General features: G+C 46.4%; 1 long non-coding RNA gene and 1 pseudogene across 1 annotated transcript; both read right to left on the bottom strand.

Moving 5' to 3' along the window:
• LOC123992288 overlaps nt 1–145 on the bottom strand; it is a 10956-nt pseudogene extending 10811 nt beyond the window's left edge.
• A 19657-nt stretch (nt 146–19802) lies between these two features.
• Nucleotides 19803–22163, bottom strand: LOC123993939. Its single transcript, XR_006831536.1, has 2 exons — nt 20645–22163; nt 19803–20105 (listed from the first exon to the last, which is right to left on the bottom strand). It is a non-coding gene; the product is annotated as an uncharacterized LOC123993939 (long non-coding RNA).
• Between the last annotated feature and the right edge of the window lie 49926 nt (nt 22164–72089).

The raw sequence follows: 72089 nt of genomic DNA, 5'->3' as shown, positions 1-72089 counted from the left end.
TGTGTGTGTGTGTGTGTGTGTGTGTGTGTGTGCAGTGTGTATGTGTGTGTGTGTGTGTGTGCAGTGTGTATGTTCGCTCTACTTATGCTTCAGTAACACGTTAGGTTTTGTAGCGTGTGTGTGTGCTCCCTCCTTACCTTGACATTCAGCGCTGAGCCTGCAGAAGGGCAACCACCAGCAGGGGTACAGGAGAACATACCCTGGCTAGACATCTCCTCTCACTGTGACAGACACGCACACACACACAGGCACATCTCACACACACAAGAAAGCAAGTACGCACACACATGCACAGAGTACATAGTGATTTCCAAGTAACCATGATATTGTATCATCATATTAACATTGGACCATTTGATCATTGTTGATGATGATATTGGCGATGATGATGGTGATTATGATGGTGGTAATGATGATGATAATGGTGATTATGGTGATGATGGTGGTTGTTCCTGCTGGGCCTGGCAGCTGGTGGTGGGAAACATGTGCGGGCACGTCCCCACACCCCACATGGTGAGAGGCTCTGGAAGTGCAGGAGCGGTGTATCATGCCCCAGATATATGTCAGACAAGGGGGCAATGACCAGCCTCGTGCTTCAGAGCTTTGTGTGTGTGTTGCATGCATGTTTGCGTTTGTGTGTTTCACATGCTTATTTCTGCTTGAACCTGTCTGTCTGTCCGTCCACCCGTCTGACTACAGTACTTGGACTACTAACCTTCAGGGAGGTAAGATCTTAAACCTACATTATAATATAATAAACATATGTAACAGTGAGTGACATGACATAAAAGCCACACCTGTTATAACCCTTTTTAATTTCCCTGGTAGAACCTTTTTTTGGCTTCAGGTAGAACCCTTTTTGGTACACCCTCTGTGGAAAGGGTTCTACATGGAACCAAAAATGGTTTATCAGTTTTTTTAGTGTACCCCAGCCACAGTCCCATGTACCAGCCCCAAGTAACCCCAGAACCAGCCCCATGTAACCCCAACACCAGCCCCATGTAACCCCAACACCAGCCCCATGTAACCCCAACACCAGCCCCATGTAACCCCAATACCAGCCCCATGTAACCCCAACACCAGCCCCCTGTAACCCCAACACCAGCCCCATGCAACCCCAGAATCAGCCCCATGTAACCCCAACACCAGCCCCATGTAACCCCAACACCAGCCCCATGTAACCCCAACACCAGCCCCATGCAACCACAGAACCAGCCCCACGTAACCCCAACACCAGCCCCTGTAACCCCAACACCAGCCCCATGCAACCCCAGAATCAGCCCCACGTAATCCCAACACCAGCCCCATGTAACCCCAAACCAGCCCCATGTAACCCCAACACCAGCCCCATGTAACCCCAACACCAGCCCCATGTAACCCCAACACCAGCCCCACGTAACCCCAACACCAGCCCCATGCAACCCCAGAACCAGCCCCATGTAACCCCAACACCAGCCCCATGTCACCCCAACACCAGCCCATGCAACCAACCCCAGAACCAGCCCCATGTAACCCCAACACCAGCCCCATGTAACCCCAACACCAGCCCCTTGTAACACTAGCACAGCCCCATGGAACCCCAACACAAACCCCATGTAACCCCATGTAACCCCAACACCATCCCCATGTAACCCCAACACCAGCCCCAAACCCCAACACCAGCCCCATGTAACCCCAACACCAGCCCCATGTAACCCCAACACCAGAAACCATGTAACCCCAACACCAGAAACCATGTAACCCCAACACCAGCCCCATGTAACCCCAACACCAGAACCAATGTAACCCCAACACCAGAACACCAGCCCCATGTAACCCCATCACCAGCCCCATGTAACCCCATCACCAGCCCCATGTAACCCCAACACCAGCCCCATGTAACCCCAACACCAGCCCCATGTAACACTAGCACCAGCCCCATGTAACCCCAACACCAGCCCAATTTAACCCCAACACCAGCCCCATGTAACCCCATCACCAGCCCAATGTAACCCCAACACAAACCCCATGTAACCCCATGTAACCCCAACACCAGCCCCATGTAACCCCAGCCCCATGTAACCCTAACACCAGCCCCATGTAACCCCAGCACCAACCCCATGTAACCCCAACACCAGAACCCATGTAACCTGAACACCAGCCCCATGTAACCCCATCACCAGCCCCATGTAACCCTAACACCAGCCCCATGTAACCCCAACACCAGAACCCATGTAACCCGAACACCAGCCCCATGTAACCCCATCACCAGCCCCCATGTAACCCGAACACCAGCCCCATGTAACCCTAAACCAGACCCATGTAACCCCAGCACCAGCCCCATGTAACCCCAACACCAGCCCCATGTAACCCCAACACCAGCCCCATGTAACCCCATCACCAGCCCCATGTAACCCTAACACCAGCCCCATGTAACCCCAACACCAGAACCCATGTAACCCGAACACCAGCCCCATGTAACCCCATCACCAGCCCCCATGTAACCCGAACACCAGCCCCATGTAACCCTAATGTAACCCTAAACCAGACCCATGTAACCCCAACACCAGCCCCATGTAACCGCAACACCAGCCCCATGTAACACTAGCACCAGCCCCATGTAACCCCAACACCAGCCCAATTTAACCCCAACACCAGCCCCATGTAACCCCATCACCAGCCCAATGTAACCCCAACACAAACCCCATGTAACCCCATGTAACCCCAACACCAGCCCCATGTAACCCCATCACCAGCCCCATGTAACCCCAACACCAGCCCCATGTAACCCCAACACCAGCCCCATGTAACCCCAACACCAGCCCCATGTAACCCCAACACCAGCCCCATGTAAACCCAACACCAGCCCCATGTAACCCCAACACCATCCCCATGTAACCCCAGAACCAGCCCCATGTAACCCTAACACCAGCCCCATGTAACCTCAACAGTAGCCCCATGTAACCCCAACACCATCCCCATGTAATCCCAACACCAGCCCCATGTGAACCCAACACCAGCCCCATGTGAACCCAACACTAGCCCCATGTAACCCCAGAACCAGCCCCATGTAACCCCAATACCAGCCCCATGTAACCCTGACACCAGCCCCATGTAACCCTGACACCTGCCCCATGTAACCCCAACATCAATACCAGCCCCATGAAACCCCAACTACCCCAGCCACAGTCCCATGTACCAGCCCCAAGTAACCCCAGAACCAGCCCCATGTAACCCCAGAACCAGCCCCATGTAACCCCAACACCAGCCCCATGTAACCCCAACAGCAGCCCCATGTAACTCCAGCACCAGCCCCATGTAACCCTGACACCAGCCCCATGTAACCCCAACATCAACACCAGCCCCATGAAACCCCAACATCAACACCAGCCCCATGGAACCCCAACATCAACACCAGCCCCATGTAACCCCAACACCAGCCCCATGTTATCTCAGCCCCATGTAACCCCAACACCAACACCAGCCCCATGAACCCCATGAATCCCAACACCAGCCCCATGTAACCCCAACATCAACACCAGCCCCATGTAACCCCAACAACAGCCACATGTTATCTCAGCCCCATGTAACCCCAACACCAGCCCCATGAACCCCAACACCAACCCCATGTAACCCCAACACCAGCCCCATGAACCCCAACACCAGCCCCATGTAACCCCAACATCAACACCATCCCCATGTAATCTCAACACCAACACCAGCCCCATGGAACCCCAACATCAACACCATCCCCATGTAAACCCCAAACCAGCCCCATGTAACCCCAACACCAACACCAGCCCCATGAACCCCAACACCAGCCCCATGTAACCCCAACATCAACACCAGCCCCATGTAACCCCAACAACAGCCCCATGTTATCTCAGCCCCATGTAACCCCAACACCAGCCCCATGAATCCCAACACCAGCCCCATGTAACCCCAACATCAACACCAGCCCCATGTAACCCCAACAACAGCCCCATGTTATCTCAGCCCCATGTAACCCCAACACCAGCCCCATGAACCCTAACACCAGCCCCATGAACCCCAACACCATCCCCATGTAACCTCAACACCAACACCAGCCCCATGGAACCCCAGCCCCATGTTAACCCAGCCCCATGTAACCCGAACACCAGCCCCATGTAATCTCAACACCAACACCAGCCCCATGTAACCTCAACACCAACACCAGCCCCATGTAATATCAACACCAACACCAGCCCCATGGAACCCCAGCCCCATGTTAACCCAGCCCCATGTAACCCAAACACCAGCCCCATGTAATCTCAACACCATCACCAGCCCCATGTAACCTCAACACCAACACCAGCCCCATGTAATATCAACACCCAACACCAGCCCCATGTAACCCCAGCCCAGTTGACCATAATCTCCTCATCTCTGGGCTTGTCCTAGTCACAGCTCTCCCTGACAGAGCCTCATTCTCCTGCCCCGACCTTTAGCTACATACCTCTGCACATAGCAGCCAGTACAAAGAGCACATGCACACAGCAGTCACACACACTCACTGTGTACCGACTACACACACACACACACACACACACACACACACACACACACACACACACACACACACACACACACACACACACACACACACACACACACACACACACACACACACACACACACACACACACACACACACACACACACACACACACACACACACACACACACTGCTGACACAGTCACATGGGCCTGGGGCTATTATTTAAGCTGGATAACCCTGGGAGACCAGCTGAGTATTGTGGGGTGGAGGTGAGATCCCACTCACAGTGTTCAGAGCCTGACTTCAGACATCTTCTTGGACACACAGCGAGAGGATGAAACAGAGCTAGAGAAAAGCAGAACAACATCTCTGACATACACTCACACACACTTCCCATGCGTTCCAACGTGCTGAGGGAACATTTTCCCTCCTGTGCTGTATATTTCTCATGCATCGTCTATGGGACCCTGTGACCTAGTCAGGTTAAGGAGTAAATCAATCGTCAGTGGTTCTTCCGATTCAGTGAACCAAGCTCAGACTTGCGTTAGCTCCTCCAACCTAATGCCTACACTTTGGCTTTAGCTCAGTGGGCTTACACAGTCTTGTGGCAGCCAGTCAGTCACTTAAACAGGAGCTCCTTCCCAGTGGTAGTGAGTGGTATGAGAACGGGGGCATGAAGGGAACACCTACTGCGAACTCATTCAGCTCATGTATGGAGTCAATACAGCTAATCCCACTGTTTACTTAAAACAAGAGCTTTGACAGCCCACACACCATAAGCTCTACACAGACACACAAAACACACACACACACAGAAATACGTCATTTGGTTTAAAAGTAGCCTGGGAATGCACAATAACATGCAATACAATATACAATACATTACACACACAGTTAATAATACATTCCAATAAAGAAAGTTGACAAATAACACAATTCCAAATCTCTAAGCAGATTCATTTCAATACCTCTGCTCTTCATCATGATCAAATTAAGTGATGATATAATGACGGTGACCTTTACTGCAAGCCTTACTGGGATGTGAGAGGGAGGAGGGAGGGTATTGAGTGTGATTTAAATGAGAAATATCTGGGCCTCCCGAGTGGGCCTGCTTTAGTGACTCCTTGTGGTGGGCCGGGCTCTTGCAGGCTGACCTTAGTCGTCAGTTGAACTGTGTTTTCTCTGACACATTGGTGTGGCTGGCTTCCAAGTTAAGAGGGCGGGTGTTAAGGAGCGGGGTTAGCGGGGTCATGTATCGGAGGAGCTATGACTCCGCCTTCGCCCCCCGAGCTCGTTGGGGAGTTGCAGTGATGAGACAAGAATCAAAATCGGGGAGAAAAAGGGGTTTAAATACAAAAAAAGGAAATTATAAATATCTTCAATCCTAATCTGGGGTCATCCCAGGTCTGTGGATTAGAGGGGGAGAGGAGGGCATACTGTAGAATACGTGTCTGACCTCAATACATTTAACTTTAAACCAGTGGGCCTCGACAACGCCTGGGTTACGTTCAGTATGAGCAAACAGGACAAAATGTTTTGAAACCTGAAACAAAAATCTGCATTGTTATTGGGTAAATTTGAGTGGGTTCCCCTGTTCAAATGTTCTCCTACCATTTCATGCCTACCTATAACCTCAACTTGTTAAAGCAGGCCACACGCTAAACTCACTGAACTCTATCTTCCCTGAGGAGGGGGTGGCTTTTAAAACAGCGTAATTTCCGACCCTATAAGGAAACCCATTGAAATGCTCAGACGTTTGCACCAAGAAGCCGGCAGCGTGCTCTGGTCTCTGGTAGGAGATTGCTCTGTCTGCTCTAATGTCTTCCATGTAGCCTGCCAGGAGACAGCGAGGCTGCGTTCAGGAGTGGCATGCAGTGTTTCTCTCTCTAACCAGCTATTGACAATTTCCTCAAGTATGTGCGAGGCGCACACACACACACAATGTGTGAGGCACATACGCATATGCGCATTACACACACCCGCTACACGCTTCTTCCCATCCCATTGAGGCCCAGGGCCAGCCTGTTCTCACGTGGGCCCTGCATGTGGGACACACACATGCACTCACACAGACTTAAAACACAATGGTAGTGTCAGGGGAATGAGGAACATTATCGTCCATAGTCAATAGGGACTTGTTTGTCCACGTCCAGAGTTTCAGTAAATCAGTGTGTTTGTGTTTATATATGTATATACAATACAATACAATTGCATCGCATTGTATACATATACACAAACACACTGATTTACTGTGTGGACAATCACAAGGGTAAAAGTACTGGACGTGGACAAACAAGTTTCTAGTGACTGATAATGTTCCTTATTCCACTGACAATAGCATGTTTTCATATATGTAACATTGTATGTATTTCTCCATTACTCCTGCTCTTTCTGTCACTCTAGGCCTCTCATTTGACATTTGAATCATTTAGCAGACACTTATCCAGAGTGACTTACAGTACTGAGTGTATACATTTTCATTACTGATCCCCCATTGGAATTGAACCGGCAACTTTGGCATTGCAAGCGCCATGCGCTACCAACTGAGCCACACGGTTTGTTGCCGTGTCCTAATTACAGTACATGTTGTTCTGTACTTTGTCCTGGTCTGGCCGGCCGCAGCACAGAAACAGGAATCACACAATATCCCTACCACATGGGCTGGACTGCAGAAGAGCACAGATCATGTTTCACATAAAGTACACTGTGTATTTGTGTGTGTGTGTCCGTGTGTGTGTGTGTGTCTGCCTGTCTGTCTGTGTTTCTGTCTGTCTGTTTGTATATCTTGGCGAGCTATAGGTACAGAAGCAGTTAAAAGTGTGTCTGTGAAAGTGTTGTCTCTTGTCTCTCTCTCTTTTTAAAATTGACTTTTGTTTATTTTTTTTTATTTTTTGTCAAGTGTAAATCAAATGTGACTTGACTTGTGAGAGCCACACCCTGTGTTTGGTATTTAAGAGCCACGTGTGAATATAAGCAACAGTGGCTGAGACATAAACACATAAGCACTTGCTATCTCTCTCTCTCTCTTTATCTCTATCTATCTTTTACGCAGGATTAAGTTGTCAGGTTCCATTGAACTCTCAGCATCCTCCACCACACAAAACCTTCTTACGGTACTGTACAGTTATTTATAACTAAGTGTTGGGTAACCCTCTACTTTCAATGTACCTAACCACCCATAGATAGCACCTGAGTGGACTCACTGTCATGGTTACTTGGACACAGCAGAGGTGGCGTGTGTGTGTCTGGCTGTCATGTTCCTATTAACAAGATTGTCTGGTCGCTGCTGTGCGTTGGTCTACCCTGGTCAGACTTTTCTTTCCGAGGAATTACGCAACAAGCGTTCTGTGGACCTAAGAGGGAAATTGTCTAGGTGATGGCAAGGCCTCCTCTGATGTCACAGCCCAGGATTAACCATGGCAACCAGTCAGGGCTCCCGAGTGGGGCAGCGGTCTAAAGCACTGCATCTCAGTGCTAGAGGCATCACTACAGACCCTGGTTTAATCCCGGGCTGTATCACAACCAGCCGTGATCGGGAGTTCCATAGGGTGGCCAAGCATTGCCTGGGTTTGGCCGGGGTAGGCCGTAATTGTAAAATAAGAATGAGTTCTTAACCGACTTGCCTAGTCAAATTAATTTACACAATACCTCTGTCTGTTACTACTCTTTCTCACTTCCTTGCTCACCCTTTTTCTCTCCCTACAGAACATCTATAGAGAAGTCTGGAGTCTTTACTGCAGGGCTTGGGCCCAGGGCCTGGGTGCAATGTGTAACATACATCAGGGCCTGGACTGCCTGCTGGCTGGGGCCTCATTGAAATGGGCGGCTTGCGCCTCCCGGGTGGCGCAATGGTTAAGGGCGCTGTATTGCAGCGCCAGCTGTGCCATCAGAGACTCTGAGTTCGCGCCCAGTCCGGGTTAGGGAGGGCTTGGCCGGGAGGGATGTCCTTGTCTCATGGCGCACCAGCGACTTCTGTGGCGGGTCGGGCGCGTTCCACGGACGTTGATTGCTTCCGGGTTGGATGCGCGCTGGCGGCTTGGTTGGGTTGTGTATCGGAGGACGCATGACTTTCGACCTTCGTCTCTCCCGAGCCCGTACGGGAGTTGTAGCGATGAGACAAGATAGTAGCTACTGAAAACAATTGGATACCATGAAATTGGGGGAAAAAAGGGGGAAAATGTCAAATAAAATAAAAATAAAATGTAAAAAAAGAAATGGGCTGCTTGTCATTGGATGGGGCACAGCGGTGGGTGGGTGTGCATACTGTACAAGTTCTCTGTCTCTCTTTCTTTCTTGGTCTTTCTCTCTTTCCCTGGTCTCTGTATCACATTCACTCTTTCTTTCTCTCTTTCTCTATTGGTTTCTGCTATGTCACCATGGGCACACGCTACATGTTGTGCTGTATCCTCTCCCCTATATCACTCCCATCTCCCCTATATCAGTCCCTCTCCCCTATATCACTTCCATCTCCCCTATATCACTCCCCTCTCCCCTATATCACTCCCATCTCCTCTATATCAGTCCTCTCCCCCCTATATCACTCCCCTCTCCCCTATATCACTCCCATCTCCCCTATATCAGTCCATCCCCCCTATATCACTCCCATCTCCCCTATTTCAGTCCTCTCCCCCTATATCACTACCCTCTCCCCTATATCACTCCTCTCTCCCCTATATCACTCCCATCTCCCCTATATCAGTCCTCTCTCCCCTATATCACTACCCTCTCCCCTATATCACTCCTCTCTCCCCTATATCACTCCCCTCTCCCCTATATCACTCCTCTCTCCCCTATATCACTCCCCTCTCCCCTATATCAGTCCATCCCCCTATATCACTCCCATCTCCCCTATTTCAGTCCTCTCCCCCAATATCACTACCCTCTCCCCTATATCACTACCCTCTCCCCTATATCACTCCTCTCTCCCCTATATCACTCCCCTCTCCCCTATTTCACTCCTCTCTCTCCCCTATGTCACTCCTCTCTCCCCTATATCACTCCTCTCTCCCCTATATCACTACCCTCTCCCCTATATCACTCCCCTCTCCCCTATATCACTCCTCTCTCCCCTATATCACTCCCCTCTCCCCTATATCACTCCCCTCTCCCCTATATCACTACCCTCTCCCCTATATCACTACCCTCCCCCTATATCACTCCTCTCTCCCCTATTTCACTCCTCTCTCTCCCCTATGTCACTCCTCTCTCCCCTATACCACTCCCCTCTCCCCTATATCAGTCCTCTCTCCCCTATATCACTACCCTCTCCCCTATATCACTCCTCTCTCCCCTATGTCACTCTTCTCTCCCCTATTTCACTCCTCTCTCCCCTATATCACTCCTCTCTCCCCTATATCACTCCCCTCTCCCCTATATCACTCCCCTCTCCCCTATTTCACTCCTCTCTCCCCTATATCACTCCTCTCTCCCCTATATCACTCCCCTCTCCCCTATATCACTCCTCTCTCCCCTTCTCAATTCAATTTCAATTTAAGGGGAAAACATGTGTCTACATTGCCAAAGCAATGAAAAATGAACATTACACACAGAAGTTCCAAAAGAATAAAGACATTTCAAATGTCATATTATGTCTATATACAGTCTTGTATTGATGTACAAAAAGTACAAAAGGAAAATATATCAACTTAAATATGGGTTGATTTGTTTTCAAATTCTTTGTGGATCTGTGTAATCTGAGGGAAATATGTGTCGCTAATATGGTCTACATAGTTGGCAGGAGGTTAGGAAGTGCAGCTCAGTTTCCATCTCTTTTTGTGGGTAGTCTCTCACTCTCTCTCTCTCTCTCTCTCTCTCAATCTCTCTCTCGCTCTCTCTCTCTCTCACCCACCCACCCACCCACCCACCCACCCACGTGGGTTGGTTTTTCCAGGGGCACCTGATGAAGTCATCAGACTGAAGGAGTAGAGAAGGAGGGAGGGAAGGAGCAACAGTAGCCAGGGTGTCCAAACATGGAAACTGAGACATACATACAGTATGGGAAAGGGGGGTCACACTTTTCCACTTCCCTCTAAATTGAACGTTAACACATACATACAGGTCAATAGTCAGCACTGACTGACTGACACGGTACAGCTGGGGAGGATTGGCCTTCTGGCAAATGTCAAATGTGCTGAGCTATTTTTGAGTTGGGGGGGATGGTCGAAATTGACACACACAAAATGATTTTTTAAATATAAAAATGAAAAATATAACATGGCCAGCGGCCTATGGGCCTGTTAAGATGATTGTCTTTAAGCTTTTTGCACAATTTCTCTGTTATACAGTGGACAAAGGCCGACCGTCCCTACCGAGATGGACTGGCCCAGTGTCGCACAAACTGACATTCAAAGTCAAACGCACCATCAGCAAAGAGACCTGCTCTGACTCATCAGTTAGACAGCCAAGATCATGAATCATAAAAAATGAAAAAAGGAGCCTATTAACGTAGAAAGAACACATTCTACATTGTTACCTCACTCAAAACATTTTATTTTTAGGTTGGCTAAAGTGTTCCCCATCAGTTTTGAGCTCCACCAGTTCTGAGCCCCATTTCTATTCTAAAACGGATTAAATCGTTTTTCCCCTCATCAATCTACACACCCCATACACACCCCATAATGACAAAGCAAAAAAGGGTTTTCGAAAATGTTTGCATTTTTTTTTTAAATAAAATAAAATATTAAGTTTACATAAGTATTCAGACCCTTTACTCAGTACTTTATTGAAGCACCTAAAGCAGCAATTACAGCCTCAAGTCTTCTTGGGTATGATGCTACAAGCTTGGCACACTTGTATTTGGGGAGTTTGTCACATTCTTCTCTGCAGATCCTCTCAAGCTTTGTCAAATCGGATGGGGAGTGCCGCTGCACAGCGATTTTCAGGTCTCTCCAGAGACGATTGATCGGGTTCAAGTCTGGGTTCTGGCTGGGCCACTCAAGACCTTTCAGAGACTTGTCCCAAAGCCACTCCTGTGTTGTCTTAGCTGTGTGCTTAGGGTCATTGTCCTGTTAGAAGGTGAACGTTTGCCCCAGTCAGAGGTCCTGAGCGCTCTAGAGCAGGTTTTCATAAAGGATTTATTTTGATTTTTTATTTAACCTTCACTTAATAAGGCAAGTCAGTTAAGAACAAATTCTTATTTACAATGGCCTACACAGGCCAAACCTGGACGACGCTGGGCCAATTGTACGTCACCCTATGGGACTCCCAATCACGGCCAGTTGTGATACAGCCTGGAATCAAACCAGAATGTCTGTAATGACGGCTCAAATACTGCGATGCAGTGCCTTAGACCGCTGAGCCACTCAGGAGCCCTACATGATCTCTCTGTACTTTGCTCCATTCATCTTTCCCTCGATCCTGACTCGTCTCCCAGTTCCTGCCGCTGAAAAACATCCCCACAGCATGATGCTGCCACTACTATGCTTCACCGTAGGGAAGGTGCCAGGTTTCCTCCAGCCGTGACGCATTCAGGCCAAAGAGCTCAATCTTGGTTTCATGAGTCCAGAGAATTTGGTTTCTCATGGTCTGAGAGTCCTTTAGGTACCTTTTGGCAATATCTTGGGGACCTTCAATGCTGCAGACATTTTTTGGTACACTTCTCCAGATCTGTGCCTGGACACAATCCTGTCTCGGAGCTATACGGACAGTTCCTTCAACCTTATGGCTTGGTTTTTGCTCTGACATGCACTGTCAACTGTGGGACCTTATATAGACAGGTGTGTGCCTTTCCAAATCATGTCCAATCAATTGAATTTACCACAGGGGGACTCCAATCTTGTTGTAGAAACATCAACGATGATTAATGGAAAAACCTGAGCTAAATTTCAAGTATCATAGCAAAGGCTCTGAATACTTTTTTATTTTTAATACATTTGCAAAGATTTCAAAAAACCTATCTTTGCTTTGGCATTATTGTCACGCCCTGACCTTAGTTATCTATGTTTTCTGTATTATTTTGGTCAGGTCAGGGTGTGACGAGGGTGGGTATGTGTGTTTTTGTTTATCTATGGGTTTTTTGTATGTCTAGGTAAATGTAGGTCTATGGTGGCCTGAATTGGTTCTCAATCAGAGCCAGCTGTTTATCATTGTCTCTGATTGGGGATCCTATTTAGGTTGCCATTTTCCACTTTGGTTTTGTGGGTTATTGTCTATGTGTAGTTGCCTGTCAGCACTCGGTTTATATACAGTAGCTTCATGTTTATTTTGTTAGTTTATTTAGTGTTCTTTCTTTATTAAAGGAAGTATGTATTCATATCATGCTGCGCCATGGTCTCCTCTTTATGACGACCGTGACAATTATGGGGTATTGTGTGCATATTAAAGATACATTTAAAAAATAAATGTTATTTTGGAATAAGGCTGTGAAGTAACAAAATGTGGGAAATAATTCAAGAGGTCTAAATACTTTCCAAATGTATGGTATATTTTCCAAATGTATGGTATACTTTCCAAATGTATGGTATATTTTCCAAATGTATGGTATATTTTCCAAATGTATGGTATACTTTCCAAATGTATGGTATATTTTTCAAATGTATGGTATACTTTCCAAATGTATGGTATACTTTCCAAATGTATGGTATACTTTCCAAATGTATGGTATACTTTCCAAATGTATGGTATATTTTCCAAATGTATGGTATACTTTCCAAATGTATGGTATACTTTCCAAATGTTTACTTTCAAATGTATGTATACTTTCCAAATGTATATTATTTTCCAAATGTATGGTATATTTTCCAAATGTATGGTATATTTTCCAAATGTATGGTATACTTTCCAAATGTATGGTATATTTTCCAAATGTATGGTATACTTTCCAAATGTATGGTATACTTTCCAAATGTATGGTATACTTTCCAAATGTATGGTATACTTTCCAAATGTATGGTATACTTTCCAAATGTATGGTATATTTTCCAAATGCATGTTGTTAGACCCCTTGCAAGGTGTTAGACCCCTTGACTTTTTTCACATTTTGTTACTTCACAGCCTTATTATAAAATATAAACTTTTTATTCTCTCTCAAGAAAGTAAAAAATGTTTGTATGCAGCTTTACTAACTCAAAGATATATATATATATTTTTTTTACATTGTTTGCCAATTGTTATGTGACATGTATTAATGCCAAAATAATATGCAAAACAGGCAACAATTGTACAGTGTGTGTATATATAAAATAACTGGCTCATATACAGTGGGGCAAAAAGTATTTAGTCAGCCACCAATTGTGCAAGTTCTCCCACTTAAAAAGATGAGAGAGGCCTGTAATTTTCATAATAGGTACACTTCAACTATGACAGACAAAATGAGAAAAGAAAATCCAGAAAAACACAGTGTAGGATTTTTTATGAATTTATTTGCAAATTATGGTGGAAAATAAGTATTTGGTCACCTACAAACAAGCAAGATTTCTGGATCTCACAGACCAGTAACTTCTTCCATCCAAGAAGGCTCAAGGCTCATTGGCCACAGATAAAATGACGTCAAATCACTTTATATCTACCGAAGCTTTGATTGGACTGATAATGTCAACATCTTAGCTAGAAAGTTAGCGGTCATCATCATGAATCATGTCGGCAATCCAAATCCTTTTCAATCCATATGAAGAGAAATTATAGATAAAATGCATTGGTGCTCATCGGCCATTGGACGTAATCATTATACAACAAGTTGGAAACCGCAAATTCAACAATGAGTGGTTTGGAAGGAATCAGTGGCTAACTGTAAGTGTTGCAAAGCAATCATTAACCTGCTAATCAATGGAGTTGGTGTGTGGTCCAAGTCTGGTTTAAGTGTCTCTTTTCAAAGCTTAAAAGGATAAACATTCAACTCGATGGGTCAGAAAAGGTTGAATACATTGACCATGTTGTCAATCCAGCATGACTTCTGCCGCATTCAAAACAACTGGAAACACTGAATTGGGAAATCTCAGACTTCAATGAGTTCAAGACAACTGGGAACTGAGAAAAACATGTTTTGAATAGTCATTCAACTCAGAATTCCAAGCCGGGAACTCGGGCTTCTTTCTAGAGCTCCAACCTGAAGATCACTGACGTCATGATTCAACCTTGATTTTTTCAGTGTTCAGAGCTCCCAGTTGTCTTGATGAAGTTTGATAACAAAATTTGCCCTTGAAGGACTGCCATGCCATCCTGTTCAAGTAAGAACAGCACAACAAGGTGAGAACAAAAATGTAGAAGGGGTGCGTCACTTGAGTGGGTTGAGTCACTGATGTGATCTTCCTGTCTGGGTTGGCGCCCCCCCCCCCTTGGGTTGTGCCGTGACGGAGATCTTTGTGGGCTATACTTGGCCTTGTCTCAGGATGGTAAGTTGGTGGTTGAAGATATCCCTCTAGTGGTGTGGGTCTGTGCTTTGGCAAAGTGAGTGGGGTTATATCCTGCCTGTTTGGCCCTGTCCGGGGTATCGTCGGATGGGACCACAGTGTCTCCTGACCCCTCCTGTCTCAGCCTCCAGTATTTATGCTGCAGTAGTGTATGTGTCAGGGGGCTAGTGTAAGTCTGTTATATCTGGAGTATTTCTCCTGTCTTATCCTGTGTCCTGTGTGAATTTAAGTATGCTCTCGTTAATTCTCTCTCTCTCTCTTTCTTTCTTTCTTTCTTTCTTTCTTTCTCTTTCTTTCTTTCTTTCTTTCTTTCTTTCTCTCAGAGGAACTGAGCCCTAGGACCATGCCTCAGGACTACCTGGCCTGATGACTCCTTGCTGTCCCCAGTCCACCTGGGCGTGCTGCTGCTCCAGTTTCAACTGTTCTGCCTGCGGCTATGGAATCCTGACCTGTTCACCGGATGTGCTACCTGTCCCAGACCTGCTGTTTTCAACTCTCTAGAAACAGCAGGAGCGTTAGAGATATTCTGAATGATCGGCTATGAAAAGCCAACTGACATTTACTCCTGAGGTGCTGACCTGTTGCACCCTCGACATCCACTATGATTATTAGTATTTGACCCTGCTGGTCATCTATGAACATTTGAACATCTTGGTCATGTTCTGTTATAATCTCCACCAGGCACAGCCAGAAGAGGACTGGCCACCCCTCATAGCCGGGTTCCTCTCTAGGTTTCCTCCTAGGTTCTGGCATTTCTAGGGAGTTTTTCCTAGCCACCGTGCTTCTACACCTGCATTGCTTGCGGTTTGTGGTTTTAGGCTGGGTTTCTGTACAGCACTTTGAGATGTCAGCTGATGTAAGAAGGGCTTTATAAATAAATGTTATTTTATTTGATTTGATATTGTATGCTACTGTAGCAGTATGCCAGGGAGATATGTATACTGTAGCTGAGAAAGTAATACTAAGTGTATGTTGTGTAGTAAGCTGTTAGTAGCCCATGTGCTTCACCCTAATAATATGGTCCCTTTCCCCCTGCTTAAGCCTACTGTTCTGACTTGGTGGTGCTCATGTAGCCTATAGCCTTTTTTTGAGAAATGTCATCATTGAATATTGTAAGAGCTTTCACTGTGTGCTTATATGCCACCTTTATTTATCCTACAGTTCTGACTTGGTGAACAGGGAGAATAATGTAAGAATGAACCATGTTCTGAATTCTGTCACTGTACATTTCAACAGAGATAAACAAATAGTTATATTGACTACGTCCGTCCTAGCTCGCTCATGTCTTAATCGAAATTACGCAATGCCTCTTATCAGCTTGCTGCTCCCTTATGACATAGTTTGTACATCTTAATTGTCCGTAGAAACCACATTTGTTTAAGCAAGTCAGCCATATCAGCTATGTTTTTTAAAAAGACAGTAATTGAGGCTGAATGAACTGTTTCACTGCCAGACAAGGTTCCGCTGATAGCCAGGTGTAGCGGTGGTAAGGATTCACTCTATGGTTCTGAAAAGAAAGCTCTGCTGTTGGGACGGCTTTATGTCGGCCCTAACAGAGCTTTTCAGTTTGTGGGCATCATTTGTCACCATTATAGTGAAATCAATGTATTGTTTAGTGTTGTGTAGTGGTTTTGCTGGCATGCATCTAAAAATGTTTTTTTTGTTTGCCCCACCAAGATTTACATGCTAAAATCGCCACTGCGGCTAAAACCATAATTTGGTCAATCAGTGAAGTGCATTATCCTCATGATTCCTGTAATGACAGTGTCTGCCCTGCCCCTGTGCCTGTTTCGTGAGCCGCTCTCCTCTCCCCATGCGCTAGAGAGAGAAATGCATTCTGATCTTATAACCTTTCAAAATAAAACCGCTTTGGATGCTTCGTACCCTTGTCCCTGTCAAAGAGAGTAGGGTCTCAGCTTTCTGGAGGTATACTTTTTATTTCTCAATTCTCCATATTCACCTTTATAGCAACTATTCTACAAACAAGAAATGATATGGCTTTGAGATAATGAGTGGCTTGTGTGCGAAATGTGCACCGGCCATTGCAAGGGCATGGGCCTATAGGTCTAATGGGTAGTAGCTTACAACTGCAAAGCTTTTTTAAGACATTTACTGTTGGATGAATACATGGCTACTAGCAGTGGGTAGCCTGTTAAATTCAGAGTTAGCTACACTAGTTCATGTGTTTTGAGTTTCCACTTCCTCAGGTGTTGAACCCCAAATGAATTAGTCTATGATATTAGTCAGTGCACATAAAGATATATGTAATTCAGCTCTGTTGAACAAAACAAACGCGGGAAATCCTGGAGTCCTATTTCAACAGTAAAATACTATAGTCTAATTGTCAAGCCAGAATTGATGTCAATCACTGGATTAGGTTGCAAATCAAAATATCTTGAGTCAACCATTCCTGCATGGGAAGTGTTAGATGAAAAAATGTATTTCTTCAATACCTCAGTAGTTGATTTATTACACTGCTTAATAAAGCCCTATGAATGAGCCCTTAATAAAGCCCTATGAATGAGCCCTTAATAAAGCCCTATGAATGAGCCCTTAATAAAGCCCTATGAATGATCCCTTAATAAAGCCCTATGAATGAGCCCTTAATAAAGCCCTATGAATGAGCCCTTAATAAAGCCCTATGAATGAGCCCTTAATAAAGCCCTATGAATGAGCCCTTAATAAAGCCCTATGAATGAGCCCTTAATAAAGCCCTATGAATGAGCCCTTAATAAAGCCCTATGAATGAGCCCTTAATAAAGCCCTATGAATGAGCCCTTAATAAAGCCCTATGAATGAGCCCTTAATAAAGCCCTATGAATGAGCCCTTAATAAAGCCCTATGAATGAGCCCTTAATAAAGCCCTATGAATGAGCCCTTAATAAAGCCCTATGAATGAGCCCTTAATAAAGCCCTATGAATGATCCCTTAATAAAGCCCTATGAATGAGCCCTTAATAAAGCCCTATGAATGAGCCCTATGAATGACCCCTTAATAAAGCCCTATGAATGATCCCTTAATAAAGCCCTATGAATGAGCCCTTAATAAAGCCCTATGAATGAGCCCTTAATAAAGCCCTATGAATGAGCCCTTAATAAAGCCCTATGAATGAGCCCTTAATAAAGCCCTATGAATGAGCCCTTAATAAAGCCCTATGAATGAGCCCTTAATAAAGCCCTATGAATGAGCCCTTAATAAAGCCCTATGAATGAGCCCTTAATAAAGCCCTATGAATGAGCCCTTAATAAAGCCCTATGAATGAGCCCTTAATAAAGCCCTATGAATGAGCCCTTAATAAAGCCCTATGAATGAGCCCTTAATAAAGCCCTATGAATGAGCCCTTAATAAAGCCCTATGAATGAGCCCTTAATAAAGCCCTATGAATGAGCTCTTAATAAAGCCCTATGAATGAGCCCTTAATAAAGCCCTATGAATGAGCCCTTAATAAAGCCCTATGAATGAGCCCTTAATAAAGCCCTATGAATGAGCCCTTAATAAAGCCCTATGAATGAGCCCTTAATAAAGCCCCATGAATGAGCCCTTAATAAAGCCCTATGAATGATGATGTGGGATTAATTATTGTCCTAGTCCAGCCCTGAGGTACAGCACAGGATAAAGAGAGATGAGAAAAAACAAGAATCATAATCATAAAATATATTGTTAATATCTCTTCCCTATTTGAGTCAGGATGTATCACACATCTCCTGCTTAAAGAAGGTTTCCACTAGATAGCCAACGTCAAAATTGGCTACAAAAATGTGCTTTTTGGTCTTAATTTAAGGTTAGAGTTAGGCATAACGTTAGCAGTGTGGTTAAGGTTAGGCATACGTTTTGCAGTGTGGTTAGGGTTAGGTTTACAATCAAATAAGAAGAGAAATTGTGGAAATAGGCAGAGTTTACCCATAATTAAGACTTTGTGGCTGTGTTAACTAGTGACGAACCTTAAAGAGAGAGAGAGCCATTTACGTTCCCAGGTAAAGTCCGTAGGTGGCCTGCCTTCTGTGAGTGGCCACAGGCCTCTGCTGGGCCCCCTTGGTAAAGGTCTGGGTGCATTGTTGGAATGTGCTAGGTCAGTCTGTGCTTGGGATACTGGCAGTGTTTTTGTCAGGTGCAGCGGGGATCTCCCACCCGTCAGCCGGCACATAGGGGTAATCCTAACCCTAAGAAGCTTTCACAGACGATTTCACCAGGCTAAGGGGAAGTTAGGAAAGGTTTGTAAACCTCTTCAGATCAGAGCCAGTCTTGGCCTCTTGCTGGCATTGAAACGTTTTCCTCCTCTCCTCTCCTTTCCTCCTTCCTCCCCTGTGGGAGCCATTGACGAGAAATGGTGTGTGTGTGTGTTTGTGTGTACACACACATTAGTTCCCTTCCCCTCCATTACTTCTTATTAACTAATAGCGTCCACAGTGTCAGTGACATTTCTTCTAGGAACAGGAGAGGAGGAGATTAGGTCGTCATACTGGGCAGCCATTTTCCCATTGAAGAAAAAAAGCTTATCTGGCCATTTTGAGCTTGTAATCGAACCCACAAATACTGATGCTCCAGATACTCAACTAGTTTAAAGAAGCCCAGTTTAATTGCTTCTTTAATCAGAACAACATTTTTCAGCTGTGCTAACATAATTGCAAAAGGGTTTTCTAATGATCAATTAGCCTTTTAAATGATAAACTTGAATTAGCTAACACAACGTGCCATTGGAACACAGGATTGATGGCTGCTGATAATGGGCCTCTGTACGCCTATGTAGATATTCCATTAAAAATCAGCCATTTCCAGCCACAATAGTCATTTACAACATTAACAATGTCTACACTGTATTTCGGATCAATTTGATGTTATTTTAATGGACAAAAAATGTGATGTTTTTTCAAAAACAAGGACATTTCTAAGTGACCCCAAACTTTTGAACGGTAGTGTATATCTACTCACAGTTCAAATAATACAAACATCAAAGAATATTTTGTCTCAGTGCAATTCAATTTATTATCACATTAAAATGAACACAGTCCAAGTAACATACAACGGAATTACGTAGCATACCTTAATATACATAGCATTTTATAGCATACCAAAACACATACCATACACTTGCAGATCTCAAGCCTCCATAGTTAAAGTGCATGGTTAGGTGTTGGTGTGCTTTGACTGTGCTTTGTGTGATCAGGCTGGGCAGGATGGCATTATGGTGTGGGATAACCTCTGTGCACCCCTCTCTCGTCTCTGTGCACCCCTCTCTCTCTCTCGTCTCTGTGCACCCCTCTCTCTCGTCTCTGTGCACCCCTCTCTCTCGTCTCTGTGCACCCCTCTCTCTCGTCTCTGTGCACCCCTCTCTCGTCTCTGTGCACCCCTCTCTCGTCTCTGTGCACCCCTCTCTCGTCTCTGTGCACCTCTCTCTCTCTCTCTCTCTCTCTCTCTCTCTCTCTCTCTCTCTCTCTCTCTCTCTCTCTCTCTCTCTCTCTCTCTCTCTCTCTCTCTCTCTCTCTCTCTCTCTCTCTCTCTCTCTCTCTCTCTCTCTCTCTCTCTCTCTCTCTCTCTCTCTACCTCTCTCTACCTCTCTCTACCTCTCTCTCTCTCGTCTCTGTGCACCCTCTCTCTCTCTCTCGTCTCTGTGCACCCCTCTCTCTCTCTCTCTACCTCTCTACCTCTCTCGTCTCTGTGCACCTCTCTCTCTCTCTCTCTCTCGTCTCTGTGCACCTCTCTCTCTCTCTCGTCTCTGTGCACCTCTCTCTCTCTCTCGTCTCTGTGCACCTCTCTCTCTACCTCTCTCTCTACTCTCTCTACCTCCTCTCTCTCTCTCTACCTCTCTCTCTCGTCTCTGTGCACCCTCTCTCTCTCTCTCTCGTCTCTGTGCACCCCTCTCTATCTTTATCCTGTTGGCAGATGAAGTGACATTAGGGCGGGTAAGGGTGCCCAAAGACAGGGGCACGCCTGAGAGGGCATAGGTAGGGTAAAGTTCAGAGACGACTCACACACACACACAGTCCCTGAAAGACACACCTGCCACGTGTATCCTTGTTAGGTGGAGCAGAGCAGCCAGGATTATGTGTGTATGTCTTTAAATCGAGCCAGTGAGCCTCAGCTCGGCGCCCCACCGCAATCTCTTAATGTACTCGCAAGCCGATTCCCTCAGAGTGGATCAGGTAGGAGACCTTGGCCTGTGATCTGACACACACAAACACAGCGGGAGACACACACACACACACACACACAAACACACAGCGGGAGACACACACAAACACACAGAGGAAACAAACACACTACTCTCTAGGTCACAGCCTTGCCCTGACTGCAGTGCTTCTGTTACATGCTCACAGGGGACTGGCAGTGCTTACCGGAGAGGATCAACTTGTGAGAGTGGGATAATCCTGTCTGAGGGATGTGTGTGTGTATGTGTGTGTGTGGCTCTCTGTCTCTGTGTGTTTGTGTGTGTGTATTTGTCTCTATTTACCTCTATGTTTGTGTCTTTGTGTGTGTTTTAAGAGGGATGCTAGACAGAAGAGGGGAGAAATAATGAGAAGAGTGACAAGACAACAAGATAAGGAGATTGAACCAGATGCACTAACAGAGAGATAATAGTATGAAACAAAAAGCTAGCTTACCAAGAGGCCAAAAACAGAGATGGACAAGCTAGACAACAGAGAGATAATAGTATGAAACAAAAAGCTAGCTTACCAAGAGGCCAAAAACAGAGATGGACAAGCTAGACAACAGAGAGAAAATGCATGGAAAGAAGGGGGAAAAGATAAGGACTGCTCGTTGGCCAACTCTTGGCTCCACATGTTCCTAGACTGCAGCGGCCAGGGAATCTGGAACATTCTCTACCTTTGTTCTCATCTGGAGGGGAAGGTTTTTAGAGAGACACGCTCTCATATCCTGTTCTTGCCGACGCCAACACCGCCCTTGAAGTCAGATGTATGGTATGCTGTGTGTGTGCGCGCATGTGGGGGTGTGTGACAGAGAGAGGGAGAAAGAGAGAGAATGAGTCAAATAGAAAGAGTTAGAGAGAGACACACACATAGAAAGTGAGTAGAGAGAGAAAGAGAACAGAGAGGGAGAGAGAAAGGGAACGGAGAGGGCCTGAGCAGTCATGGTTTGAGACAAACAGCACAGCTAAGTCTAGAACAATGCAACAAATTGCCTTTACCAGCATGTCAGGAGGCTGGTTTTGTCCAGCTGTTTGTCGTATGTCCTTGCCTTGTTCTCCCTCCCTCCTTCTTTCCCTTTCATCCCTCCATCTATCCTCCTAACATTCCCTCCATCTATCCTCCTAACATTCCCTCCATCTATCCTCCTAACATTCCCTCCATCTATCCTCCTAACATTCCCTCCATCTATCCTCCTAACATTCCCTCCATCTATCCTCCTAACATTCCCTCCATCTATCCTCCTAACATTCCCTCCATCTATCCTCCTAACATTCCCTCCATCTATCCTCCTAACATTCCCTCCATCTATCCTCCTAACATTCCCTCCATCTATCATACTGTATCATTAAATCATCCTATGCTTTACATACGTGTAGGTTTTGAGTAGCCAGTCCATCTACCTTCCTATCCTTCTACTTTTTGTTTTTTTGAGTAGCATAAGAAATGATTCTAGAGATGTTTTGTTCTGATATACAATGAAGCACCCATGATGCCCCACCATGCAGCTTCAATCCATATAAGGGCAGCAGGCGGGTCCTGGCTGGGGTGTGGAATGTTGGCTGACTCAGCATGTACAGTAGCATCAATGTGCAGTCGTCTTTGTTAATGCCTGAGTAGAATAAAGCAGCCATTTGTGGGGGCAGTTGATGCTGATAGTATGGTTTAAAAGAGCTCACATTGTACATGAAAGCATACATAAAACTCTGTTGAGTATCCATACATAAAACTAAATACAATATAGTGTAAATAGAGAAAAATACAGCACACATGTAGTAAAATCTGTCATCAGTAAGCATACTTCAAGTAAGCGTACTTCATACTTTGAGACCATACTTGATATTTAGCAAGCAAACTTCATACTTAAACATATTTCATAGTTTGTAAGCATTTTTCATACTTAGAGCCTTCATTAGCTCTGTAACATGAGCAGAAGACTTAATGAAAACATTACATTTGAGTGCAGTGAGTTCATGTGTTTTTAACTGAGACCTATTGCATCATATCAGATGTCTTGGATAGCTAGCTATTCTTGGTAGCCTAATCTTCACGTGTGCTGTATTTACCTCTAAACATACTGTACACTGCTACCATTGGCTGCAAAATGGAACATCTGGAAGGAGAATTCACTGATCCGATGCATGGCATCTGGACACACACACACATTTCTCGAAGGCGTCTCTTGGTCTTCTGTGTGGGATGCAGGAAAGAGCCAACCACAACAGTTCTTCAGCTGGCAGCTTTAGTTGGTACACAAGGACATAAAGCTTGCCAGTGAAGAACTGCTGTGGGTCAGCCAGTGAGCACCCACGCAGCATGTACAAAAACATACACATATAAAAACACACACACACACACACTAGGCTACATCTTCATTTTTGTTTGTCCATCAGGGTGGGCAGAGGTGGAATCTGTAGAGACAGAGAGAGAAGAGAGAGAAAGGGAAACATTAGAATGTATGTCTGATAGACTGGTGCTAAAATACAATATTCAGTACGACATACAGTACCAGTCAAAGGTTTGGAGACACCTACTCATTCCAGGGTTTTTCTTTATTTGGACTATTTTCTACATTGTAGAATAATAGTGAAGACATCAAAACTACTTTTGGCAGGGCTTTGGTCAAAAGTAGTGCACTGCATAGGGAATAGGGTGCCATTTCACAGAGTTTGCATTTATTTTAGGCACTACTGTTCCCGCGAGTCTTCAACTGTTTCTACAACAAGCTATCAAAATTGAAAAGTAACATGGTGTCTTACTTACAAGAGAGTGTCACCAAAGGACAGAAATGTTCACTTTAATTCATGTCAGATGAATCCCAGTGAACTGCCAGGAGGGCTGTGAAACCTTCAAGAGATTCTCATTACAACACATTATCATCAATGATAATGTACCATAGCTCTGCAGCATTTTTAGCCTTAGCCTAGAAAAAAGTGTTAGTTCCAATGCTAAAACAACTCTTATACTTGAGTGTCCCATCTATGTTGATTTTTTTTATTGTTATAAATAACTTATGTCCTTTAGTAAAACCCATAAAACAACCACAAAAAAAAACACCCAGAGAACAACCAACTGTAAATATATACACAGTAACATAGTAAGGCCTATTTAGTTCAGTCAGCGAATGGTTAGCTTTTTCGCTAAACATATGATTAAAGTCTAGCCTCACTATGTGCTGTAGTATATGAAAACTATTCTTGTTATGCCGTTTTAACATGCCTCTTCCTAGCTGCATATTTTCCCGGCAGAGCAGACAGATTTGTCACAGTTCAAGGACAGGGTTTTGGGCAAAGCTATCCCTTAGCAGTCCAGCGAACTCAACGACTCTGTAAACCCAACGAACCCACCCTTGTTGCCCTGCTCTGCGCTCCAGTGGAAAGCTCCTGTGTGCGGGCCTCACTTAATAGATCCACCCACACCCACACACACACACACTGCCCACACACACACACACACACACGACCCAGCCTAGGAAAACTAGCCAGCTCTGCCAAAGCACTGAGTCCCTTTAAATACAGCCGCCTCAGACCCATCTTCCTCCTGAGGCTAGCCAAGCACAGGAGCTCTGAGCTCTGAGAGTAATGTAGTGGATCTAATGGATCCATTTTGGATGTGTGCACATGTTAAGACTAGTTCTTCAGGGACACCTGATTGGCGGAATCAGACTTTGTTTTTTTCAGCTTTAATATTGCAGATAGATTGTGGCTTCTATTGATGTAACTGTCTGCATCATTTCCAATCCACAATACATATATATTGTTTGAATGTATTATTTTACGCTAAGCCCATCACACCTCCCCTAATTGGCATTTGTTTGCAGACAGAGCTGGACAGAGAAGATTCCTCCAGTGTTCAACAGGAACAATACAGTAGCAGGCTGTCAAGGAGATCCAGGAGAGTACCGTTAGAGAAAGTAAGAGAGAGAGAGAGAGAGAAAGAAGAAGAGAAAGAGAGAGGGGGAGAGAAAGAGAAAATGAGGTCGAAAGAGAAAAGGACAAGAAATTAAAGCGATGGGTTACACTAATCCACTAACACATTCGAACCAAAGAGAAGTGAGTAGCGCTGAGGGGGAGCTGACTGGTGACTGTCCTAAATCCCTAATGTGACTTGTATAGTGTACAGAACTAGCCAGGGGCTAACTTAACTTATAATATAATAATAATATATGCCATTTAGCAGACGCTTTTATCCAAAGCGACTTACAGTCATGTGTGCATACATTCTACGTATGGGTGGTCCTGGGAATCGAACCCACTACCCTGGCGTTACAAGCGCCATGCTCTACCAACTGAGCTACAGAAGGACCACTCTATCCTACTGTGGAAATGGATAGTATAATACGTAGCTAACAAAAGGTAGGTATCTAGCTAATGGAATCCAGCTACTGTACCTTTGGGCAAGTATCAGAGTCAAAATTAAACTCAACTTTATTTCTGGATAAAATAACATGCAATGTAATGTAGCTATTATAGCATAACTAGAGCATCCTAATGTAGCGAGCAATGTAGCTAATCAAGATTCAGATGGCAAGGCTTTCACTGCTAGCATTATTACCATTTGCCAGCCTCAGAATCTTCTAGTACCATTAGAATGAGGACTAGCATTAGCCAGCCTACTGTCCTGACCTACAGTACAGTAGTGTGTGTTAAAGGACACGGGGCAGTAAGTCAGTCAGTGTCCTCCTGCACCTGCAGACTCTCCAGAGAGGCTCTGACAGAGCATAGTACAGCACTCAGCCATCACAACACACCTGCAGACTCTCCAGAGAGGCTCCGACAGAGCATAGTACAACACTCAGCCATCACAACACACCTGCAGACTCTCCAGAGAGGCTCCGACAGAGCATAGTACAACACTCAGCCATCACAACACACCTGCAGACTCCAGAGAGGCTCCGACAGAGCATAGTACAACACTCAGCCATCACAACACACCTGCAGACTCTCCAGAGAGGCTCCGACAGAGCATAGTACAGCACTCAGCCATCACAACACACCTGCAGACTCTCCAGAGAGGCTCCGACAGAGCATAGTACAGCACTCAGCCATCACAACACACCTGCAGACTCTCCAGAGAGGCTCCGACAGAGCATAGTACAGCACTCAGCCATCACAACAGACACCTGCAGATCACAACACACCTGCAGACTCTCCAGAGAGGCTCTGACAGAGCATAGTACAACACTCAGCCATCACAACACACCTGCAGACTCTCCAGAGAGGCTCTGACAGAGCATAGTACAGCACTCAGCCATCACAACACACCTGCAGACTCTCCAGAGAGGCTCTGACAGAGCATAGTACAACACTCAGCCATCACAACACACCTGCAGACTCTCCAGAGAGGCTCTGACAGAGCATAGTACAACACTCAGCCATCACAACACACCTGCAGACTCTCCAGAGAGGCTCTGACAGAGCATAGTACAACACTCAGCCATCACAACACACCTGCAGACTCTCCAGAGAGGCTCCGACAGAGCATAGTACAGCACTCAGCCATCACAACACACCACAGCCTCCGATAACTAGGCATTTTCTTGATGTGGATTTTGTAATGCCTTGTTATTAATGGACTGATATCGCCTCCTGCTGTTACTGACCTCATCTTAAAGTGTGTGCATGTGCTCCCGCATGCATTGACATGGAACATGACCTCATACTTCATGTGCATGTTTAAAGTGTGTTTGGGCTGTGTTATTAGTATTAGACATGGAGGAGAGAGAGAAAGAGGGAGAAAAGAGAGCGCAATAGAATATTATTCAACCCTTGGTGACAAGGTGCTATGTGCTTTTGTTGACCCCTCTTTCCCCTTCTATGAGACCAGTTCTTCCACAAAGAGTCGACACAGGCATCCGTTTGCATAACACCTACACAGGTACTGAGAATGAAGGACAAGATACGCCTGTATTATGGTCTGATACCAGTAGTTCTCTTCGATGCAATTTCACCCCCTAGAATCATAGACAACATGTTTATCATTCTTACATCATCTCTCAAACACACACACACACACACACACACACACACACACACACACACACACACACACACACACACACACACACACACACACACACACACACACACACACACACACACACACACACACACACACACACACACACACACACACACACACCCCCCCCCCCCCTCTGGAACAGTGTATTCTGCATCAGGACTCTGTACGAGTATGTATGTACAGTTGAAGTCGGACGTTTACATACAGTTAGGTTGGAGTCATTAAAACTTGTTTTTCAACCACTCCACAATTTCTTGCTAACAAACTATAGTTTTGGCAAGTCGGTTAAGATATATACTTTGTGCATGACACAATTTTTCCAACAATTGTTTAAAAACAGATTATTTCACTGTATCACAATTCCAGTGGGTCAGAAGTTTACATACACTAAATTGACTGTGCCTTTAAACAGCTTGGAAAATTCCAGAAAATGATGTCATGGCTTTAGAAGCTTCTGACTGACATCATTTGAGTCAATTGGAGGTGTACCTGTGGATGTATTTCAAGGCCTACCTTCAAACTCAGTGCCTCTTTGCTTGACATCATGGGAAAATCACAAGAATTCAGCCAAGACCTCAGAAAATAAATTGTAGACCTCCACAAGTCGGGTTCATCCTTGGGAGCAATTTACAAATGCCTGAAGGTACCACATTCATCTGTACAAACAATAGCACGTATAAACACCATGGGACCAGCCATCATACCGCTCAGGAAGGAGACGCGTTCTGTCTCCTAGAGATGAACGTACTTTGGTGTGAAAAGTGCAAATCAATCCCAGAACAACAGCAAAGGACCTTGTGAAGATGCTAGCGGAAACAGGTACAAAATTATCTATAATCCACAGTAAAACAAGTCCTGTATCGACATAACCTGAAAGGCTGCTCAGGAAGAAACCACTGCTCCAAAACCGCCATAAAAAAAGCCAGACTACGGTTTGCAACTACACATGTGGACAAAGATCGTACTTTTTAGAGAAATGTCCTCTGGTCTGATGAAACAAAAATAGAACTGTTTGGCCATAATGACCATGGTTATGTTTGGAGGAAAAAGTGGGAGGCTGGCAAGCCGAAGAACACCATTCCAACCCTGAAGCACGGGGGTGGCAGCATCATGTTGTGGGGGTATTTTGCTGCAGAAGGGACTGGTGCACTTCACAAAATAGATGGCATCATGAGGATGGAGAATTATGTGGATATATTGAAGCAACATCTCAAGACATCAGTCAGGAAGCTAAAGCTTGGTCGCAAATGGGTCTTCCAAATGGACAATGACCCCAAGTAAACTTCCACAGTTGTGGCAAAATTTCTTAAGGACAACAAAGTCAAGGTATTGGAGTTGCCATCACAAAGTCCTGATCTCAATCCCATAGAAAATGTGTGGGCAGAATTGAAAAAGTGTGTGCGAGCAAGGAGGCCTACAAACCTGATTCAGTTACAGCTCTGTCAGGAGGAATGGTCCAAAATGTACCCTACTTATTGTGGGAAGCTTGTGGAAGGCTAGCCAACACGTTGACCCAAGTTAAACAATTTAAAGGCATTGCTACCAAACACTAATTGAGTGAATGTAAACTTCTGACCCACTGGGAATGTGATGAAAGAAATAAAAGCTGAAATAAATCATTCTCTACTATTATTCTGACATTTCACATTCTTAAAATAAAGTGGTGATCCTAGCTGACCTAAAACAGGGAATTTTTACTAGGATTAAATGTCAGGAATGGTGAAAAACTGAGTTTAAATATATTTGGCTAAGGTGTATGTAAACTTCCGACTTCAACTGTGTGTGTGTGTGTGTGTGTGTGTGTGTGTGTGTGTGTGTGTGTGTGTGTGTGTGTGTGTGTGTGTGTGTGTGTGTGTGTGTGTGTGTGTGTGTGTGTGTGTGTGTGTGTGTGTAGGGAATTACATACACATATAAACACGCACTGCTGTTCTGTGATCTCCCATTAGAAAAATCACTGCAACACACCGACACACACACACACACACACACCCTCAGGCCCAGGCCACCATACCACTGTAAATAATGCCCCTCACCACCACCACTTCCCACCCTCTACTCCTCATAAATTGCTTTCAAGTCAATGGGAGATCAATATATTAGTCATTGGCTCCCTCGCCTCACAGTAGATTTACTAGGAAGAGGAAAGGGACTCTATTTCAACTAAAACCTCTGTCTGTCTGCCTCTCTCTCTGCCTGACTGTGGATTAACTGTATATTACAGAGGGGAACCACTCCTATAGCTCTGTCTGTCTGCCTCTCTCTCTGCCTGACTGTGGATTAACTGTATATTACAGAGGGGAACCACTCCTATAGCTCTGTCTGTCTGCCTCTCTTTCTGCCTGACTGTGGATTAACTGTATAGTACAGAGGGGAACTACTCCTTTAGCTCTGTCTGTCTGCCTCTCTCTCTGCCTGACTGTGGATTAACTGGAAATTACAGAGGGGAACCACTCCTATAGCTATGTCTGTCTGCCTCTCTCTCTGCCTGACTGTGGATTAACTGTATAGTACAGAGGGGAACTACTCCTTTAGCTCTGTCTGTCTGCCTCTCTCTCTGCCTGACTATGGATTAACTGTATATTACAGAGGGGAACTACTCCTTTAGCTCTGTCTGTCTGCCTCTCTCTCTGCCTGACTGTGGATTAACTGTATATTACAGAGGGGAACCACTCCTATAGCTCTGTCTGTCTGCCTCTCTCTCTGCCTGACTGTGGATTAATTGGATATTACAGAGGGGAACCACTCCTATAGCTCTGTCTGTCTGCCTCTCTCTCTGCCTGACTGTGGATTAACTGTATATTACAGAGGGGAACTACTCCTTTAGCTCTGTCTGTCTGCCTCTCTCTCTGCCTGACTGTGGATTAACTGTATATTACAGAGGTGAACCACTCCCCACTCCTATAGCTGTCTGCCTCTCTCTCTCTCTGCCTGACTGTGGATTAACTGTATATTACAGAGGGGAACCACTCTCCACTCCTATAGCTCTGTCTGTCTGCCTCTCTCTCTGCCTGACTGTGGATTAACTGTATATTACAGAGGGGAACCACTCCCCACTCCTATAGCTGTCTGCCTCTCTCTCTGCCTGACTGTGGATTAACTGTATATTACAGAGGGGAACCACTCCCCACTCCTATAGCTGTCTGCCTCTCTCTCTGCCTGACTGTGGATTAACTGTATATTACAGAGGGGAACCACTCCCCACTCCTATAGCTGTCTGCCTCTCTCTCTGCCTGACTGTGGATTAACTGTATATTACAGAGGGGAACCACTCCCCACTCCTATAGCCGTCTGCCTCTCTCTCTGCCTGACTGTGGATTAACTGTATATTACAGAGGGGAACCACTCCCCACTCCTATAGCTGTCTGCCTCTCTCTCTGCCTGACTGTGGATTAACTGTATATTACAGAGGGGAACCACTCCCCACTCCTATAGCTGTCTGCCTCTCTGCCTGACTGTGGATTAACTGTATATTACAGAGGGGAACCACTCCTATAGCTCTGTCTGTCTGCCTCTCTTTCTGCCTGACTGTGAATTAACTGTATAGTACAGAGGGGAACTACTCCTTTAGCTCTGTCTGTCTGCCTCTCTCTCTGCCTGACTGTGGATTAACTGGATATTACAGAGGGGAACCACTCCTATAGCTATGTCTGTCTGCCTCTCTCTCTGCCTGACTGTGGATTAACTGTATAGTACAGAGGGGAACTACTCCTTTAGCTCTGTCTGTCTGCCTCTCTCTCTGCCTGACTGTGGATTAACTGTATATTACAGAGGGGAACTACTCCTTTAGCTCTGTCTGTCTGCCTCTCTCTCTGCCTGACTGTGGATTAACTGTATATTACAGAGGGGAACCACTCCTATAGCTCTGTCTGTCTGCCTCTCTCTCTGCCTGACTGTGGATTAATTGGATATTACAGAGGGGAACCACTCCTATAGCTCTGTCTGTCTGCCTCTCTCTCTGCCTGACTGTGGATTAACTGTATATTACAGAGGGGAACTACTCCTTTAGCTGTGTCTGTCTGCCTCTCTCTCTGCCTGACTGTGGATTAACTGTATATTACAGAGGTGAACCACTCCCCACTCCTATAGCTGTCTGCCTCTCTCTCTGCCTGACTGTGGATTAACTGTATATTACAGAGGGGAACCACTCCCCACTCCTATAGCTGTCTGCCTCTCTCTCTGCCTGACTGTGGATTAACTGTATATTACAGAGGGGAACCACTCCCCACTCCTATAGCTGTCTGCCTCTCTCTCTGCCTGACTGTGGATTAACTGTATATTACAGAGGGGAACCACTCCCCACTCCTATAGCTGTCTGCCTCTCTCTCTGCCTGACTGTGGATTAACTGTATATTACAGAGGGGAACCACTCCCCACTCCTATAGCTGTCTGCCTCTCTCTCTGCCTGACTGTGGATTAACTGTATATTACAGAGGTGAACCACTCCCCACTCCTATAGCTGTCTGCCTCTCTCTCTGCCTGACTGTGGATTAACTGTATATTACAGAGGGGAACCACTCCCCACTCCTATAGCTGTCTGCCTCTCTCTCTGCCTGACTGTGGATTAACTGTATATTACAGAGGGGAACCACTCCCCACTCCTATAGCTTTGTCTGTCTTAACAGCTTGTTCACCAGAACAGAGCCATGCATCAGGAATATGACATACTCTGGTGGAGATGCTCCTTTCTTGCAAAATGAGAGAGACAGGAAGAGAGACAGAAAGAGAGACAGAGAGAGCGAGAATGGGAGAGACAGGAAGAGAGACAGAAAGGCAGTGAGAGAGAATGACAGTGTATGCATGCATAAAATAGAGTGCGTGAGACCAGGAGCCACACCCAGTTGTCTGGAGGCATTGGCAGTGCACTCTTCTTCCCCCCACACACACTCTATCCCTCTCTCTCTCTCCTCCCCCCACACTCCCCCTCTCTCTCTCTCTCGCTCTCTCTCTCTCTCCCCCTCCCTCTCTGTCCCCCTCCCTCTCTGTCCCCCACCCTCCCTCTCTCCTCCACCCTCCCTCTCTCCTCCACCCTCCCTCTCTCCTCCACCCTCCCTCCCCCTCCCTCTCCTCCACCCTCCCTCTCTCCTCCACCCTCCCTCCCCCTCACTCCTCCCCCTCTCCCCTTCACTCCCCCTCCCTCTCTCTCTCTTCCCCTCCCTCTCTCTCTCCTCCAGCCTCCCTCTCTCTCTCCTCCACCCTCCCTCTCTCTCTCTCCTCCACCCTCCCTCTCTCTCTCTCCTCCACCCTCTATCTCTCTGTAGTGAATAACAGTGTATGTGGTTTGAGTTATGAACCAGTGATCTCTTCTCTAACTGACTGCAGGAAGTAATCTCTGAAAGGGAAAACCGCCGAGCCTTCTGGGAATACACACAATCCATTTGGGCTATGAAATGCCAGTTGACAATGCTAACGAAGGAGGAGAGGGGGGCCAGACGAGTCACTGCAACGGGGGAAACATCTCTCTGTCTCACGTCACTGTTTCGTCACTGTTACTGCAACCGGATGTGTTTTGACATTCCATAGGATGTATATCTTATGTTGCAAACACTCATGTTCAGTTAATGTACAACATCATGGCAGTAATGTGACGCCATAGAGATTAGATTGACCCATGACATGTCAATATAACAACGTCTCATCAATTCAAAGACAATGAATCAATCAATAGATGATTTATTTATTATGTAAAATGACTCTCCAGAGGGAAATATTACTTTGCGCTGTCGTGTAGAGGTGGTCAACTAATGCCTGAAATAAGTGACACAGGGGAGAGAGAGGGAGAGAGAGAGAGAGGAAAACATGAGAAAGAGAAACAGAGATGAGAGAGAGAGAAAGGAAAAGAAAGCAATGAAAGTGAGAGAAATATAGGGAATGAGAAGAGCAACAGGACAAAACATTGGTGAGTGATGCCTTGGAGGCAAAAGCAGCAGCAGTGGTCATATGGATCTCTGAGACAAACACACACACACACTTCCCAAACTATCCCATTAGAAATTCACTGCAATATCACACAGGCCTTCAGTGAATTATTCATAAGAGCACCATGCATATGCATCAACCAGGAACTACGTCCACTCACTGCTCACTGAGGAGGAGAGAGTCTGTGTGCTTGCTTGTATGTGTGTGTATGTTCCAATGTTTGTCTACATCCTTTCAATGTGTGTATGTGGTTGGTTGCTTGCATGCACTTACCCACTACACATGTTGTTTCAACATGTGTTATAGTGTTTGCATGTTAGTGTGTGTGAATGCATTTGAGTAAATGCTGTAGACATCTGATCTCAGCTACTGTAAGCGTTGCCATTTTACCAAACCACCCCCCGACAACATCAATCTGACAGCAATTATGCCACGGTGAGTCATCTGGTGTGGACACACACACACACACACACACACACACACACACACACACACACACACACACACACACACACACACACACACACACACACACACACACACACACACACACACACACACACACACACACACACACACACACACACACACACACACACACAGCTTGCTTTGAGCTCTTTGCTGTCTGCTTGATAGCACTGATTTCATTCATATGCATCTACACCCCTGAATAGGAAGTGATGATGTAGGAGGAACAGGAAGACAGGGAATTAGCACTTTGACACGGTTACGTGTTGTGAAAGAACACCTGTAGCCGGGAAACAACCATTTTGTTGTTAATTAGTTGTTGTGGTGTGTGTGTGTGTGTGTGTGTGTGTGTGTGTGTGTGTGTGTGTGTGTGTGTGTGTGTGTGTGTGTGTGTGTGTGTGTGTGTTGGAGGTAAACAGGAAGTGTGTGTCAGGGGGTATCCGGCTCCCAGACGTCAGAGGGACAGAGGCAGACATCCTGCCCCAAACTTTCCCACAATGCAGCATACACACACACCGCAACACGCTCATCCTGTATGACAGCTCTGTGTGTGTGTGTGTGTGTGTGTGTGTGTGTGTGTGTGTGTGTGTGTGTGTGTGTGTGTGTGTGTGTGTGTGTGTCATTAGCTGATCATCAAGGCAGTGTGCCTGTCTGTGTCTGCATATGTATTTGTATGGCATCCCGGGTCATCAGCTTCACACGCACTGATCCTTTTCTTCCTGTAATCTTTCTTTAGTCCTCTTCATTTGAGACGGTTTGCTAAAGCAGGAACATATTCCTGCAGCAACAGGACATAGGAATCTTTATGGGGATTGTAATTCATGGACATTTTAGTAGGGGTTGATACATTTTATTGTAAGGGAAAATGAGCGAACGAAGGGGGCTGTAAGGTTATCAACAATGTGTCATGACTAGCTACATCGTTAATGTTGCTCTTCTAAAACCAACAGAGGAATAAGTGTGGAGAGAGAGAGGGAGGTAGAGATAGAGAGAGAAAGAGAGACATATTGAGAGGGAGAGAGAGAGAAAGATTGTGGGAGAGAAAGAGACAGAGACAGACTAACCATGTGTATGTGACAAATACATTTGATTTGATTTGATTTGGCTAGACCAGTCTAGCCATCGCCCTTCCCTTCCCGGATATAGGAGTGTGTGTGAATAAAAACGTTGTTTCTGGGTCTGCATCTGTGTGTGTCTGTCCGAATTAATGAGTGTGTGTGTGTGTGGGTATGCATGTGTCCATCTGTGTGTGTCCTTCCATGTGTGTATGTGAGCATGTTCACCTTCAAGCTCTTCCTTACCTTTCCATTCATGTGTGAACTTTGCCATCAGTGCTGGAAATGAAATTCCTTTGGCCACTCGCTTGCAAACAGACAAGCAAGCAAAACAGTTTGATAGAGAGAGAGAGAGAGAGAGAGAGAGAGAGAGAGAGAGAGAGAGAGAGAGAGAGAGAGAGAGAGAGAGAGAGAGAGAGAGAGAGAGAGAGAGAGAGAGAGAGAGAGAGAGAGAGAGAGAGAGAGAGAGAGAGAGAGAGAGAGAGAGAGAGAGAGAGAGAGAGAGAGAGAGAGAGAGAGAGAGAGAGAGAGAGAGAGAGAGAGAGAGAGGAGAGAGAGAGGGAGGGAGGGAGGGAGGGAGGGAGGGAGGGAGGGGGAGGGAGAGGGAGGGAGCAAGAGAGAGAGAGGGAGTTAGAGAGAGAGAGCCAGAGGGGGGAGATTCCATGGCCCTTATATAATGGAGAGGACTGTGGGGCAACACGGAAACAACTCAACCATCTCAGGAATTCTCGTAATCTCCTAACTAATTTCCCTGATTGGAATAGGGGGGAGGAGGTGGTGAGAGGAAAAGGGGGGAGAATGGGCTGCGAGAGGGAGATAAGGGAGGGAAGGAGAGGGAGGCAGTGGAAGGGGGAGAGAGAGAGAGGAGAGAAGGAGTTATACTTATTCTTGAATGTGTAATGATGAAAGTTGAGGGAAAGAGAGTAGTAGCCACACCCAAGCTCAAGTACCTGGCAGAGGGAGGAGGAAGCAGGGAGGGCAGAAGCCACTTCTTTCAATGGGCTTATAACCCAATGAATTGTAATGGACCCAATGTACACTATACAGTATGCAAATGCACCACACAGCTGTGCTTGTATGACTGGGCTGTAAAATCAAAACAAAAAGTACTACCAGAGGAGAAGGGGGAGGCCTTAGGAGGAAGCCTCAACTGGGCCAACAGGGCTGCATGAACTGTGCCCTTCACTGTTGTGCCTATCCTTCCATCCATCATAACCCATAACTTAACACACACATTCAGGGCATGGATCCATTTCCACAAGATGTTTGTTTCTTCATAAAGAACAGTGCTAGTCTCACAGTGGTTTGCTTGTCAATGAGAGTTGTTGACTAGTGGTTGACCACGTTTCCAGACACACCACGCCTCACAGACGTGACTGTGGGGATAACAGAATACACCATAGGACTGTGTGTGTGTTGGGGGGAGGGGTCATAAGGTAGGTAAATACTCTAAGTAATGACAGTCTTTGCGGGTTAGTAGGAGATTTTAAATTCCAAGTGGAAATGATCTGCTCACTGTGTCTCAGTCTTCCAGGATGTTCCCTGCATTGAATATACTCCCAGGCTATCTGTGTACATCTGTGTATGTGGCAGCCTGCAGCTGATGAAATGCTGGACACACACACATAACAGCCATAAATGTCTTTTCACTCTTGCTGTCTCACTCAATTTACACATACACATGCTCAAATCAGTTCACCTTCTCTTTCCAACAGGCATAGGCACACGCTTTTTTTCTTTCTTTAAAAAATTGTTACAGTCGAGAAATCATAGATTTTCGGAGAACTACAGTCAACTAATGTTTCTGACAAGAATATGTTGACTCATGGAGGTGGAAAAGAGGTCACACATACAGTGCATTCAAAAAGTTTTCAGACCCCTTTATTTCTTCCACATTTTGTTACGTTACAGCCTTATTCTAAAATTAAACATTTTAAAAATCTACACACAATACCACATAATGACAAAGCAAAAACTGTTTTTTAGACATTTGTGAAAATGTATTCTAAATAAAAACCATAAATACCTTAAGTATTTAGACCTTTTGCTGTGAGACTCAATATTGAGTTCAGGTACCTTCTGTTTCCATTGATCATCCTTCAGATGTTTCTACAACTTCATACAACTGTGGTAAATTGATTGGACATGATTTGGAAAGGAACATACTTGTCTATATAAAGTCCCACAGTTGACAGTGCATGTCAGAGCATAAACCAAGCTATGAGGTCAAATGATTTGTCCGCAGAGCTCAGAGACAGGATTGTGTTGAGGCACAGATCTGGGGAAGGGTACCAAAACATTTCTCCAGCATTGAAGGTCCCCAAGAACACAGTGGCCTCCATCATTCTTGAATTGAAGAAGTTTGGAACCACCAAGACTCTTCCTAGAGCTGTCCACGTGGCTAAACTGAGCAATCGGGGGAGAAGGGCCTTTGGTCAGGGGGGTGACCAAGAACCCGATGGTCACTCTGATAGAGCTCCAGAGGTCCTCTGTGGAGATGGGAGAACCTTCTAGAAGGACAATCTCTGCAGCACTCCACCAATCAGGCCTTTATGGTAGAGTGGCCAGATAGAAGCCACTCCTTAGTAAAAGGCACATGACAACCAGTTTGGAGTTTGCCAAATGGCACCTAAAGGACTCTCAGACCATGAGAAACAAGATTCTCTGGTCTGACGGAACCAAGACTGAACTCTGGAAAAAAGCATCACGTCTGGAGGAAACCTGGCACCATGCATTTACATTTATATTTAAGTCATTTAGCAGACGCTCTTATCCAGAGCGACTTACAAATTGGATGCCTACGGTGAAGCATGGTGGTGACAGTATAGAGAGATCCTTGATAAAAACCTGATCCAGAGCGGTCTGGACCTCAGACTGGGGGTGAAGGTTCACCTTCCAACAGGACAACGACCCTAAGCACACAGCCAAGACAATGCAGGAGTGGCTTTGGAACAGGTCTCTGAATGGCCAAGCCATAGCCCGGAACGAATTTCAAACATCTCTGGATAAACCTACAAAATATTTATGCAGCGATGCTCCAAGTCGAACCTGACAGAGCTTGAGAGGATTTGCAGAGAAGAATGGGAGAAACTCCCCAAATACAAGTGTTCCAAACTTGAAGCATCATACCCAAGAAGATCGAGGCTGTAATCGCTGCCAAAGATGATTCAACAAAGTACTGAGTAAAGGGTCTGAGTACAAATGTAAATGTAATATTTCACTTTTTAATTTTTAATACATTTGCAAACATCTCTAAAAACCTGTTTTTACTTTGTCATTATGGGGTATTGTGTGTAGATTGATGAGGGAAAGAAACAATTTAAATAATTTTAGTTAAAAATAATTGTTAATATTTTTGGGGTTGCCTTGGTGTAACTAAAAGTAATTACATAGTTATTGCAGAACTCGTTTCAATAACTAGTAGGGCAAAATCTGTGTATTCATCTTTATCGTTGCATATAAATTCAGTCCAAAATGACACCCTATTCCTTTATAGGGTCCAGAGATACAGCCACGTTAAACAGATGTGTCCACAGCAAGCAGCCATTTTGAAAAATATGCAGAACTTTCCCCTAACAGGAGGACTTGCGCTCAACAGGTTTGTTACTGCAGAATGGATGGATCTCTCTCTCTCTCAAACTCTCCCACTCTCTCCATCAAACTCTCCCCTTCTCTCTCTGTCTCTGTCTCTCTCTTTATCTCTCTGTCTCCCTCCCTCCCTCCTCTCTTTCCGTTGGTCAGCTCTTTGGGCCTGGGGTGCATTCCTGGGATGCCTGGTACATATGGTATAAATTCCATCCAGTCTGCTGAGGCCCCTTACGTCCACGCTGTCTGAACACAGAGCACACACACAGACAGCACACACGCTCAGGCCCCACCTCTTCCAGACCCACCCTGTTCCTCTACCTCTATCTCGCTCACTGTCTGTCCCCCTCTCTTGCTCTCTAGCTTTCATTCTACCTCTCGCTTTTCACTTTTCCACCTTGTGTGTATGCATACAGTAGGTTGGACAATGTATGTCTACCTGTATGTATGTATGCATCACAGGACGTTGGTGGCACCTTACTTGGGGAGGACGGGCTCCTGGTAATGGCTGGAGTGGAATCAGTGGAATGGTGTCAAACACATGGTTTCTATGTGATTGATTCCATTCCATTTACTCCATTCCAGCCATTATTATGAGCCGTCCTCCCCTCAGCAGCTTCCACTGGTGTGTATTTTTTTCTACCTTCCTCACCATGTACAACTACGTATAGGGAGACTGAAATTCGGCAAGGCACTACATCACTGGATCTTTAACTAGGTCACTGTGGGAAAAACAAAACCTGTGGCAGTCCATTTAATCAACAGGAGATTACACAATGACACAGCATCCCTCCTGCCATGTACTCCTTCCATCACAGGGGAAATGGTACCCTATTCCCTATATAGTGCACTATTTTTGACCAGGTGCTCTGGTCAAAAGTAGTGCACTATATAGGGAATAGGATGCCAATTTGGACACACACAGGGTTTTCAATGTCTGGATGGGACTAGTTCATGCTGAATTGGCACTGCTAAATGTACTGTTACATACACATTCTGGCTATTCCTTGGTGGTACTGGAAATGCCTTAAGGGTTCATTTCCTAATGCTTGTTTAACATGGAGATTAAATGGAACCAATGGAAGTTAAATTAGTTGAGCTGTAAACTGTTAACTGTCAGTCCAAACTTGACCAAGGCACTATGAGGACTAGAGCCAGTCCCAGCCTTAACCCTGATGAGAGTGGGACTAGACCCCAAGGCTGCTAAGAGCACAAGACTCAATCCCAGTCCCAGCCCTTAGAGATAAGGGGTCTGAACTCAGCCTTGAGTCACAAGTGAATTGATCCAAGCACCAAATAGGCTGGACTCTTCAAGATAGAATTGAGGCTCATAGAGAACTGTTCTTGAATATATGGGAGTACTGGGATCTCAAATCTGCTGTATGGGTTTTTAAAGTCTGTCTGTTATGAGTGAGATTACAGACTGACAATGTCTGCCTTCCTACACACAGTCCCACACACAGAGCCCATGTCTGTCTGATACACACCACCACAGCACCTACTAAGTAGAACCCACTCAGCCCACTCAATGTCTGTTGCTAACTTCTCAGTATAATGCCATTTCAAAAGAAGGCAACTAACATTGCTTGTGAATCCTCATCTGATCTGGTTCCACGCTCACCTAAGTGTTTGGAATTTTGTCAAAACTAAAACGATAAAAGTGTTATAAAATAATTATTACCTAGGTATAGTTTTTGGTTACATGGGGATTCATTGTATCAAACCAAGAAAGAACCAATTTACAATTAGAGTGTAAAGTAAAGTGTGCACTCTGATGTGTGATGCAGTGTACACATCTATAGCCCTGGGGTGTGGCCCTGTCTGAAACGTGCAACCTCATTCCAGAATGCGCATTTCCACTGCAGTTCCTCACCCACTGGGAATACTCTGATAGCCCATCAATAACTGTCAATGTGCAATCCAGAACAGCCCAACTATGCTACTCAATAAGAGCTGCATTAGCATGCTAATGTCAAAACTAGAGTAATATTGGCTTCTGGTGAAATTAAACGGGTTCGTTTTTTTTCAGAGGATAGGATCAATGTAAATAATCCAATGGTTAAATCCAATTTAACCTGCACTTGAATGTATGTACTTTTAATGTAAGGTATCCTTAAGTGTCCTGTAAGATGTCTGTCAAATGAAATGAATGATTCTGATCTATTAATAAAATAATGGTTGAATAACTTTCATGTGAGGGATGATTTCTAGGACTAACGAGAATGTTATGTCTCATACACACTTACCATACGAATGCTATGACTACAATCATTTGACGGGAGTAGGGCAGAGGGAACACAGGACTGCAAAGAAAGACCTTGAATTACAGTTATTCTTGTCTTTCATCATATCCTCCCTCTCCCAATCTCTCTGTTCATATACGCCCATACAATCTGTCTGTCTGTCTGTCTGTCTGTCTGTCTGTCTGTCATTCTGGGGAGCGGCTTTGTGGAAATCTGTTTTAATCTAATCCAGTCATGTGGAGATAAAGACACCGCTCGCTAACCACACACACACACACACACACACACACACACACACACACACACACACACACACACACACACACACACACACACACACACACACACACACACACACACACACACACACACACACACACACACACACACACACACACACACACGTCAGTGTGATGTGGCTAGCCAATCAGGACACAGAACAAACATACAGCCAGGTCAGTGTGATGTGGCTAGCCAATCAGGACACAGAACAAACATACAGCCAGAGATGGAAAGATGCTATGTTGTTTACAGTCTTGAGGGTTTGTCTCTGTAGCTGTAAATAAAAAGGTCCCTTTTATGAGGACTTTGATGTGATCCATTGGATTTAGTAATAAATTATAAGAATCTTATCTGGGTTGTGGTCCATTCCTTTTTAATTAAATTAGATTGTGAGATACACCCCCTCCATCCATAAAGCCACGCCCCCTCGGGCATCACCCAATCAATGTTATCTCATGTGATTTACAACTGAGGTATCACAGGTAGGTTAAATCAGATGTCACTGTAACCGTTCCTGTGGAGGCACCCATCTCAGATCCTCCAACTAGGTCTTAGTGCACCATTCATTCATACAGAATCATTTCATTGTCCATTAGACGCACAATAGAGTCCCTCAGATAGAGAGACAGTAGGCTACATGTCATGTACGATAAACCATGTACGTTCAACTGTTCTCCAGTTACACCATTGAACCATCTTAGGTTACAATGGGGCGTTAACTTAGCTGTCACTGTCATCATTTCCATGTAATTATCCAAAAATGGTTCAAGGTTCAAGGACTAAGGGTTAAAATGTGGCATTCAGATAGTCTGGATGGAGCCAATCGACTATGGCCTGTGGCTGTTAGTTTTTCTAGGCTAGAAGTTACACAATTAATTTCCAAACAGCTGATAATTGCTGTCCAAGCGTTCTCTGGGGAGGGAGGGAAGTGGCCCTGAGGAACTTGGGAGGGTGAGGTCTTGCTTTCGTGACAAAACAGTCTTTCACTCTCCAGAGATATCAAACTAGAAGGTGTATGGGAAACCAAAAAGGAGACTACTACCTGACTCTTGCCCCTTGCAACTCATCCAAGTAGCCTGCCTGGTCAATTTATTTTCAGCCAGCCAGTAAACCAGCCTGGGCCTTAAGAATTCATTCACCCCCAGTGAATAAGGATGAAGCATCAAAGTCACACCCAAGAACAGACGAGTCACTGCCCAACAGAAATGGATAAGAATTCACCATTCCATTCCGCAGGCTGTTTGCCTAAGAGGCTTCAGGGAAAGATGAATCCAACCAGGTCTTGACTGCAATTCAGAATAAATGGATTGTCTGGTGGTGGTGGAATGGAATAGTGCTCGGGATATTATGTGTGCAAGGGAGCATTGTTGAATGAAATTAATAGGCTTTGAGGATTTGAGGAATTCCAGGTGCATTTAACAGTTATTGAGTGAATAAAAGATGACAGTGACAAATCTTTAGAGTGGCGTGCAGCTTTCTTTGATGAGCTGTCACATTTTAACTAACAGCTCTCCTCTGAGTGTTGAAATCCTCAAACTGTGATTGCATAAGCATGAGTTGGAGAGCTTGTAAATACTTGTTCCAATACTTACATAATCCCTGCCACAGAATTCCACAGAAAAAAAAAGTTAATAATGGAAAAAAGTTAATTTTAAAGAGCAAGGCCTATCATAGACTACTTATTTCATTCAATAATGAGGTCAGACTGTTCATATCTTACCTTGATCAAAGGAAGGGAGACTCATTGGAGTTTGAATGAAGATCCTGCGGCTTGATCTTTAGGGGGTTGCCAGCCAGTTTATATGGAAGGTTACAGGTTCTCTCCACTTAAAGCAGGGCCTATGGTTACACACTTGGCAACGTAAGGTTAGAGAGAGGAAAAAGGGAAACAAGAAACTTCTGGGGGAAATTGTGATCCACATCCATGTTTTGCTGTAAAGGGTGGGGCCTTGAGGAATTCGCTCTGCAATTCTCTCCTTTAAATCAAATTAAAGCAAATTACAGTGAGTTACTGTAACTAAATAATGAAAAGATTAAATTCATGATGTATTTAGTCTACCCTACTACTAAATGCTAAAAGTTAATAAGTCAAACATCAGATCTATGAATAGGTATTTTAACACGTTTTTACAGTTACAGGAATGATCTTGATATTTTACATATTTTTTAATTTTTGAAAAATATGACCGAATCTTATTCTGGCCCCTTTGGCCCCATTCTTCTTCACAAGTAGGCTAATTGATGGGCACTCCCGTAGACTATATAGGGCACTCCCGTAGACTATATAGGGCACTCCCGTAGACTATATAGGGCACTCCCGTAGACTATATAGGGCACTCCCGTAGACTATATAGGGCACTCCCGTATATAGGGCACTCCCGTAGACTATATAGGGCACTCCCGTAGACTATATAGGGCACTCCCGTAGACTATATAGGGCACTCCCGTAGACTATATAGGGCACTCCCGTAGACTATATAGGGCACTCCCGTAGACTATATAGGGCACGCCCGTAGACTATATAGGGCACGAATGCACGCAATAGAAGTGTCCATAATCCAATCCATTTAACGTTTAGCCTATATGAGATGGCCTTTGAAATAACTCATAAATCTAATATTCAATTCACTGCTGTATTGAATTAAGTATTATGGTAATTATTGCACCGCCTACAGACCAGCGGAAAACATATAGTCCAAATGGAACTGCAAGTCAACTATTTGATTACATAATTTGTAACATTCAATTTGCTTCATTTGTAACAGTTAAGGCAATATTCTCAGTAGGCATACAATCATCCAGGTTCATTTGACGCTCTATTTTTATCTCTTAATTGCAATCTATCTAGATTACTTTATTATATTCAGTTAAGGTTATTCCACACTCATAAAGACATTTAAACGTTTTTAAATTAATATTGACGCACTTACTTGTTTCTGTAGGTAAGATTAACTTATTTCCTCGGTGGGACTCAAAATGGCAGTAGACTAGTTATAGGTATCGCCATTGATCATAAAGGGGAAAAAAATCAAAATATATATTTTTTAATCGATTATCGTGCGAGAATAGCTCTATAATCACCAACTAGGCCTACTCCCCCACAGGTCCGTTGATTAGCCTTTCATATGTAGAATGCGATACGACTGTAAAGTTGCTACGTCCCTTTCAAAACATTATACAACGAATTAACCTACACGATTATTAAATAATTGTTATAATCATCCAAATAATAGCAGAATAGACTCCATCGGTAATGTTTAGAATAATGCACATTATCCTTGTCGAGGTGGCACTGTAGGTCGTATAATCGAATGCTTCCTTTTTCAAATGCGCCATTATTGTTGAAAATCGATCAGCTAGGCTACTTCTCACTGTAAATATGTCAAGCTTTATTATAATAAGCATTTAGTTCAGAGGAAAGCCTTGAAGAAGAAAAAAACCGTTTTGAAGACAGCCACACCTTAACTCTCTCAATCAAATCTGACAGTTCTAGTAATGGACGAAACGCATCTATTATAGCTCTAGTTTAAAATACACGTACAAATATTCAGCTTCCACTCTTGTATCTATTAGGACGCGCTACATTGTAACTTAATCCGTAAAAACGAAGATACCGCCCCAGTTTCACTTCCCAGTTTCCTAGCGGTTCCCCAAACAGCAAGTTGCTCTATCGCCGCGTCTTGGTTCTTTCTAGCCCAACTCCCTTCAAACCGGCTTCTCACTGCGATCAGCTGGCGGCGCAGTGACGCCAATAGAAACAGCTGGCCAATCAAACTCCAACGTCAAAGAACACTGACGACTCCCACCGCTTATGCACCCTGATTGACAGGTGCTCTCACAAATGTTGAGGGAGATGACTATGGGCAAGGAGGCGTGAACAAGAAATGCCTACCAATAAGAGTGGCATAGAGGAGAGGCGTTTTACCAATAGTTAGGGTTGTGTGAAGTAGTTGAGTACTGTGAACTTTTCTAGTTAAAACAGGTTTCATTCAAAATCTAGAGCAGGACTCAGGACTGTGTGTGTTGCAAGGAGGTTACAGCATCTCTAGTAGTATACTATATAAGGTGGTTTCCTTTCCTCTTCTCTCATTTAGACATAATTGCACAGGAGAAGAGGAGAGGAGAGGAGAAAGGAGAGAGGAGGAGAGGAGGAGAAGAGAGAGGTGGAGAGGAGATGAGAATGGAGAGAGGAGGAGGAGGAGGAGAAGAAAGAGGTGGATAGGGGATGAGAAAGGAGAGAAGAGAGGAAGAGAGAGGTGGAGAGGAGATGAGAAAGGAGAGAGGAGGAGAAGAGAGAGGTGGAGAGGAGATGAGAAAGGAGAGGGGAGGAGGAGAGGAGGAGGAGAAAGAGGTGGAGAGGAGATGAGAAAGGAGAGAGGAGAAGAGAGAGGTGGAGAGGAGATGAGAAAGGAGAGAGGAGGAGAAGAGAGAGGTGGAGAGGAGATGAGAAAGGAGAGGGGAGGAGAGGAGGAGGAGAAAGAGGTGGAGAGGAGATGAGAAAGGAGAGAGGAGAAGAGAGAGGTGGAGAGGAGATGAGAAAGGAGAGAGGAGGAGAAGAGAGAGGTGGATAGGAGATGAGAAAGGAGAGAGGAGAAGAGAGAGGTGGAGAGGAGATGAGAAAGGAGAGAGGAGGAGAAGAAAGAGGTGGAGAGGAGATGAGAAAGGAGAGAGGAGGAGGAGAGGAGGAGGAGTGAGGTGGAGAGGAGATGAGAAAGGAGAGAGGAGGAGAGAGAGGTGGAGAGGAGATGAGAAATGAGAGGGGAGGAGAAGAAAGAGGTGAATAGGAGATAAGAAAGGAGAGAGGAGGAGAAGAAAGAGGTGGAGAGGAGATGAGAAAGGAGAGAAGAGGATTGAGATGTTGTTCTGATATTGCATTATTACATTATTTAATTATTAGATTATTTCATTGTAATAACACAAAACTGTGGTAATGTTCTCAAAGTGTCAAGGGAAGAATTATCTCTGTTGTCGACTCCACCCCTGAGTAATGACTGTGTGCGTCGCAAATACTGTAGCACCCTATTCCCTACATAGTGCATTAGGCCTACTTTTGTGCACTCTACAGAGAACAGAGTTCCATTTGGGACATAGACTCTGTCTATATCACAGATGTTTCTCCAATATGAGTAAAATAGCTGCATCCTCTAAAGGGTGTCTGCTAAGTACATTTGCTCTATTATGTAACAAAGAAAGGCATTCCTTTGCCATAGCTGTCTTACGTCACCCTTAAATAGACATCCCTGTTTGTCATTGTATGTCTTCATACCTGTATCATCTATGCTGAGGCCGATAAGTAATCAATATCTGTACTTCTACTCCTTATTGTGCTATTCCACTCAGGAAGAAAAACAGGAAAACATCACCCCAATAAACCCAGGCACCCCAATTAACCCAGTCACCCCAATAAACCCAGTCACCCCAATTAACCCAGTCACCCCAATAAAATCTCTTTGCATATACAGTGTTTTTCAACATACGCTCCTGAGGTTGTGAGAGTAGTACGAGGCAGTGGGGCTCCATTACCAAGCAGGCCATTGCCCATCTTGTAAAGGGAAACCTTAATTAATGGCTTGCTGAAATCACAGAAATTTCACTTTTGGATGAGAGCACTTGCTTCTCAAAGGGAAAAACAGTGGAATTCTACATTTCAAACTTTCCATTCCCTCAGCATTCACTTGTCAATTATAGCATGCAGCAACCCAAAAGTACAAATTTAAAAAACGGATAAAAAAATATCTGATTATTATATCATAGAAATGTCCCTTTTTCAGAACCCTGTCTTTCAAAGATAATTCTTAAAATCCAAATAACACCACAGTTCTACATTGTAACGGGTTTAAACACTGTTTCCCGTGCTTGTTCAATTAACCATAAACAATTAATGAACATGCACCCGTGGAACGGTCATTAAGACACTAACAGCTTACAGACGTGGGCAATTAAGGTCACAGTTATGAAAACTTAGGACACTAAAGAGGCCGTTCTACTGACTCTGAAAAACACCAAAAGAAAGATGCCCAGGGTCCCTGCTCATCTTGTGAGAACATGTTGCAAGGAGGCATGAGGACTGCAGATGTGGCCAGGGCAATAAATTGTAATATCCGTACTGTCAGACGCCTAAGACAGTGTTGCTCAGGATCGGTACATCCGAAAATCACACCTGCGGGACAGATACAGGATGGCAACAACAACTACTTGAGTTACACCAGGAATGCACAATCCCTCCATCAGTGCTCAGACTGTCCGCAATAGGCTGAGAGAGGCTGGACTGAAGGTTGTAGGCCTGTTGTAAGGCAGGTCCTCACCAGACATCACCGGCAACAACGTCGCCTATGGGCACAAACCCACCATCGCTGGACTAGACAGGACTGGCAAAAATTTCTCTTCACTGATGAGTCTTGGTTTTCGTCTCACCACGGGTGATGGTCGGACTCACCCCAAATCGTTGAAGGAATGAGTGTTACACTGAGGCCTGTACTCTGGAGTGGGATCGATTTGGAGGTGGAGGGTCCGTCATGGTCTGGGGCGGTGTGTCACAGCATCATCGGACTGAGCTTGTTGTCATTGCAGGCAATCTCAATGCTGTGCGTTACAGGGAAGACATCCTCCTCCCTCATGTGGTACCCTTCCTGCAGGCTCATCCTGACATGACCCTCCAGCATGACACTGCCACCAGTCATACTGCTTGTTCTGTGCGGGATTTCATGCAAGACAGGAATGTCAGTGTTCTGCCATGGCCAGTGAAGAGCCCAGATCTCAATCCCATTGAGCACGTCTGTGACCTGTTGGATCGGAGAGTGAGGGCTAGGTCCTTTCCCCCCGGAAATGTCTGGGAACTTGCAGTTGCCTTGGTGGAAGAGTGAGGTAACATCTCACAGCAAGAACTGGAAAATATGGTGCAGGCCATGAGGAGGAGATCCACTGCAGTACTTATTGAAGCTGATGGCCACTGACTGTCACTTTTGATTTTGAGCCCCCCTTTGTTCAGGGACACATTATTCCATTTCTGTTAGTCACATGTCTTTGGAACTTGTTCAGTTTATGTCTCAGTTGTTGATTCTTGTTATGTTCATACAAATATTTAAATGTTAAGTTTGCTGAAAATAAATTCAGTTGACAGTGAGAGGACGTTTCTTTTTTTGCTGAGTTTACATAAAAAAATATAGAATATGGTTTGCTCATTACATCAGCTGGAAGGCAGATTTTGATACTAATCGTCTCTGACTGATGATACATAATTGAAGATATCTAACATCTCCTCAAACCTTAGCATGCATGGGGAGAGGCAGAACGTGAGTGTATTTTCTACCTCATGTATTTTTTATGAAGATTTCTCTGAGAGAGTGAGAGAGCGAAAGAGAGAGAGAGAGAATGTGTGTGTATACTTGTGCGAGTGTGAGCATGAGGCTTGAGGTTGTATACGTGTGTTTGTGTGCCTGCGTGCGTGTATACATCCATGTGTGTGCACACCTGCTTGCATGTGTAAGAGTGTGTGTGTTTGTGTCTTGGGGGCTGGATTCAGAATAAGGCAGTAGTTTAAACAGCCTTATATCACCCCTTTCAGGTTCGCTGCAGAGTTGCCTTGCAGTCAGATGATAGGCACTGGCCTGTCAACCCCTTTCTTGTTGAACATATCAAAAAGGCAGTAATATGAGAAGCAAGGCATCTGTCTCAGCACAGTGACACAGCTTTAATTCCTTAGCCTCAGTTAGGTGGATGGTTTGCAAAGCAGGACAGGAATGAGCTGTGTGTGTGTGTGTGTGTGTGTGTGTGTGTGTGTGTGTGTGTGTGTGTGTGTGTGTGTGTGTGTGTGTGTGTGTGTGTGTGTGTGTGTGTGTGTGTGTGTGTGTGTGTGTGTGTGTGTGTGTGTGTGTGTGTGTGTGTGTGTGTGTGTGTACAGTATGTGCATGTGTGTGTGCGTTTTATGTGTGTGTAAAGCAGGGCAGGAATGCGCCACAGGCACCATTCCTCCCAGCAGTGGTTGGGGCCCTGTGGGGCTTAGACTAAAGAGTGATCTGGGGAGGGTGCTTCCTAACACACACACACACACACACACACACACACACACACACACACACACACACACACACACACACACACACACACACACACACACACACACACACACACACACACACACACACACACACACACACACACACACACACACACACACAGAGAAACATCCAGTGAGCTGCCTGGGAAAAAGCCTGCTGTGGAATCTTCTCGTTACAGGCTCTGGTCAAAAGAAGGGCATTATGTAGGGAATAGGGTGCCATTTGGGAAACAGACATGGTCAGAACAGGGTGTCCCATTTCCAAATCTCATCTCACACTCCTACACTCATATTCTTGTGGTGCAGTGGATTGCACCAACTGCTACCCATAGAGAGCTGTAGTCTAGGAATAATATCCTGGCCTGGAAGCTCACATCTAACTTCAATAACTTATGATCTTCCAGATCGCCATTGAAATTCATGGGCCTTACATTAAATGCACTAATTGTAAGTCGCTCTGGATGAGAGCGTCTGCGAAATGGCTAAAATGTTTAGATTTAAGATAGCTAGGTGAGACAACAACACATCACAGCCTTGTAGTTTAGGAATACCCTGGAAGCTAAACTAAGCTAAGTTAACCACTGGCTTGAATAACTTGGGATCCTGTGGATCAGCATTGAGATTCAGGGGACTTGTAGTCTAGGAATAGCATGGAAGCTAAGCTAAGTGTCACGCCTTGGTCATTGTATTTTGTGTTTTTGTTATATGTTTGGGTAGGCCAGGGTGTGACATGGGTTTATATGTTGTGTTTCGTATTGGGGTTTGTATTATTTGGGATCGCGGCTGATTAGGGGTGTTGTTAGGCTTGGCTGCCTGAGGCGATTCTCAATTAGAGTCAGGTGCTTATCGTTGTCTCTGATTGGGAACCGTATTTAGGCAGCCTGAGTTTCGCTTTGTATTTCGTGGGTGATTGTACCTGTCTCTGTGTTGTAGTCACCAGATAGGCTGTAATTAGTTTCACGTTCCGTTCTGTTGTTTTTGTATTTAGTTTCAGTTATTTTATGTACCGCGTTTTTCATTCATTAAAGTCATGAGTAACCAACACGCTGCATTTCGGTCCGACTCTCTTCTTTCAACAGATGAACGCCGTTACAGAATCACCCACCACTCACGGACCGAGCAGTATGTAAACTGGCTACGACAGCGACAGTTTCAGGAGCGAAAGGAGGACGTTATGACAGTAAAGGCATGGAGTATACGACGTGGGAAGAAATCGACAGGTGGGCGGCCGACCCAGAGAGAGTGCAGGAGCCCGCCTGGGATTCCCTGCAGCAATGCGAAGAGGGCTATAGGCGAATGGAGTCGAAAAGGAAAACACGGCGACGCAGAGCGAAAACCGAAAGTCACCCCAAAAAATGTATTTGGGGGGGGCTCAGGGAGAGTATGGCTGAGTCAGGAGATAGACCTGAGCCAACTCTCCTTGTTCATCGTGAGGAGCCAAGGAGGAGACCAGAACCAGAGCCAGTGTTAGAGGTGAGCGAAGCAGAGACTGTGAAGGAGTTAATGGGGAAAGTGGAGTGGAGAGTAATGAGGGAGTTGCTAGCTTGGTGCTATAGATACAATATTCGTCCGACGGATCGTGTCGGGGATTTGATAGCACCTGGGTCAGCGCTCCATAGTTAGCAATCTATACTCAACCTGAGGTGCGTGTTAGTCGGCTGGTGAAGTTGGTGCCAGCCTCAAGCACCAGGCCTCCTGTGCACATCCCTAGCCTTGCACGTCCTGTGCTTACACTGCTCTCAAGATCTCCAGTACGCCTTCACGGTCTAGCCCATCCTGTGCCACCTCCACACACCAGTCCTCCGGTAGCAGCTCCCCGCACCAGGCCTCCTGTGCGTGTCCTCGATACAGTACCACCAGTTCCAGCACCACGCACCAGGCCTCCAGTGCGCCTCGCCTGTTCAGCGCAGCCAGCGCTTTTATCCTCTCCTGCGCTGTTGGAGTCTCCCGCCTGTTTAGCGCAGCCAGAGCCTTTCTCCTCTCCTGCGCTGCCGGAGTCTCCAGTCTGCCCAGCGCCACCAGTGCTCCCAGTCTTCCTAGCGCCGCCAGTGCTCCCAGTCTGCCCAGCACCGCCAGTGCTCCCAGTCTGCCCAGCGCAGCCAGTGCTCCCAGTCTGCCCAGCGCCGCCAGTGCTCCCAGTCTGCCCAGCGCCGCCAGTGCTCCCAGTCTGCCCAGCGCCGCCAGTGCTCCCAGTCTGCCCAGCGCCGCCAGTGCTCCCAGTCTGCCCAGCGCCTCCAGTCTGCCCAGCGCCGCCAGTCTGCCCAGCGCCGCCAGTCTGCCCAGCGCCGCCAGTCTGCCCAGCGCCGCCAGTGCTCCCAGTCTGCCCAGCGCCGCCAGTCAGCCCAGCGCCGCCAGACAACCAGTCTCTTCCAGATCTGCCAGACAACCAGTCTCTTCCAGATCTGCCAGACAACCAGTCTCTTCCAGATCTGCCAGACAACCAGTCTCTTCCAGACCTGCTTGTCAACCTGAATCTTCCAGTTCCGCCAGCCAGCCAGGATTTACCGGAGCCTACTACCTGCCTGAGCTTCATCTCAGTACTGTGCTTCATCTCAGTACTGGGCTTCCTCTCAGTACTGGGCTTCCTCTCAGTCCTGGGCAGCCCCTCAGTTCCGGGCTACTTCTGTCCCGAGCTGCCCCTCTGTCCCGAGCTGCCCCTCTGTCCCGAGCTGCCCCTCTGTCCCGAGCTGCCCCTCTGTCCCGAGCTGCTCCTCAGTTATGTGGGGATCTGGGTGAGGACTATTAGGCCATGGTCGGCGGAGAGGGTGGATTATCCCAGGACGCGAATGGAGTGGGGTCCACGTCCCGAGCCGGAACCGCCACCATGGACAGACGCCCACCCGGACCCTCCCTATGCTTTTGAGGTGCGTCCGGGAGTCCGCACCTTAGGGGGGGTTCGGTCTGCATTTCGGTCCGACTCTCTTCTTTCAACAGACGAACACCGTTACACTAAGCTACCCACTAGCTAGCTTGAATAAGTCATGAACCTCCATGTGCCACATTGAAATTCATGGACCTGGTTGATTTCTCTCTTCAGAGATGCTCCTCTCCTGTGTGTTGTTACTTCAGGCATGCTAGCTATGTGCTGCGACGCCGGCTCCATGATTGGAGACAGGAGGCACGAGGCAGGAACAACAGAGCTAGTTTAGAAACTGCAGGTGCTGAATAGAAGAAGACTGGAAGAAAACTGTGAGGATATTGTTAACTTCTTTGCCCAAAAACAATTATGCTATGTGAGTGTGATGATTGTTCCACACCATGTCTCCAAAACTCAGTAAATATGTTGCTTTGTTGGACCACAATGCTGTTTTGTGTAACTGGACATCTAATGAAGAAGTATGACTATGTATGTCCATCTTATTGACAAGTCATATCTTTCTCTCCATCTCTCTGTCTCCCAGACACTGTTGCCTGCCCTGTCACCTTCCACTAGGATTCTAGTGGTGATTCCATTGAACCGCCTCCAACTTGGCTGAGTTTCTTCCTTATACAGTCATTGGCTGAGTCACCATACTGAATAAAGCATGACATGGTCCTGGTCTTCTCTTATGAGAGTTTTATATCATAGTCAGTGGGGGGATTCCTGCTGTGTTATGCTGTATGACATGAACCATATTCAGTGGGATGGAAATGTTGCATTAGAGCTTCCTATGTGGCTGTATGTGTCCTTAATAAGCTCTCAAAGCTCAGCTCAGGAACATAGCAGCCTTTAACTCTGACTGCACCAGCTTAATATAGTACATCCAGGCTGTAGATACTGTACTTGGAGCTGCTACTTCTCTCTCTCTCTCTCTCTCTCTCTCTCTCTCTCTCTCTCTCTCTCTCTCTCTCTCTCTCTCTCTCTCTCTCTCTCTCTCTCTCTCTCTCTCTCTCTCTCTCTCTCTCTCTCTCTCTCTCTCTCTCTGTCAACATTTATCCCCCTCGTTAAATATATTCCAGGAATCAATCAGCACCTCTGCTAGGCAAGGAACAGCTTATAGTTGTAGTACATCCAGGCTGTAGATACTGCACTTGGAGCTGCTACTCTCTCTCTCTCTCTCTCTCTCTCTCTCTCTCTCTCTCTCTCTCTCTCTCTCTCTCTCTCTCTCTCTCTCTCTCTCTCTCTCTCTCTCTCTCTCTCTCTCTCTCTCTCTCTCTCAACATTTATCCCCCTCGTCAACATTTATCCACCTCGTTAAATATCTCTCTCTCTCTCTCTCTCTCTCTCTCTCTCTCTCTCTCTCTCTCTCTCTCTCTCTCTCTCTCTCTCTCTCTCTCTCTCCGTCTCTCTCTCTCTCTCTCTCTCTCTCTCTCTCTCTCTCTCTCTCTCTCTCTCTCTCTCTCTCTCTCTCTCTCTCTCTCTCTCTCTCTCTTTCTCTCATTCCAGGAATCAATCAGCACCTATAATATATATATGCCAGGCTTTACTGCAGGACTGCTTTTATCCAAAGCGACTTACAGTCATGTATGCATACATTCTAGGCAAGGAACAGCTTATAGTGGTCCCAGGGTAGATCTGCAACCCACTACCCTGGCGTTCAATCAGCACCTCTGCGCCATGCTCTACCAACTGAGCTACAGAAGGACACCTCTGCTAAGCAAGCAACAGCTTGGATCCCTTTCAACCACAGATACAATGTCTCATTCCACTTTCCTCACCCCATGGAGTCCACACTGATCTAGGAAACAGAGCAATAGGAGGGAAAAGGAGGGCACCTTTCCTCTGTGGATGAGTGAGAGCAAGGTCATGGGGTGGCAGAGTTGAGAGGAAATAAGGTAATAGTGGTAGCATGTTATGATGAAGACATGATCCATCCATACACAGTATTAGAGAACAGCAGGGAGTGGTTGGTCTTGTTGGTTGGTCTTTTTATGGTGTACAGTAGAATGTGCATCTGCATTTACATGTACTATGTATCCTTAAATAGGACTATTACAGGCTCGTGTCTAGGTTATGCAGTTAACAGAGGACTATGACAGAGTCATACCAAGGTTATGTACTGTAGTTACCAGATGCCTATTATTGGGTCGTATCTAGCTTATGTAGTTACCAGAGAACTATTACAGCGTCGTACCAAGATTAACTGGTTACCAGATGACTATTACAGGGTTGTATGTAGGTTATGTAGTTACCAGGTTGACTATTACAGGGTTGTATGTAGGTTATGTAGTTACCAGATGACTATTACAGGGTTCTATCTAGGTAATGTGGTCACCAGATGACTATTACAAGGTTGTACCTAGGTAATGTAGTTATCAGGTGACAATTACAGGATTGTAGCTAGGTAATGTAGTTATCAGGTGACTATTACAGGGTTGTAGCTAGGTAATGTAGTTATCAGATGACTATTACAAGGTCATAGCTAGGTAATGTAGTTACCAGGTCCCTATTATAGGGTTGTATCTAGGTAATGTAGTTACCAGGTCCCTATTATAGGGTTGTATCTAGGTAATGTAGTTACCAGGTCCCTATTATAGGGTTGTATCTAGGTAATGTAGTTACCAGGTCCCTATTACAGGGGTCGTATCTAGGTAACGTAGTTACCAGGTACTTATTACAGGGTTGTATCTAGGTAATGTAGTTACCAGGTACCTATTACAGGGTCGAATATAGGTTACGTAGTTATAGACAGGGTTGTATCTAGGTAATGTGGTTACCAGGTGACTATCACAAGGACGTATCTAGGTTACGTAGTTACCAGGTGACTATTACAGTGTCGGATCTAGGTTAAGTAGTTATCAGGTGACTATTACAGGGAATAGGTGGTAGGTACACTTCCAGGGCGTCAGAGGCTAGTCATGAGGGAGGCATTACTCTGAGTCACATTGCACAATTTGCTGAGGGCTCAGTGCTTTTCCGTCTTTTCTTTTTGTGCTTCCACAAGATTTACTGATTTGTTGATACAACATGACAATGAGAGTGAGTGCATCCCTCTTATCTCTCTCTCTCTAGATCTCTCTATAGCACTTGTCTTCCATATCTCTCTCCATCTCACTATATTTCTCTTTCTGTAGCCCCTCCTCACTCTCTCTTTCTCTCTAGCCCCTATCTCCCTCATTCTCTTTCTCTCGAAATAGGGCTTTTTTCTTGTCTTCCTCATCTGCGGACAGTGTTGTGACCCCACCCCTGTGGCCCTGTGGCCCTGACACAGTCTTAGTCAGTTAGTCAGCCAGTCCATTAGTCAGTCAGAGTCAGCCAGCCAGTCAGCCAATTAGATAGTGACAGTCGGTCAGCCAGTCAACAAGCCAGCCAGCCAGTCAGTCAGTCAGTCAGCCAGCCAGCTGTCCAGCCTTTCAGTCTGTTAGATATTCAGTCACTCAGTCAGTCATTAAGTAATATAGGTGGGAGTGGTTCAATCATTTCGCTACTGTCCCTTTAATAAGAGCTGCCTCTGGAAAAAAAGTAACTGATTAGTGGTGCTGGCAGCCAACCACGCGGACCGCTGTGTGGAGACCAGAGCCAATGAGGAGCCCCGCTGGGCGGAGGTTACAAAATCAGCCTGAACCCAATGACTCAGCAGTCGGGTGCGTGCAAGATGACACTTAACAGAGATTTAAAGGGCCAGTGCACGGCATGTCGGCCAGTTGAAGGAAGCTGAAAAATGCACTTTCAAAATCAGGCCAGCTGTTCTGTTGCCTCCCTCCTCCCTCCCTCCTCCTCTCCCTGCCCACGCTACACTGTGTTCGTGGCCCGGGTTCAAAGTGCTATAACTAGGCAGCAGGGGTGTTTTAGGAAAGGAGTGAGGACAATGCTGTATTCTTCAGACGTTAGTGGTTCTCAGTAGGAGACCACGCCTGTGTTTCCCCCTAAGGGATGCATCGACTCAGCACTGCTTTACAGTTCACTGACTACGCATCGCCCCCATCAATTTTTTTTGTGCAGTACTTTTGATCAGGGCCCATAGAGCTCTAGTTCACTATTTAATTTAGGGAGTAGGGTGCCATTTGGGATGTAACATTGTCACACAAGTTTGTTGAACTATTCCTCCTACCAACAACCCGTCTATGGAAAAGGACATAACTGCCATAACCGCCACAATGGCACTCCAATCCACTCAGGGATAATTGGCTAAAACAGTCCCATGCAGCACATACCATTCTCTGACTGAAACACAACCAGTAAACAACTTAAATTAAATTCCATGTTACTCCACTCCACTCCAGAGTCCCTGGCTGGGACATGTGACTGACTAGTCTTAACTTTGTGTCCTCTGACGATGCGTCCCAAATAGCACCCTATTCCCTTTATAGTGCACTATCTAGTCAAAAGTAGTCCACAGTGTAATGAAAAGGGTGACATGATGTTAACCATGACTGACTCTAAGATGACCTCTGACCTCTGACCTCTGATACGTTGTTTAAGTCACACAGACAGATGTATAAAATCCATAGCTTTGTCCTGGGCGCATAGGACATTGGGCATAGGGCTTTGTGAACATTGCTTGGATTGTTTTGCCAGCTACTTGCTATGAGGGGGAACTGCTAACATAAATTATAACAGCACAAAGTAGATAGACCAATCATTACTCACACTTGGCAACCATCATTACGGACACCTGCACAACATCATCATGCACACCTGGATTTCATCACCACCTTGATTACATCCCCTTTATCTCACACTTCTGTACCCTCACTCATCAGGAAGTATTGGTTTTCATGTCCAGACGCTCCTCTTGTTTTGTATCACTCCATGTTCGTTATTATTAAACGCAACAACTGCATTTGCTTCCTGACTCCTTGCGTCTCCATTACACTTTCAAAACTAATATCCGACTAACTCGGAATTATTAAGTTACTTCAAAATGAAAGTTAACTGGCTAGCCCATCATGCTTTGTGACATTTGTTAGCTAGCTATCCCCAGTTAGAGAATGTGTTTACGCCTATTGCATCTGCATGCTTCTTGTGTTCTCCCTGGTGCACTCATTCGTTCTTGAGCTGGCTGCTCATTCTCAATAGTATAATTGAATATGTTCAAAACAGTTGCAGCATGTGCAGCAGTGGTCATTCAGGTTTTGACATGCAAAAGTGAAATAGGTGTATTTATTCAGTTGTTCAAATGCCCAGATCGTTTTATATACTGTATCTTCAAAAAAAATACCCTTAGTTTGAAAACTTGCCACCATATTTCTGTCATAATGCTTTGCTGACAACTCCAACAACCTCGCGCACCAGGTATTCAGCCAATCAGCAGCCACCACTGACAAACACACACACATACACACACGCACGCACACACGCACACACGCACACACGCACACACACACACACACACACACACACACACACACACACACACACACACACACACACACACACACACACACACACACACACACACACACACACACACACACACACACACACACACACACACACACACACACACACACACTTGCATAGTACGGATTCCTCCCTCTGATCCCTCTCCCCAGCTGTACTGTTAGATGGTGCGAGGTGAAGTCAACAGTGGAATGTTCCATGGGGTATACTGTACAAGTGGTGTCCAGGGCATTGTTCTGGTCAGGTCAGGACAGGGCTGCAACAGTCAGCACAGCACGCCACAGTGGCAAGGCACAGCCCAACCATACGGCGTGTGCTGCTGACCAGATCTCTTGGGTCGTGAATCATCGCTAAGACATGCCAGAGAGCCTCTTAAAGATAAACAACTTGGATTCTCAGGATTCTAAGAATACATAAAGAATTGTAAGAATATAAATACCAGTAGTACAGTATAATGAACTATAGTATAGCTGCAAAGCAATTGAACATTACTGCAGGGAAATTCCCCTCTAGATTCCAAAAATATTCTAGAATGTTCTTTAACTGATGTGACTCATGTTTTGACAATCATGTTTTTTTTTTAGATACGCTATTTCTATGTACTGTTCCGTACGTGTGAAACGTGTCAGTGGATCTGGATAAATGACTGCACTCCTCATGCACGCACACACACATGCACGCACACACACACACACACACACGCACGCACGCACGCACGCACGCACGCACGCACGCACACACACACACACACACACACACACACACACACACACACACACACACACACACACACACACACACACACACACACACACATTACATACACATTACATACACATGCACACGCACACTCGCACACACACGCATGCACAATCATTTGGTCTTGCTTGACTTATCCTTGCCTGAAGGGTAAAGGAGAGCAAAGGGTGTTTTTCTGTCAACTAATCACACTGCTGCAAAACATGTCAGACAAGGATATTTTAGTGCTATGAGCAAATGAGCTCTAAAAAATGTAGGCCGTCTTGTCTCACATTCATACTTGGAGGGTTAGGGTGAATAACCATTTGCATTACTTGATGTAGCCCTTTGTTTTAATGACATAACTATAAATATCCCTAATAGGTACCAGTACTGGATAAGGTAGGGTTCCAGTTAATTGAAATCTGTGGACCCTGTGCATTCTACATGAACTGTAGCCTACTAGCTTTGCTCTGTCACACAGTCCTCTGCTTCGAGGTTAACTGTTGACATAAGTTGTATTACAGTATAACTTGAACTTCGGTTCCTGCCACTTTAAGAGATCTCATCTTCACCAATTTTCCTGGAGGAGCCATCAGTCATTTCCGTATCAATCTTCAATCTATATTATCTGTGATCCCTCTTTCATTCATTCGTTCTTTCTGCTCTCTTTCTGTCTGGTCGGTGGTTTTATAAGCGGCACATCAAAGGTATGATGATGTCAACTACACCTGTTCATATACATGTAGTGTAACTACAGAGGATAAGAGGATAAGCAGTCCATTTACTGTTGGAATGGAACTTCTATCTCCAGAGAAGACATTGAATGGAGTCAGTTCTATATTGGTAAAACAGTAACTTCAATTATTTATAGCTAGGGCATTCATCAATGCCTTCCTCTGCACTGCTGAGCCTGACACAGATTGAAGCTTTCTCTGTAGCCCACATTTGGACACCATTTGGAGCATTTAAAGACCCACTCCAGTAACACTGAAAATATTTCCTAGAGAAACTTTAACCACTTAAGCCTAATCTCCAGGAATCTAGGAATAAGTGAGAAACCATTGGACTCTTTTACCCTGCCGTGTCCTCAGTACAATGTCCGCCGGTCATAGATTTACTATTACCTTGTATTACCACATCTGCCCTACTTCACATTTCACCCCTCAACACTCTGCATAGAGACAGGGGACTCTGACCCTGTGCAGTGTGAATGCTACGCCTGCCAGTCAGAGAAAAGTTTTAGAGTATTTATCTGCGTTGCCACACAGAGGCAAGGCCAAAGCCTACTTACAGATATGATTAGCCTTGTACATGTAAAGGGTACACACTATCCTTGGACACTCTGATCTGATCCGTTCTCTTTCTCTCTCTCTCTCTCTCTCTCTCTCTCTCTCTCTCTCTCTCTCTCTCTCTCTCTCTCTCTCTCTCTCTCTCTCTCTCTCTCTCTCTCTCTCTCTGTCTCTGCATTTCAAAATACCCTTATTTGTCTGCTTGTGGCTTGAACCAACAAGCCATCAATCAACTGATTAAAATACACTATTTTGCAATGAAAGTCTATAGTAGCCTCAAAAGCACCCTCTAGGTTAGCAGCATTGTGTAGCCGGAGGACAAATATTTTCCATCCTCCTCTGGGTACATTGACTTAAATATAAAACATAGGTGGGTCTTGATTCTCACCCCCTTCCATAGCCTTACACAGTAATTATGACATCCGGATTATGTCCTCCAACCTATCAGAGCTCTTGCAGTGTGCACTGACATGTTGTCATCTAATCAAAGGATCATAAAATGAATCTAGTACTGAAAACAGAAGCAACAGATAGCTAGCACTGCAGTGCATAAAGTGTGGTGAGTAGTTTACTCAAAGAGAGAGAGTGTTACGAACCTTGCCGAAGATGGTGCCTCTTCCTGTTCGGCGGTGCTCGGCGGTCGTCGTCGCCGGCCTATTAGCTGCCATCGATTTCCTTTCCGTTTGTTTTGGGTTATTGGGTAATTGGGTACACCTGTTTTGTATTAGGGTTTGTTTGTAGGTTATTTAAGGGCACTAGGCCCGCTGGGTATTTGTGCGGGCTTGTTTGATGGTGTGAGTTATTAGTGTATTTATTCTCCGGACTATTTTGTCCTGTTGTTTGGACTGGCAACTTATATACGCCCTGTGTGTTGGCGTGACTGTTTTGTTGCGCTGGGGAATAAATTTGAAAGAAAGACTGAACCCTGCTCTCTGCGCCTGATTCCACCCACCACTCCTAGTTGATCGTAACAGAAGCCCGCACCTTCAGAAATGTAATCAGCAGGAGCAGCGACCACCCCTCTCCCCACTATGGAGGAGCGCGTCCATCACCACGCAGCGGTCCTCCATCGGATTGGTACCGCGATGGACCAGATGATGGAGAGGATGGAACGATGGGAGAGGAGTGGTCTACCGACGTCTACCCCAGCTCCCCCACTGCCGACACCACCTACTGCACCTACGCCTCTGGGTCCGGCGCACTGCGTCTCTCCCCCCCGAGGGAGTACGATGGAGCGGCGGCTGGGTGCCAGGGATTTATGCTCCAGCTAGAGCTCTACCTGGCTACCGTGCGTCCGGCTCCCTCGGGTGAGGAGAGTGTGAGCCTCCTCGTCTCCTGTTTAACGGGCAGGGCCCTGGACTGGGCTAACGCGGTCTGGAACAGTCCAGACTCGGCTCGGGACAACTATCTGGAGTTCACCCGCCGTTTCCGAGCTGTGTTCGATCATCCACCAGAGGGTAAAGCGGCGGGTGAGCGACTGTTCCACCTCAGACAGGAGACGAGGAGAGCACAGGACTTCGCGTTGGAGTTTAGGACCCTAGCTGCTGGTGCTGGGTGGAATGACAGGGCCCTGATGGACCATTACCGGTATAGTCTCCGGGAGGATGTCCGCCGGGAGCTAGCTTGCAGGGACACAACTCTCTCCCTGGATGAACTAATAGACATGTCTATTCGATTGGACAACCTGCTAGCTGCCCACGGGCGTTCAGAAGGGGTCCTGTTAATTCCACCTTCCAGCTCTCCCACTCCCACTCCGATGGAGTTGGGAGGAGCTGCATCTAGGGGGATCAGACGGGCTCCTCCTGCTCCTATTGTGGACGGAGTGGACACACTTCGGACCGGTGTTGGAGGAGTCCCTCTGGGAGTCGAGAGGGTCGGCGGAACACTCCTCGGCCACCCCAGGTGAGTAAGCACCAAACTCACCCAGAGCTCCCTGTTGGTCACATGTTTTTTTTCCCTGCGTTTTTCCCCTCTCTTCAGCATAAGGCGCTAGTCGATTCAGGCGCAGCTGGGAGTTTTATGGATCGTGGACTCGCCCGTAAATTGGGTATTCCGTTAGTGCAGATAGACCCACCTGTCCCCGTGCACTCCTTAGATAGCCGACCGTTAGGGTCAGGGCTGGTCAGAGAGGCCACGATTCCGCTGGACATGGTAATGCAGGGGAAGCATAGGGAGAGGATCAGTTTCTACCTTATTGATTCACCTGGGTTTCCGGTGGTGTTGGGGGGTTCCCTGGCTGGCTATTCACAATCCCCTTATTTCCTGGAAACAGGGGGCTCTTAAGGGGTGGTCAGACGAGTGTTCAGAGACGTGTATAAGAGTTTCCATCGGTGCCACGACGGTGGAGAGTCCAGACCAGGTTTCCACCGTGCGCATTCCCCCAGAATATGCCGATTTGGCTATCGCTTTTAGTAAGAAGAGGGCCGACCAAATTACCACCCCATCGACGGTGGGATTGCGTGATAAACCTCCAGGAGAACGCTGCACTTCCCTGGAGTCATGTGTACCCGCTGTCACAGGAGGAGACGCTGGCTATGGAAACATATGTCACGGAAGCTCTGAGACAGGGGTACATTCGGCCCTCCATGTCACCCGTCTCCTCGAGTTTCTTTTTTGTGAGGAAAAAGGAGGGAGGTCTCCATCCGTTGCATTGATTATCGAGGTCTCAATTCGATCACAGTGGGTTTTAGTTATCCGCTACCTCTCATCGCTATGGCGGTGCAATCATTCCACGGAGCGCGTTTCTTCACAAAACTGGACCTCAGGAGCACGTATAATCTGGTGCGTATTCGGGGAGTGGAAAACAGCGTTTAGTACCACATCAGGCCACTATGAGTACCTCGTCATGCCGTATGGGTTGAAGAATGCTCCAGCCGTCTTCCAATCCTTTGTAGATGAGATTCTCAGGGACTTGCACGGGCAGGGTGTAGTAGTCTATATTGATGACATCTTGATTTATTCTACCACACGAGCCGCGCATGTTTCCCTGGTGCGCAGGGTTCTTGGGCGACTGCTGGAGCATGACCTATACGTCAAGGCTGAGAAATGTGTGTTCTCCAAACCAGCCGTTTCCTTCCTGGGTTATCACATTTCCAGCTTGGGGATGATGATGGAGTGTGACCGCATTAACGCCGTGCGTAATTGGCCGACTCCGACCACGGTAAAGGAGGTGCAGCAGTTTTTAGGGTTTGCCAATTACTACCGGAGGTTTATCCGGGGTTTTGGCCAAGTAGCGGCGCCCATTACCTCACTGCTGAAATGGGGGCCTGTGCGTTTGCGGTGGTCAGCAGAGGCTGATGGAGCCTTCAACCAGTTGAAGGCACTGTTCACTGGGGCTCCCGTGTTGGTGCATCCGGACCCTTCGTTAGCATTCATAGTGGAGGTGGATGCGTCCGAGGCTGGGGTTGGAGCCGTGCTGTCTCAGCACTCGGGTACGCCACCGAAGCCCTTCCTCAGAAGCTGGGTCTGGCGGAGCGGAACTATGATGTGGGGGACCGGGAGTTACTAGCTATGGTAAAAGCCCTGAAGGTGTGGAGACACTGGCTAGAGGGGGCTAAACACCTTTTTCTCATTTGGACTGACCACCATAATCTGGAGTATATTCGAGCAGCGAGGAGACTGAATCCGCATCAGGCTAGGTGGGCCATGTTCTTTACACATTTTAGATTTACGATCTCTTACAGACCAGGTTCCCTCAACACTAAGGCCGACGCACTGTCCCGTTTCTATGACACCGAGGACCGGTCCATCGAACCCACTCCCATCCTTCCAGCCTCTCGGCTGGTGGCCCTAGTGGTATGGGAGGTGGACGCAGACATCGAGCGGGCGTTGAGGGTTGAACCTGCGCCTACACAGTGTCCGACTGGTAGAAGTTACGTACCGCTTGGTGTCCGTGATAAGTTGATTCGGTGGGTCCACACACTACTGTCTGCGGGTCATCCGGGGATTGATAGGACAGTGCGGGTTCTTAGGGGGAAATACTGGTGGCCCACCTTAGCTAGGGATGTGAGGCTCTATGTCTCTTCCTGTTCGGTATGGGCCCAGAGTAAGGCTCCTAGGCACCTTCCTAGAGGGAAGTTACAGCCCCTCCCGGTTCCACAACGGCCATGGTCCCATCTCTCGGTAGATTTCCTTACGTCTCAGGGGAACACTACCGTTCTGGTCATTGTGGATCGGTTCTCTAAGTCCTGCCGTCTCCTCCCATTGCCTGGTCTCCCTACGGCTCTACAGACTGCAGAGGCTCTATTTACCCACGTCTTCAGGCACTATGGGGTTCCAGAGGATATTGTCTCCGATCGGGGTCCCCAGTTCACGTCTCAGGTTTGGAAGGCGTTTATGGAGCGTCTGGGGATCTCGGTCAGCCTTACCTCTGGTTATCACCCCGAAAGTAATGGGCAGGTGGAGAGAGTAAACCAGGAAGTGGGCAGGTTTCTGAGTTCATATTGCCAGGACCGGCCAGGAGAATGGGCGAGGTACGTCCCGTGGGCAGAGTTAGCCCAGAACTCTCTTCGGCATTCGTCCACGAATATGTCGCCATTCGAATGTGTACTGGGCTACCGGCCGGTCCTGGCTCCGTGGCATCAGAGTCAGACCGAGGCTCCTGCGGTGGAGGAGTGGGTACAACGATCTAGAGAGACCTGGCGGGCAGTCCAGGATTCTCTCAGGCAGGCCAGTGAACGGCAGAAGAGAGACGCTGACCGCCACCGCAGCGAGGCCCCGGTGTTCGCACCAGGGGACAGGGTCTAGCTCTCGACCCGAAACCTGCTCCTCCGCCTGCCCTGCCGGAAGCTGGGGCCGCAGTGTGTGGGGCCATTTAAAGTCCTGAGGAGGATAAACGAGGTGTGTTATAGATTGCAACTTCCCTATTATTATCGTATTAACCCCTCGTTTCATGTGTCTCTCCTCAGGCCGGTGGTAGCTGGTCCCCTACAAGACAGTGAGGTACTGGAGGTCCCTCCACCCCCTCTGGACATTGAGGGGTCCCCGGCGTACACAGTACGAGCTATTCTGGACTCGAGACGCCGGGTGAGGGGCCTGCAGTACCTTGTGGACTGGGAGGGGTACGGTCCGGAGGAGAGGTGCTGGGTACCAGGGAGGGACATTTTAGATCCTTCCCTCTTGAGGGATTTCCATCGCCTCCACCCGGATCGCCCTGCGCCTCGTCCTCCGGGTCGTCCTCGAGGCTCGGGTCGGCGCGCTGCGGGAGCCGCACGTCAGGGGGGGGGGGTACTGTCACGAACCTTGCCGAAGATGGTGCCTCTTCCTGTTCGGGCGGTGCTCGGCGGTCGTCGTCGCCGGCCTATTAGCTGCCATCGATTCCCTTTCCGTTTGTTTTGGGTTATTGGGTAATTGGGTACACCTGTTTTGTATTAGGGTTTATTTGTAGGTTATTTAAGGGCACTAGGCCCGCTGGGTATTTGTGCGGGCTTGTTTGTGTTACTCTGTGTTTGATGGTGTGAGTTCGTGGTGTGAGTTCGGTGTGAGTTCGTATATTTATTCTCCGGACTATTTTGTCCTGTTGTTTGGACTGGCAACTTATATACGCCCTGTGTGTTGGCGTGACTGTTTTGTTGCGCTGGGGAATACATTTTAAAGAAAGACTGAACCCTGCTCTCTGCACCTGATTCCACCCACCACTCCTAGTTGATCGTAACAGAGAGACAATAGTTGAACTGTTTTGAACAAACAGTGGAGCAAGAGAGAGCTAGCTACATTTATTTCTATTTTCTTCTTACTAGTCTTAGTTAACCGTTCACTTACTTAGCTAATGCAGCTCATTTAGCCTACTCAAGAACTTGACTCAAACAGAGAGGAATGCAATTTATGTTAGCTAGCTGGCTAAGGCTATCTATCCAACACTGCAACTCTTCCAAGTCAAGGAAAACTTTCGTTTTTTTTAATGTATTGCCACGGGTGCCCGCCAATGTAAATGCTAAACTGCCCGCCAATGTAAATGCTAAACTGCTTGCTGTACACTGTACAGCGTGATTGTACACATGGATTGGATTATGGGTTTACTAACACGTTAGTTCTAGTTTGTTGACTAGCTATAACTTGAATATGGTGACAACATGTAGGCTGTGTAGCAGTATACGGTTATGGTACGATGGATTAGCTTGGAGAGGATTTTGCGGCTGGTCACAGACAGCTGTTTTGTTGTGCACTGAAGTCCACAAGCGAAGAGAAAAGGTGATAGGAGGAGAGTGCGTAGATGGGAAAATGAATTCTACAACAAGCAAAGTAATGATGCTGTATGCGGCTGCTATGAAAGTGAACTGTGATCAGGGGTGTATTCATTCCACCGATTCTGTTGCAAAATTGTTTCTTAAACAGATGCAAATGGAACGAAAGAGGGAGGGACCTACCTGCATTTTCCCAGTAGGAACTCTCTGTTTGGACTAATGATTACACCCCAGATCAGCTAGACACAGGCAAAAGTGTGCAAGGCGGTATTGAATGTGTCACTGTGCACTTACGTTATAAACTTTCATTTGTAGGTTGTAGCAACCTCATGATGGGTATAGGGCAAATTAGAGTGTCATGTAGCAGCCTAAACCTATCGATGTTACATTGAACTGGATGAATGGAACATGAATGGTAGTCATTCAATATGATGTAATAGAAATAAGGCCATCCTCCCTAATCTTAAACTGCATTGACCGCCACTGATGTGGATGGAGCAACAGAATTGCAGGGTTGCTGAAAACGATGACATCCCACATTGGAGACTTTGGGAGTAGACGTGTCACTGACCTGAATAAGCCTATCTATACTGACAGCTTACTCCCAGGCACTCAGAGTCGCACAATGTCAACTCAGCATTACTAGCGAGTCAGCCCTGTATTTCCAATCCATTAAGTTCACTGGTAAACTGTTCACCATTCACTATAATCATTGATTTTATCCTCTTAAAAATCTGCCTACTATAGCAACCAGCGCAAATATTGATTGACCCTCGTTTAAGTAAGCGATCAACCTTAAAGTAGATATATTTCCCACAACAATGATGTAGCCTGTCGTAGCTGCTCTCTAAATGCACCCATTAGCACAGCACTCCTCAAGCACAGGGCAGGCTGCTTTAGATTTTGAACACTGAGTCATGGTGACACTTTGTGACACCTCCGAGGCAGTCAAATCACTGAACCACTCTCCACCCTCCCTCCCTCCGTCCATCAGTCCCTGTGGGTTTTTTCCCCGTGCAGTACACTCTCTCTGATGGATCAATAACCACTTATATAACAGGCCTCGTGGTGCCGGTTTGGGCTGGAGATGGGATTCCAGCTGACTGGGAAATCTGATGCAGCTTTGTATGTGGATGATGACCCACATTCTCTCCTCTCTTCCTCCTCCTCTGCCCTCACCCATTCCTCCCCCCTATGCCCTCCTCCAGCCACCACCACCCTCAACCCCCAGGCAAGCAGGGAGCTAGAGAGCGAGAGCGAGAGTGAGAGAGAAACAGAGATAAAGAGAGATATGCAGGCAGCTTCAAGCAGAGTGGTTCAGGGCAGTACTGTGACAAGCCACGTCATGAAGGCAGGCAGGGGATATATAGATTGTTTTGTCAGTGGCTCATGGCATAACTGTTGGGACATTCATGGAAAGAGCCCGGCCAGGGTGTCACCAGCCAGGCAGGGCCCTAGCTGCCACCTTGCCAAACACACACTTAGCATTAGTGGAAAGGGCATATGTTAGGAAGCCACTAAGAAGCATTGAATCTATCCTTCTCTCAGGGTCTCTGAATTATGAATGGAGGGTAACTTTATTGAAAAATGAGTCAGCTATGTAGCTGTACAGTACTACTGAGATGTGAGATGACCTTGATTATGATGTCACCAAGCCAAGTAGCTAGTGTTTCTACTTTGTTGTGCCTTCAGTTTATGCGCCTTTGTTTTGCCCCGCCCTGTGGAAAGGACATTTACAAAACATAAAGACAATTCTCTGTGTCCACTAACTCTCAGGGCTCAAAACTTGCCAATGCAGCCCAGACAAATGTCAGTTTCACAGTAGATAATAAAATTATTTTCTTGGATTACTGCTGTATTCCATAAACGTTTGTGTGTGTGGGGAATAAAGCACGGGACCATACTGTGTGTAGACCTTTTTTTCTTTTAGATAAACATAAACCAACCATCTACTCATAGTCAATACATGACGGTCACAGCATCAATGAGGGCTCAGGGTTTCCCCTGTACAGTGACAGTCCCCTGAGGTAAAGCCTATCTTGGGAGAATGCCACCTCGGCCCGTCGGACCTACATTTACTATAAACTGATTAGGACCAGCATGTGTCCTGTTAGTGAGCCACTAGTACTATTTTAGCAGCACCACCCCATTAAAGGCTTAAAGAAGCCTTCATGAACTCTTTATAAAGCCTATAGATGTTTCTGAAATCGTTCATAAAGCACTCTGCTCTTTCAGCGGCACCCCATTGAAATACATTGTGAAGAAAAGTCATCTTTCATCAAGGTCCTGCAGAAACTGAAGCATGAACCCAGCAGACTTTATAGACAGCCGTTTTGTTTTTAAGAGTGTTGTTTTTAAGAGTGAGTCCACAGCCAAGATCATACCGAACATGGAACGTAACTAACCACCTCAGAGACCACCTTGTGGTCCTTCTGTAGCTCAGTTGGTAGAGCATGGTGCTTGTAACGCCAGGGTAGTGGGTTCGATCCCCGGGACCACCCATACGTAGAATGTATGCACACATGACTGTAAGTCGCTTTGGATAAAAGCGTCTGCCAAATGGCATATATTATTATATTATTATATTACAAGTACTCATTGGGTAATAATTTACATTTACATTACATTTAAGTCATTTAGCAGACGCTCTTATCCAGAGCGACTTACAAATTGGTGCATTCACCTTATGACATCCAGTGGAACAGTCACTTTACAATAGTGCATCTAAATCTTAAAGGGGGGGGGGGGTGAGAGGGATTACTTATCCTATCCTAGGTATTCCTTAAAGAGGTGGGGTTTCAGGTGTCTCCGGAAGGTGGTGATTGACTCCGCTGTCCTGGCGTCGTGAAGGAGTTTGTTCCACCATTGGGGGGGCCAGAGCAGCGAACAGTTTTGACTGGGCTGAGCGGGAGCTGTACTTCCTCAGTGGTAGGGAGGCGAGCAGGCCAGAGGTGGATGAATGCAGTGCCCTTGTTTGGGTGTAGGGCCTGATCAGAGCCTGGAGGTACTGAGGTGCCGTTCCCCTCACAGCTCCGTAGGCAAGCACCATGGTCTTGTAGCGGATGCGAGCTTCAACTGGAAGCCAGTGGAGAGAACGGAGGAGCGGGGTGACGTGAGAGAACTTGGGAAGGTTGAACACCAGACGGGCTGCGGCGTTCTGGATGAGTTGAAGGGGTTTAATGGCACAGGCAGGGAGCCCAGCCAACAGCGAGTTGCAGTAATCCAGACGGGAGATGACAAGTGCCTGGATTAGGACCTGCGCTGCTTCCTGTGTGAGGCAGGGTCGTACTCTGCGGATGTTGTAGAGCATGAACCTACAGGAACGGGCCACCGCCTTGATGTTGGTTGAGAACGACAGGGTGTTGTCCAGGATCACGCCAAGGTTCTTAGCGCTTTGGGAGGAGGACACAATGGAGTTGTCAACCGTGATGGCGAGATCATGGAACGGGCAGTCCTTCCCCGAAAGGAAGAGCAGCTCCGTCTTGCCGAGGTTCAGCTTGAGGTGGTGATCCGTCATCCACACTGATATGTCTGCCAGACATGCAGAGATGCGATTCGCCACCTGGTCATCAGAAGGGGGAAAGGAGAAGATTAATTGTGTGTCGTCTGCATAGCAATGATAGGAGAGACCATGTGAGGTTATGACAGAGCCAAGTGACTTGGTGTATAGTGAGAATAGGAGAGGGCCTAGAACAGAGCCCTGGGGGACACCAGTGGTGAGAGCGCGTGGTGAGGAGACAGATTCTCGCCACACCACCTGGTAGGAGCGACCTGTCAGGTAGGACGCAATCCAAGCGTGGGCCGCGCCGGAGATGCCCAACTCGGAGAGGGTGGAGAGGAGGATCTGATGGTTCACAGTATCGAAGGCAGCCGATAGATCTAGAAGGATGAGAGCAGAGGAGAGAGAGTTAGCTTTAGCAGTGCGGAGCGCCTCCGTGATACAGAGGAGAGCAGTCTCAGTTGAATGACTAGTCTTGAAACCTGACTGATTTGGATCAAGAAGGTCATTCAGAGAGAGATAGCGGGAGAGCTGGCCAAGGTTCAAGAGTTTTGGAGAGAAAAGAAAGAAGGGATACTGGTCTGTAATTGTTGACATCGGAGGGATCGAGTGTAGGTTTTTTCAGAAGGGGTGCAACTCTCGCTCTCTTGAAGATGGAAGGGACGTAGCCAGCGGTCAGGGATGAGTTGATGAGCGAGGTGAGGTAAGGGAGAAGGTCTCCGGAAATGGTCTGGAGAAGAGAGGAGGGGATAGGGTCAAGCGGGCAGGTTGTTGGGCGGCCGGCCGTCACAAGACGCAAGATTTCATCTGGAGAGAGAGGGGAGAAAGAGGTCAGAGCACAGGGTAGGGCAGTGTGAGCAGAACCAGCGGTGTCGTTTGACTTAGCAAACGAGGATCGGATGTCGTCGACCTTCTTTTCAAAATGGTTGACGAAGTCATCTGCAGAGAGGGAGGAGGGGGGGGATTCAGGAGGGAGGAGAAGGTGGCAAAGAGCTTCCTAGGGTTAGAGGCAGATGCTTGGAATTTAGAGTGGTAGAAAGTGGCTTTAGCAGCAGAGACAGAGGAGGAAAATGTAGAGAGGAGGGAGTGAAAGGATGCCAGGTCCGCAGGGAGGCGAGTTTTCCTCCATTTCCGCTCGGCTGCCCGGAGCCCTGTTCTGTGAGCTCGCAATGAGTCATCGAGCCACGGAGCGGGAGGGAGGACCGAGCCGGCCTGGAGGATAGGGGACATAGAGAGTCAAAGGATGCAGAGAGGGAGGAGAGGAGGGTTGAGGAGGCAGAATCAGGAGATAGGTTGGAGAAGGTTTGAGCAGAGGGAAGAGATGATAGGATGGAAGAGGAGAGAGTAGCGGGGGAGAGAGAGCGAAGGTTGGGACGGCGCGATACCATCCGAGTAGGGGCAGTGTGGGAGGTGTTGGATGAGAGCGAGAGGGAAAAGGATACAAGGTAGTGGTCGGAGACTTGGAGGGGAGTTGCAATGAGGTTAGTGGAAGAACAGCATCTAGTAAAGATGAGGTCGAGCGTATTGCCTGCCTTGTGAGTAGGGGGGGAAGGTGAGAGGGTGAGGTCAAAAGAGGAGAGGAGTGGAAAGAAGGAGGCAGAGAGGAATGAGTCAAAGGTAGACGTGGGGAGGTTAAAGTGGCCCAGAATTGTGAGAGGTGAGCCGTCCTCAGGAAAGGAGCTTATCAAGGCATCAAGCTCATTGATGAACTCTCCGAGGGAACCTGGAGGGCGATAAATGATAAGGATGTTAAGCTTGAAAGGGCTGGTAACTGTGACAGCATGGAATTCAAAGGAGGCGATAGACAGATGGGTAAGGGGAGAAAGAGAGAATGACCACTTGGGAGAGATGAGGATCCCGGTGCCACCACCCCGCTGACCAGAAGCTCTCGGGTGTGCGAGAACACGTGGGCGGACGAAGAGAGAGCAGTAGGAGTAGCAGTGTTGTCTGTGGTGATCCATGTTTCCGTCAGTGCCAAGAAGTCGAGGGACTGGAGGGAGGCATAGGCTGAGATGAACTCTGCCTTGTTGGCCGCAGATCGGCAGTTCCAGAGGCTACCGGAGACCTGGAACTCCACGTGGGCCGTGCGCGCTGGGACCACCAGATTAGGGTGGCCGCGGCCACGCGGTGTGGAGCGTTTGTATGGTCTGTGCAGAGAGGAGAGAACAGGGATAGACAGACACATAGTTGAAAGGCTACAGAAGAGGCTACGCTAATGCAAAGGAGATTGCAATGACAAGTGGACTACACGTCTCGAATGTTCAGAAAGTTAAGCTTACGTAGCAAGAATCTTATTGACTAAAATGATTAAAATGATACAGTACTGCTGAAGTAGGCTAGCTGGCAGTGGGTGCGTTGTTGACACTACACTAATCAAGTCGTTCCGTTGAGTGTAATAGTTTCGACAGTGCTGCTATTCGGGGGCTAGCTGGCTAGCTAGCAGTGTTGTTTACGTTACGTTGCGTTAAAAGAACGACGATAGCTGGCTAGCTAACCTAGAAAATCGCTCTAGACTACACAATTATCTTTGATACAAAGATGGCTATGTAGCTAGCTACGATCATGACTCAACCTGAGAGGAACCCTGACTTGTGTTCAGAGGTGAGACGAATCCTGACTTGTGTCCTGTCCGGGTTCAGAGGTGAGAGGAGATAGGGAATAAAAGAGAGGGAATGGTTCTGTCATGACTACAACACAAAGCATATATATTTTGAAGGAGATATTTTGGTCAATACCTTTTCAAAGATGGAATGTTTCCAAGAGCCAATCCCCATCTTCAGACCATTTGCTTGCCTCTGATACAGACGGTGGGCATGGGCCTGTGTTGGATAGCGTTTATAGCATAGAGAGGAACTGTATATGACACAGTTCAACTGTGAGACTGTGGGGCTGGGCTTGTTGCTGCATCAGTTAGCCGCCCACTAGCGTCTAGCATAGCGGAACTGTATGACTCATCAGCATCTTGTGTTTCCAACTGCTAGAAATAAACAATCATTCATTCCTGGAACATACTGACGATAGGAACCCCTCATCCTATGTCTCACTGGGACCTCATTCCACTCTATGGATTTCTAGGTACACCGCAATGCCTTTCTAAAGCCAACAGGTGTGTTTGAAAAGTCCCTCTAATGCACTATAATCCACCCTTGAATTTGTATGTTTTGTTTCATATGCCCTCTATGCTACATGGTTAGTGTTACATTTACTGTATCTATGCCCCTCTCCTCAACGCTTTTCAGCCGCCGCACAGCTTGTCTGAAGGTCTATCTGGTCTCTTTATCAATCTCCCCCTGATGCCCACATCTGGCATCAACAGGCTGGAGGGAAGAAGCAGACAGGAGGAAGAGAAGGAATGAGAAAGAGGGGGAGAGAAGGAGAGGAGTATGGCACGCTGGAGGGGACTGGGAAGCGGGGGGAAATTGGATGTTGATGAGACAGAACGTATCCTAGGTTGGGGAGATAAGAGACACACACATACACACACATACACAGCGACTCACAT

Source organism: Oncorhynchus gorbuscha, linkage group LG13 (assembly GCF_021184085.1).
Source record: "Oncorhynchus gorbuscha isolate QuinsamMale2020 ecotype Even-year linkage group LG13, OgorEven_v1.0, whole genome shotgun sequence".
Classification (NCBI taxonomy): Eukaryota; Metazoa; Chordata; class Actinopteri; order Salmoniformes; family Salmonidae; genus Oncorhynchus; species Oncorhynchus gorbuscha.
Note: the sequence above shows the minus strand (reverse complement) of the source record. Positions and strands in the feature narration are given on the sequence as shown.